Source organism: Zingiber officinale, chromosome 1B (genome assembly GCF_018446385.1).
Source record: "Zingiber officinale cultivar Zhangliang chromosome 1B, Zo_v1.1, whole genome shotgun sequence".
In the NCBI taxonomy this organism is placed as follows: Eukaryota; Viridiplantae; Streptophyta; class Magnoliopsida; order Zingiberales; family Zingiberaceae; genus Zingiber; species Zingiber officinale.
Genome location: NC_055986.1, coordinates 10,874,965 through 10,947,053, shown reverse-complemented (window position 1 = coordinate 10,947,053; position 72,089 = coordinate 10,874,965). Strand labels below are relative to the sequence as shown.

The 72,089-nt window shown below is 38.4% G+C and overlaps 4 protein-coding genes across 5 annotated transcripts; 2 read left to right on the top strand and 2 right to left on the bottom strand.

Annotated features, from left to right (window-relative positions):
• Nucleotides 1–16,148: 16,148 nt before the first annotated feature.
• On the bottom strand, nt 16,149–25,787 carry LOC122050607 (E3 ubiquitin-protein ligase WAV3-like). The gene is made up of 2 exons (XM_042611502.1): nt 25,152–25,787; nt 16,149–18,432 (listed from the first exon to the last, which is right to left on the bottom strand). Exons 1-2 carry the CDS (start codon nt 25,416–25,418, stop codon nt 16,522–16,524), a joined length of 2,178 nt encoding a protein of 725 aa, XP_042467436.1. The 5' UTR covers nt 25,419–25,787; the 3' UTR covers nt 16,149–16,521.
• Nucleotides 25,788–28,576: 2,789 nt separating this feature from the next.
• LOC122050613 lies at nt 28,577–32,782 on the bottom strand. 2 transcript variants are annotated; one of them, XM_042611509.1, is made up of 3 exons: nt 32,061–32,782; nt 30,128–30,214; nt 28,577–29,968 (listed from the first exon to the last, which is right to left on the bottom strand). In XM_042611509.1, the coding sequence occupies exons 1-3, from the start codon at nt 32,409–32,411 to the stop codon at nt 28,883–28,885; spliced, it is 1,524 nt and encodes a 507-aa protein (XP_042467443.1). In that variant the 5' UTR covers nt 32,412–32,782; the 3' UTR covers nt 28,577–28,882. The 2 variants fall into 2 exon arrangements, with proteins under 2 accessions (XP_042467443.1, XP_042467445.1); XM_042611511.1 differs by lacking the exon at nt 32,061–32,782 and adding an exon at nt 30,789–31,220.
• Nucleotides 32,783–36,924: 4,142 nt separating this feature from the next.
• Nucleotides 36,925–39,143, top strand: LOC122050596 (pentatricopeptide repeat-containing protein At3g24000, mitochondrial-like). Its single transcript, XM_042611493.1, has 2 exons — nt 36,925–38,643; nt 38,756–39,143. The coding sequence occupies exon 1, from the start codon at nt 36,941–36,943 to the stop codon at nt 38,507–38,509; it is 1,569 nt and encodes a 522-aa protein (XP_042467427.1). The 5' UTR covers nt 36,925–36,940; the 3' UTR covers nt 38,510–38,643; nt 38,756–39,143.
• A 3,189-nt stretch (nt 39,144–42,332) lies between these two features.
• LOC122040164 lies at nt 42,333–44,079 on the top strand. The gene is made up of 4 exons (XM_042599542.1): nt 42,333–42,744; nt 43,298–43,450; nt 43,524–43,640; nt 43,731–44,079. Exons 1-4 carry the CDS (start codon nt 42,409–42,411, stop codon nt 43,830–43,832), a joined length of 708 nt encoding a protein of 235 aa, XP_042455476.1. The 5' UTR covers nt 42,333–42,408; the 3' UTR covers nt 43,833–44,079.
• Nucleotides 44,080–72,089: the final 28,010 nt, after the last annotated feature.

Genomic DNA, 72,089 nt, shown 5'->3' with positions numbered 1-72,089 from the left:
GATCGAAATATGAAGGGCCCTGCAGGCCGGACGGACCAACCGCTGCCTTCAGTTGTCGCAGCTCTTCATCCACCAGGGCCAAGCGATTGGAAACCGTAATTTCTTCTACCCATCTCTGACGGGAAGAATTAGGAGCTGTTAGTGGCCGATCGGGAGGAAGGAAGACTAAACTTGGTAGATTACAAACTTACCCCCGTGGCTGCGTATATGGTCATTAGCCAAATTCCGATGGGGATCGATGGCCAGCGTTCCGTGCCCACATCTCAGTGAGAGGCCCTTGAGGTGATAGTGTGCTCCGCCGATTGATCGGCCTCGCGGCAGCCTCTTGATTGGGAGATGAAGAGTGACCAGATAATGTACCGACCATGACCGGTCGTCGATCGTCCGCGTGTCGGGAGGATCGGCAGTTGACGCGAATGGATGGTCGTGACCGGGCGACTGGCAGGCGAACAAGACGCGGCAACGGCTGCGATTGGCGCGGCCGTCCATTCAGGCGTCCGGCGGACGAAAATGGCTCGACCTCTGGCGCCTTGCCTCGAGCGGTGGTGGCCGTCGGAGGGGGGTAGAGTGGGCGTGAGGGGAGTCTCCACTCTCTTTTGTAAGGCGCTCCTCCTCCGCGGAACCTTCCGGGCGATTCGTCTCTTGAGGGGTGGCGTCGCTAGCCACATTTTGTTGGGAAGCTTGAGCGGTCGACCTCACCTGAGTCCCGCTCTCTCCTTCATGGGATCCGACCATTTGGATACCCAGTGCTTCCATTTCTGCGGCGGCTTCTAGCGCTACCGCCCTTCTCTTCAAAACGGGCCATCACCGAATCCATGACGATGTCCGCTGCAAAAGAAAGAAAAGAAATCAGTTAGCGATCAAAGCAAATGCCCAAGTAAAGTTCTTACCGAAGCCGGTCGGAAGAGGAGTCCGTATAGGACTCAGACCGAAGATGTACATCACTCCTTCATGAAGGAGCTTATTGATGTCGAGTCGCAGACCGGCTAGTATGTTTGCAGCATGGAGGTAGTCCGGTCGGGTCTTGAATTTCTTCAGCTCGGGAGTAGGGGGCAAGTTGACTTGCCACTTTGTCGGGAAGGTGGCCTGATCGGGCATACGGATATAGAAAAAATAATCCTTCCAATGTTTATTAGAAGTAGGAAGTTTATTGAAAAAGACCAAGCCGGGCCGAGCTTGGAACATGAAGGTGCCCAGCTCGGCTTGCTTGGGGTAATAGAAATAAAAGAAGACCTCCGGTCGGAGGGGGATGTTATGAATCTTAAACAAAACGACAACACCACAGAGGAGACGGAAGGTATTGGGTACTAAATGTTGGTGCAACCTTAGGTCAAGGTTGACCTGACTCGAGTTGACCTGACTCGAGTTGTGTTTTGATGTTTGACGATGTTTGACGAGAAGAGAAGTTCTATTCTTGATGTTTGACAAGAATAGATGTTTGGGAGATTGTTGGTGCAACCGTAGGTCAAGGTTGACCTGATTCGGTGAAAAGTCCAAGTATGGAGACTTGGCACTGGAAAAGTCCAAGTATGGAGACTTGGCACGGGAAAAGTCCAAACAGGGAGTTTGGAGGAAAAGTCGTGAGTGAAGCCAGCTGGAAATCTCGTGAGTGAAGCCGGTGAAAATCCTAGTGAGTGAAGCTAGGTGAAGGTGGAAGTCAGTGAGTGAAGCCGCATCTGGAAAGTCCTGGTGAGTGAAGTCGGCATTCGGGAAAGTCTGTGAGTGAAGCGGCAAGGGAAAGTCCGGTGAGTGAAGCGGTGAAAACCCTAGTGAGTGAAGCTAGGTGAAAGTCCCGTTGAGTTAAGGCAGGCAGGGAAAATCCAGATGGATCAAGGGTGATCGGACATGGTGTTGGGAAGTCCAAGTAGATCAAGGGAGTGATCGGATACTTGGCACGAAGAGGAAAGTCCAAGTGGGTCAAGGGGATTGATCGAACACTTGGTGGGGAGTCTTAGCGGTCAAGGGAGTGACCGGATGCTAAGCATGATGTACCAATAGGTCAAGGTTGACCGGATATTGGTTTGGAAGGTTTGGGACTTGGTTTGGGTAAAAACCAAGCTCGATCGGTCTGCGATCGATCCGACTCGTGTGTATCTCGATCGGTCGGTGACCATCGGATGACAAAGGCGATCATGGTTCCGGGCTTGATCGGGGGGACGATCACAGAGCCGATCGGGCCCGGGACCGATCGGGCGCTCACCACTGAGGTGGGATCGGTCCGGGACCGATCAGATTCCTCCACAGAGGTTGGGCAACTCTCGGAAGCCTTCGATGATCGGGACCGTCGATACGAGGTGATCGGTCCCCACGACCGATCAGGCAAGCCGCGGACCGATCAGGAGGTTCTGATCGGTCCATGGACCGATGAGGGAACCAAGCGAAGGCTAGGGAATGGATCGGTCGGTGGACCGATCCACATGGAGCCTGATCGGTCCACAGACCGATCCAGGCACTAGCCGTTGCGACGCAACGGCTAGATTTCTTCTGTGTTTCTTCGCTTTCTTCGCAGGTTATAAAAGGAGGGCTGCTGCTGCGAGCCTCTTCTCCTTCTTCCTTCTTCCCGTCCCTAAGTGCTGCTATGCTTGAGCTTTGTTGAGCTTCTCCAAAGCTTCGCGTGAGTTTCCGGCTGGATCACCTGCTGTTGTAGGCGCTTGGAGCTGTTGCTTCTTCCAGTCGACGAGAAGGCAAGATTGTTTTTACACTTGTATTGTCTTCTGCTTTCTTGTATTTCTTGTACATTCATCTTGCTGTTGCAAGAGTATTGTGGCGAGGTTTCTCCACCCATAAGGAGTTATTTTTAGCCGGTTTTCCGGGGACTCATCCACCGACGGATTGACTTGACTCGTCCACCTTACGGACACGCCGAGGAGTAGGAGCCCTAATCTCCGAACCTCGTTACATCAGTTTGTTTGAGGTTTGTCTTCTTTTCCTTCGTTTCTACGTGTTATTTTCCGCTGCGCTAACCTAGTTTATAGAAACGCGACGATTTGGTGTCGGCTATTCACACCCCCCTCTCTAGCCTCCGTACGAAGGATCCTAACAAGTGGTATCAGAGCGAGGCGCGCTCTTCGTCGGATTAACACCCGTGGGAGCACAAGCTAGAGAATGGATCGACTCGGAGAAGACATCACGTTTCCACCCTTCTACGAGTGCTGCGACTTCGCGTATTGGAAGGTAAGAATGAGGTATTTTCTTATGACTAACCTTGAAAATTGGAGTTGTGTCCAATTAGGTTTCAAGCCTCCTATGGACAAGAAAGGAGAAACCCTAGAGAAGAAGGAGTGGACCAAGGAGCAAATCCACCAATCAACCATCAATGATGAGGTAACGAAAATCATTGAATTCTCTTTACCTAATGATGTTTTGTGTAGGATAGGTGGATATAACGATGCCAAGGAGTTGTGGAATAACTTGGCAAAGTTCCATGAGGAGAACTCCACTTCAAGTCATAAAGAGGAGTCAAGTGAGCCAAGGAGTTCACATCATGGAGGAATGGATTTAGAAGTTGAGGGCCACTCAACATCTAAAGAAGAAGAGGAGAGTTCTTCTTCAAGTTCGGAGCAAGAAGAAGAAGCTTCTACCTCCAGAAGGGATGAAGGAGAGAGCGTTCATCCATCCTCAAACCTAGGTAACTCAAGCATTTTAATTTCTAGCAAATTACACATAATGTGCTTTGAGTGTAGGGAATTTGGGCACTACAAGAGTAAGTGTACAAAGAGGGTTAGGAAGACTCCACCGGCGCCAAAGGTCAAGAAAGCCGGAGTCCCGATACGGAAAGGCAAAGAGCACGTGGTGTGCTTTCAATGCAAGCGAAGGGGACATTATCGGAGTCAATGTCCGAGGGGGAGGCAATCTCACAAGGACAAGAGACCGAGCACGTCGATAGGGGGAGCTAAGGCAAACCCTAAGGTAACATTTAAGGCACATTCTTGCAATAATAATAAGACTCATGCTAGTAGTTTTATTGCAATTGTCAAGAATGATAAGCATGATAATCTTAGGAATCAATATATGTGCTTAGGAGCCAAACATGTAAACCTAGATAAGGATAACACTAGGAAAGTCAACCCTAGAATTAACTCATCTAAGGCTAAGGAAAACCTAGGTAGGAATCCCAAATCAACTAGACATATGCCTAGGAATGCCTCAAAGAACAATGACAAATTAAAACTCGAGGTATTAGAGAAGGAGAATCAAGTCTTGAGGTCAAGACTTGATACTTTGGAAAAGGCTCTTAAGAACTTGGAGAAGTCATCTCTAGGGTTTAAGGGTCAAAAACCAATGTCCAAGGACAAGAAAGGTTTGGGTCACAAACCTAAGTCCCAAGTGGTCAAGCCCACTTATCATAATGTTCCATTCGATTATGGAACAAAATCTAGGGCTAGGAAGACCATCACCAAGGTCACAAGGGGAGTCACCCCTAGAGTTGATCTTGATGAGTCCCAAATGACCAAGGCTTTAAAGCCTAAGAGGGCCATTAGGAGGGTTGCTAGGGAAGTTATCCCTAGTGAATATTTAGTGAACCCAATGAGCTCAAATAGGTATTGGGTTCCTAGGAGCATCTTCTCTACCCCATAGATGGGTTAGAGAGTGTCAACTCCGATTAGAAGGGTAGTTAACCCAATTTTGAGGAAATTGACGCTCAAGGAGCATTTTCAAGGTTTTTGGGAACCTTTGAAAATGAAATGGAATATTTACTCCTTGGAAGAGTAAAATGTGTCATCATGGAAAATGATGATGTTAATTTCAATTGGCACAATTTGGGAAAATCTAGAGAACTCTTGAGGAAAAATGAAACATGCCAAGATTTGAGGATAAATTTGATCTTTAAGTGGCATGGATGAATCTAGAGTTCAAGAAGTGTCAAAATTAGGATTTTGGCATATTAGGGCAATCAAGGGTTAAAGCTTAAGTATTAGCTAAGGCTAAGGATACTTAGATAGGTAATCTAGGTATGTCTTATTCATGCTAAATCTTGCCATGATTATTTACCCTCACATGTCATGACATCATGTTTAATTTTATCATTTGATATGTCATGATAAAGCTTAGGTTCTTTATATGTCATGCTTTAGTTAAGTTTCATACTTTATGCCATGATATCATGACATTGGCACATGTTTTCATTTATGATATTATTTCATGCCATGTCATCATCTCTTGCATTAATAATCAATGAAATTGATTTAAGGATAAAAGCACATTTTGATATTGAGATCAAATTGGTGTTTAGAAAATGCATGAGAACTTAGCCTAAGTTGACCTAAACCCATATCTCACATCAAAATTGACTTGAATGTGTTTGATACACCTTAGATGTGTGTGAGATATTTGGATGATGAGTTAGGATCAAGGTGCATAGTTCTTGTACCTAGATGAACCTAATTCAAAATTAGGGGATCATAGGGAAAGCTTATGTACAAGTCATGTACATTTAGCCCTAAGATTATGGTCCTAAATTAAAAGGTTTAAAATCATTTTGAAATTGATTTGAAAAACCTTGATGAACCTTTTCTAGTGATAGCATTCATCATTGAACAAAGTGATACAAAGTTTTTGAAACTTTGAGCTATTTCAAAACTTTTCAAACTTTGTATCAAGATTTGAAAATGGAAGTTATTTTCATAGAAAACTATTTTTCCTTGATAGTATATGTTATGAGGAATATATCCTCAAAATTTTATAATTTTTGGAATTTTCTGGAATTTGTTGTGAGTTTCTGAATTTCGGGAGAAGGAAATCAGAACTCGAGTCTGTCCAAGGCTGGATCGGTCACTGGACCGATCCAGGGAAGGCTGGATCGGTCTGGGGACCGATCCAGAGGGGTCCTGATCGGTCCGGTGACCGATCAGGCGTGCTGAATTTGCTGAATTTCGACTGTGGTCTGAAATTTCAGCTGTGGGAGTTGAGTTTCGGGTTTCTAAAGGTTTGAAACTCTCCAAGACATTGTTGGTGCAATGGTCAAGGGGGAGTTGACCTTTAGGGGGAGTATTAACTAATTGTCAAGGGGGAGTTGACTTTTAGGAGGAGTTTTTTTTTCTCCTTAAGACTTTTGAGGATTAGTGATATGAGATTGTCACTAAGTTGAGTGTTGAGTTTAGTATCAAGGGGGAAATTAAGGGTTTCAATGAAAGGTATGGGACTTTCATTAGGAAGAAACTCTTGACCTTGATTCCCTCTTTTTGATGTGTGTCAAAAAGGGGGAGAGATGTCCCAAGGGGGAGAGTGTAGGTTTTGGAAGAATGTTCAAGGAAGAACATTGGAAAACCTAAGTTAGGTTATCGGGTTAACCTAACTTCATTTTGGATTTTGTCAAACATCAAAAAGGGGGAGATTGTTGGTGCAACCTTAGGTCAAGGTTGACCTGGTTGACCTGACTCGAGTTGACCTGACTCGAGTTGTGTTTTGATGTTTGACGATGTTTGACGAGAAGATAAGTTCTATTCTTGATCTTTGACAAGAATAGATGTTTGGGAGATTATTGGTGCAACCATAGGTCAAGGTTGACCTGGTTGACCTGATTCGGTGAAAAGTCCAAGTATGGAGACTTGGCACTGGAAAAGTCCAAGTATGGAGACTTGGCACGGGAAAAGTCCAAACAGGGAGTTTGGCGCAGGGAAAAGTCCTGGTGAGTGAAGCCAGGCAGTCGGGAAATCCTGGTGAGTGAAGCCAGGTGAAAATCCTAGTGAGTGAAGCTAGGTGAAGGTGGAAGTCCTGGTGAGTGAAGCCAGGCATTCGGGAAAGTCCTGGTGAGTGAAGCCAGGCATTCGGGAAAGTCCTGGTGAGTGAAGCCAGGAAAGGGAAAGTCCTGGTGAGTGAAGCCAGGTGAAAACCCTAGTGAGTGAAGCTAGGTGAAAGTCCTGGTGAGTTAAGCCGGGCAAGGGAAAATCCAGATGGATCAAGGGTGATCGGACATCTGGTGTTGGGAAGTCCAAGTAGATCAAGGGAGTGATCGGATACTTGGCACGAAGAGGAAAGTCCAAGTGGGTCAAAGGGATTGATCGAACACTTGGTGGGGAGGCTTAGCAGGTCAAGGGAGTGACCGGATGCTAAGCATGATGTACCAATAGGTCAAGGTTGACCGGATATTAGTTTGGAAGGTTTGGGACTTGGTTTGGGTAAAAACCAAGCTCTGGATCGGTCTGCAGATCGATCCAGCGATACGTTTGTGTATCTGATCGGTCTGGTGACCGATCAAATGATAAACAGAAGGCGATCATGGTTCTGTGGGCTTACTGATCGGTATGGGGACCGATCAGCTTGGAGCCTGATCGGTCCCCGGGACCGATCAGGGACGCTACCACCTGAGGTGGGATCGGTCCGGGGACCGATCAGATTCCACACAGAGAGTTGGGCAACTCTGCGAAGTTTCGATCGGGGGGACCGATCAAGCGATCGGTCCCCACGACCGATCAAGAGGTTCTCGATGTGCGTGGACCGATCGAGGAGTTCTGATCGGTCCATGGACCGATCGGAGACCAAGCGAAGGCTAGGGAATGGATCGGTCGGTGGACCGATCCACATGGAGCTGATCGGTGCGAACGCATCGATCAGGGCACTAGCGCTGGACTGACGCAACGACTAGATTTCTTCAGTGTTTCTTCGCTTTCTTCGCAGGTTATAAAGGAGGTTTCCGCCTCCCCTCCCCTTTCCTTTCCTTCTTCGCATCCTTAAGTGCGTCTTTGTGCTTGCTTTGTTGAGCTCCTCCAAAGCTTCGCGTGAGCTTCTTGATCATTGTTGTTTAGGCGCTGGGCGGTTCTTTCTTCGGTCGGAGAAGGCAAGATTGTTTTACACTTGTATTGTCTTACCTTTCTTGTATTTAGACATTCATCTTTTGTTGAAGAGTATTGTGTGGTAGTTCTCCACCCATAAGGAGTTATTTTAGCCATTTTCGGGACTCATCCACCGACGCGGATGTGGACTCGTCCACCTCACCTTACGGACACGCCGAGGAGTAGGACCCTAATCTCGAACCTCGTTACATCAGTTTGTTTGAGGTTTGTCTTCTTTCCTTCGTTCTCGTGTTTTTTTCAGCGCGCTAACCTAGTTTGAGAAAGCCATACGATTTGGTGTTGGTCACACCTCTCTAGCCTCCGTCCGAAGGATCCTAACACTAAAAAGCGAACTGAAATTATGTACATGATCTATGGATGACAGGTATGGAAACCGGGACTCTCAGAAGACCTCATCACTCCGGACGGCATGACCGAAGAGGGGACAATAATAATTTCAAACTGCATTTCATTGGTTCGTTCAAAATATATCCCAGGCTGTCAATGCAATCGACCGTATTGCGTGGGATGGCGCGGTGAAAGTTGAGAGCTAGCCATGGGCAATCGGAAGGAATAAAAGGCAAAGGCGAAAACAAACAACAAGAACGAAGGAGGTTTCAAGGATCGAAACTAAGAAAGAAATGCGAAGGAAACACCGAAAAGGAGGAAGAAAAGATATAAAACCTTGCTGCGGGGAAAGGGATCAAGGAAAAGGCGCCGGAGAGTGTCGGAGAGCAGAAACAGGATCGCCGGAGCTCCAAAGCGCAGGGGCAATGGTTGAAATCGCGGAGGCAAGTGAGGGAGAGAAGGAAACGAAGAATTTATAGGGTGAAGGCCGGGCGGCCTCCACCGTTGGATCCAGGTCACGGGAATCAAAGCATGCATCGAGCCGTCCATTTCGAATCGCTTCGATCACATCAAAACACCATGTCACCGCCGCCGTACGCCGATGGCAGTGCTCCACGTGGCATTCAATCATTCGGAGTATTTAATGAAAGCATGCTCAACCTTAATGTCGAAGATTGGCGCAGAACACGAGGAGATCCGGTGAATGCCATTGTTGATTCGCTTAAGGCTACCTCTATGGTTGGTCGAGCGGAGGATACCAGCATGAAGGAGCCGTTCGACCAGATTCGTAGTCCAGTCAGTCGGACTATTCGCCTCCTTCGACTAGACTTGAAGGGGAGGCAAGTGATCCGGTAGTGAGAACAGGGGACCCCGCCTTGTGGAGTCAACGCCACGTGGAAGTCAGAGTGGCAGTTGTCTATCCGGAAAGGGCCGGGTCCGACCGGACGGCCGGCTGGCCGTCCGGTGGAATCGAACGTCCAGAGAGGGATGGGTCCGATCGGCTAGCCGACCAGACGATGTTCGACTGATGGTTAAAGGCACCTTGTCGAAATCAGGGTTCCGACGCTCAGTGGAAAAGGTCGCAGGGCCGAGCGGACTGCATGCTCGGCCAAAGCCATAAGGTAACATACTGCTAATAGTCTCCACAAAGCACGTGAGGGAGAATCTCCCCAAGTAAACCACCGCATATGTCCGGCCGGATGTTAGGGGAGCTGTCCGCCCGGACGCCAGATCTGGAGCAAAGGGGAAAAGGACAAGGGACGTCTTTTTCTGTCAGCAGGTATGCTTCACGTGTAGGCCATGCTCCAAATCTTGTGACAGGGGATTCTGCTATCCCATCGAGGACATGCTGAGACTGTAATAGTATGGGTTAGGGAAGCTCACTGACAAGCCCTTACTGGGGTATGTGCCATGGACACGTGTACACCTCGGTAGGTGTACACTCACTTCTTCGCTGCCCTATATAAAGGCCCTCATTCTTCGCCGGAGGTACGCTTTCGATGAGTTTTGGAGCCACTTTTTCTCTCTTGAGCTTCGCCTGACTTGAGTGTCGGAGGGTCGCCGCCGGGAACCCCTTCCCGGCCTGACTTTTGTGCAGGTTCACCGGAGCTTCGTGCTACCAGGCAAAGATCCACGTCAACAGTCGAAAAGCGTCCCGTGCCCAGCGTCCGTTGATTCAGCATTCGGACAGGATCAGTCACATTCCAGAACAGGTGGAGAAGATTCTCACAAATGACGCCAAATTGATCCTGTTCGGAATCTAAGTCAGACGGCGGCCGACGGAGATTGTGTTAGTGTTGACAGAGAGGCGACTTTGACGCACCCTGTGTATGCACGTCGAAAAGATGAACCCCCACGTGAAACCTCCAAAGGCTGTGGTAGGAGAACTGGTGGTACTCAGACTTTGCACACACTTAAACAAGCACACGGAGCGTTAGAGACCAGAAACTAGGGGAAAAGTCCTCGATGTAGGCCCTCCGATGTTCAAGTCAGGTCCTTTTTCCCTAGAAGAATAGTGTACGATGGAAAAAAGAATTGTTGAAGACGAGTGTGGATATGTGCGTCCCTAGCCAAGGAAGAGGACCTCCCTTTTTATATGATGTTGCATACCTTTAGAGCCTGATCGTTGTTAGAGAATGTCGGGTGTCAGGGCCTGTCGGGTGAGAGAGGATGCACGATGACCTCCTATTGGTAGGAGGAAGGTTCCACTCTCAGGGTGTTTGGTAGTTATTCTCTAAAAGGATGTTACAATTCTCTAACATTGTTGTCGCTTAGTGTTTTCCGTCCAGCCAAGGTTCAGCTACAACCAGCTTGGGATGACCGCTCAGATGTGCTACCAGGACTGAGCTTTGATGATGAGCTGTGGTGAACCAATTAGGTTTTATATGAGACTGTGGCGAGAGACCCATTTTTCATGATTTGACCGTTGAAGAGCCGGTCAGGATTTGTCTTAGTAAAAGTACCAAGATCATCTATAAAGCCCGAGTTTGGGCAATTCGATCGGTCGAGAGCAAGCCAGGAACTAGTCTAGGCTGTTGACTTGCCCTGCCTATGACTAACCAGGAATTATATGGCTGATGATGCGAGATGGTCTGACTCCTGCCTTCCCTTGACCGTTGACTACCACATCCCCTTGACTTTTGACTGTCACGTCTCATTGACTTTTGACTACCACTTTCCCTTAACTTTTGACCTCCTGGCCTTATTGAGGCCCTCCTTTATGCACCGTATTACTAGGATTACTTTCTCGTACAATTAAAAAATTAGTAAAACAAGAAAAAATAATTTAATTGATGAATTTAGTAAATTAGATAGTAAGGTTTCTTTATGTTCCAATATTTGAGTGATCATTGGTAAACACATTCATATATGGGTGTGACTTGCTATTGGATTGATAAATCTTGGAACCTCCAAAAAAATATTATTAGTTTATAGAGTTTTTGATGAATTATATAATGCTCATAACATTGCACAATTATTATGTTTAATTTTAGAAAAATATGGATTAACTTATAAAATATTTTCAATATCATTAGATAATACTAGTTTTAATACCGTTTGTATAAATTATCTAAAATTTGTTTGTTAACCTATTATGAGTTTTTTTTATATTCGTTGTGTATGTCATGTTTTAAATTTATGTATTCAAGATGGATTAAAAATTTTAGAAAATTATATTAAACCAATTAGAATTGTAATTTCTTATTTATGGTCGCATCCATGATAATAAAACAATGAGGTAGGTTTGTAAAACTGATGGAATAAGACATAAAAAATTTACACATGATATATCAACACGTTGGAATTCAACATACCAATTATTATAAGATTTATTCAATATAAAGAATTATCATGTTCATTTTTTTTTTTGCATAAAATACTAATGCTAATATAAATTTATTTTCATAATAATGAAATATTTATAGTAATATTTGTAAAGTTTTAAAAGTATTTAATGATGCAAACGAATAACTTTTCGTTGTTTATTATCATACTCAATTAGTTTTAATTTTTTTTAATATAATATTAATTTTAAATGAAAATATTAATAATGAATCTTTTATCTTCTTGTATATTAACTATAAAAATTAAATAAAAAAATTATTTTATTTTTGAAGTTTATTTAATTGTATTTGCTTTATATCCTAAATTTTATATAAATATTATGACGCTTTAATTCTAATTAAGGATTTTCATTATTTATTTATATAATATTTATAATTAATATTATGTAAAATATAAAACATAAACTAATATTTATGAAATACAACAAATTACTAGTAGTAATTTAAAATTTATAAAAGCATAACTTTTATTAAAAGAACAGACAAAATGTCCAAAAGATCTTCAAATTATACACAGGAACTTGAGAATTATTTTAAGATTTCTTTTGATTTTAATGAAGCATATAGTAAAAATTTCGATATCTTAAAATAGTGGTCACTGAAGGCTTAAAACTTTCCCGCTCTCTCCATGATCGTTAAAGAAATTTTAACTTGTCTAGTGTCAATTGTTGTTATGAAACGACATTTAGTGTCCGCGGCAACATATTAGATGAATGATGATCAACTTTGTCTCTCTTCATTGGAAGTCTAACCATTACTCGACCATTGGACCACAGTCGAGAAAAGAATATAAAGAATGCAACTTTTAGATGACGAAATTGAAAATTTTAATACCGAAAGAACAGGAAATGGAAGTGAGTGACAACACCACTTTCAAATGTAAAAGGATAAAAAATATAAAAGAACTACATGAATTTTGATTCCCTTATATCATGAGGGGATACATAAACAACCTAAATGAGTACAAACTCTTTTTTAAATAATTTTTAAAATTTAAAAATTTTAATATAATAATTTTAAATCAGGATGAACCATAAATTCATGGTTCCGAACTGTAAATCATAACTATCTTAGATAGTTAAGATTAAAAATCAATAATCGTCAAATCAACAATTCTAATCCGTCATCGAATTGGTGATTCCAAACCGTCACAAGGTCGGTATATAACATTACAATGTGCTAAAAAAAAAAAAAATATCAAATATATATTAGCGATTGATTTTTTATGTTTTTAGTCGTATATTTTTAGTTTTTCTAAGTTTTAGATCTTTTAATATTTTATTTTAAAACAATTAAGTTCATGCTTGGCAAGACGTGTCGGGACCACGAATATAAGAAACTAAATAAATATTTAAAAGCATTAACTCGTTTTACCTAGTTATTAAAATATTTAATTTACTTTTGAATAACAAATTTAATTTAGATTATTAATTTATTCGCTAAAACTATTATTAGAATTTAGGTTAACGAGAGATCGAATCAAATCAGTACTCGATCTCAATCGTATTCACCTTGGGACTGACAAATAAGTTTGACCAACTAGTCTATTCATCTTTTGAAAATATTTTATTTTACTAAAATAAGAATAATAATTTTAGTAAAAAAATAATTCGCTAGGTCAAATTAATGGTAGCAACTGGCTTTATTAAACGAAATAAAATACTTAAATCTGATATCACTTTAAATCATGCGAACCCTGTTTAACTTATCATCTGGTGAGAATGGTGGGAGAAGCTTTATAGATGAGTTGTCTTAGATAAGATTGAGAGGTGCATATGTATTTTAAGTACCCTCTGGCTGTACGGGCATCTTTTCTTAAGAAAGAAATTACAAGCAAGGTTAAACGCTAATTAATTAATTAATTAATTAATTAATTAAACCCTGGCTCCCTTAACTTGTCCTAGCTGCTTGCGCCATGATTTACAAATGACGACAGGTCGAGATTAGAGCGACAGTGACGGAGCACTATAAATTAAATTCAGACAACGCACAGCAGAGAACAAAGCACGATAAATGGACTTCAACTGGAAGACTGAGATTAGAGCGACAGCGACGGAGCACTTTAAATTAAATTCAGACAACGCACAGCAGAGAACAAAGCACGATAAATATGACTTCAACTAGCAGCAGTGTTGCTAAAAGCAATACGTCGGAGTTAACTGAATTTAAAATTATACAAAAATTTAAATTGAATTTACAATATAAATTATCTGAATGGATAATCTTGCAATATCAACCGGAGTTGATTTCTGCTACATGTCAAAAAGCGACAGATTAGACTGAGTCGTCGAGCGGACAGATCTACTGAGTAGCAGATCTGTATTGCCGAACCGAGCAGTCGAGAGCACAGAATCTGATCAGAAAGGTTGACTGGGCAATACGATCAGGGAGTAAGGCCGACCAGCGGTACGGTCAAGCGGGCAGACAAATCTAGCAAGAGGCAGGTCGGGCGAGCAGACAGGCCTTGCAAGAGGCAGGCCGGGCGGACAGACAAGTCGGTCGGTCGGGCGGACGAAGAGACCGACCGGGCGAGTGGAGAGGTCGATCGAGCGAAGGGGCCGACCGGGCGGACGACGAAACCGGGCAAGCTGACTGAGGCCTACGAAAGTCGCAGTTTCTTTGAAACAGATTTACCCCACATCCGGCTATGCTTCGAGGCTTACTAGGGTCGTCTATTTCTCAGGATACAACGGCTTACCATGAATCCCACCAAGCACTGATGATCACGGCGAACTGAGGCACCCGATTGCTATCACGGGTACTTTACCGAGTAGGAGTTGCACGACAGAGAAGGAGGGAACACAGGTGGAGAGCTTTTGTTGTTTTCTGTGTGTCTTCTATATATGATCGCAGCCTCCTTTATAGGAGCTCAGATCAACGACAACGTTAATGGTCGATTAAATATTATTACTCGTCGAGCAGTAAAACGCTAACTGTTTCACTGATTATCACTTGACTATTTCAATTTTGCATTAATCTCGAATTTAATGCATCCGTTACACAGTAGCAAAAGGTTTACGTGGTAAAATGTTGGTTGTTCCACTTGACCAAATTTTGCTCCGACCGATCTGGCATTCGACGCGCACAGGTCATACCTGCACACCAGTTAACATGCGCGTGAGAGAGTCTCTCCCCATGCATTTTTTCATATCCTCAATGTATGTAAATCAATATAAACTAACCAACATACCTTAAAACTCCTAATATGAGACTAAAATTTCATTCATAATAGAACTTCTATCATCTTCCACCTCTTCTCCATTTACACGTATTTAACAAGTAGATAGGCGAGCTGGCCTTTTGTAAGGGAACCAATGTTTTAAAAATCGGACCGATCACTGAACCGGTGAAGTGATTGGGTTGAGGTTCGACCGGTCGAACCGATGGTTCAACCGTTATATATATATATATCGGTTTTGATCGATTCTTTTTATTTTTTCGATTTTGATGATTAACCGGACCAGATCAAGAACTGGTTCGCGATTCGGCTGATTGGACCGGCCAGTTCGGTCCGATTTTCTCAACACTTAAGGGAACAGATGAACACTGGGAGATTAATAATGGTGAGGTGGTCGCGACAGCGAGACTGCGAGAGGACGCATGGGGAGAAGAAGGAACACGTGTCGGATGCGCATGCTTGCACAATGTTAAATTTGCCACTGCATCAAGTCATCAACTAAGGCGATGCATGCGGTGCTTTTGGTGAAGTCGATCGAGTGAGGAGAACGGTTCAGCTAACGAGCTCCACGGCCGTGTGTTTGAAAGTTTTAGAATATTTAAATGACGTATTCAAAGTTTAGTAACTGATTAAAAAAGTTCAATTCGTCTTAAAAAAATTATTCAAATTATTAAAATGATATTTAAAGATATAAATATAATGAATAGAGTTATATTAAAAATAAGATTTGATTTCATATCATTCCGAACTCGATAACTCAATTAATTGATGGACTTAGATAGTTCAGAATGACATTGAACCATATCTTATGTGTTAATTTAGTTTTACTGATTATATTTATGTTCTCAAACATCATTGAGTCATATTGAGCATGAATCCAGTTAATTTATGTTAAAAAAATACTACTCTCAATATACATGATGAAAATAATATTTAAAATACGAATATAATTAGAAAAACTACACAAATATATAAGATCTAATTGTATGTCATTTCAAGTTCATCAGTTGGTTTTGACAGGATTTCATTTATTTATTTTTATTAAATCCATGTCTCAAAATATCATTTTCATATGTCATATTCAACACTATGATCTATTCAACTCGTCTCTAATCGAATTAAATTCTACCAATCGATTGCTACACCGAATCATTTTCAATCGATTCCTACTATTGAAAACAATAATTAGAGGGGCAAAATAAGTATTAGAACTTGATTTAATAATTTTAAAATTTTAGTATGTGATTTTAGAACATGTAGTTTGCCGTTTTATAAATGACTGTGATAGTTCTTTTTTGAAAAAAAAAAAATAATACGTGAAAATAAATTTATGAATTGCAGCCACTAAATTAAACGATAAGTAAAGGTTTTAAGAATCGTTTAAGACGAACTTGAGCAAAAATTTCAAATGATAGCACACGCATGGAATTTCCATGTTAATCTCCAACCTAAGGATCTTCTATAAGGTCTCACAAAAAAAATCACCTTATCAATTAAGAATTTATAATTACATGAATCATCATCCAAGTAGAAGATTTGAAGCATTCGCAGATTTCATAGTAAACATCATACAAATCCCTCAAATATAACCACATTCGAATTCTCCTGGGGGGCACAATACAATCAAACCATCCATCATCCTCATAAAGGATACCTTTCTCCTTTATGTACATTACCCAAATCAATGCTGAAAAAAGAGAAGAAAAAAACTAGTACTTTACCCAACTCTCCATTGTATCCAACCACCAGAGGCAGAATTAATACCCCTTCCCTAAAACATGTATCCAATCTACTAATGAATTCAGCAGCACCTCCTATAAAACAATTTTTAGTTTCTTTTTACCTCAAGCAAATGGTACCTCGATCAGCTTGGCCATCACTAAGAAGCGAAGGACCTTGTAGCCTTGACGGGCGGCACACGACGCCGAGATGGAGGGCTCATTGTTTGCGAACGATGCAACATGTCGACCATCGACGGTGTCTGATATGAATGGACAAGACTGGTAGTATTGGTGGAGTCACCGCGTGCAGTTGCTCTTTGCCATGAATGCGAGCTCAGCCCCGAGAGCACATAGGCACGGCCCGAGGCCTCGTATCTCTGCCGGCTTGCCATCCTCTCTTGCATCTCCTTCAGTTCGGCATCCAGTGACATGCACAGTGGTTCCTTCAACTTCGCTGCCAGTGACTCAGACAGTATTCTTCGACGTTCTTCGAGTATTGAAACTGCAGTAGACAGGGCACCTCGCTCGGCGGCAGCCCTGGCATTTGACATTGCTTCTGCAGCCTGGATCCGATTCTTCTCGCGGTCAACCTCGATTGAGGGAGTCTGAGACAGGACAACTTTGGGTCTCTGAACTCTCACTTCTTGAGCCTCCAGATGAACAATGCCTTTTGAAAGTGGGTCTGTGTAGCTACAGGTTATCTTAAGCAATACAGTATCCTCTCCGGCAGATGGGACATTTATAGAAACTAGAAAGTCCCTCTCTTCATCAGCATAGAGGTCGCCCACATAAATAAATCCGGCACGAGCGTTGTCGAACAACTGGTTCCTATAGCTTCCTGATTTGATGGGAGCTAGATGAACTCCAGGATGCACGCACTCGATCCCCAAGCGCATCTCTTGCAGTACCACACTCAGAATCCCACCAATGCATTGAGCAAAAGCATCCTGAATTACTATTTCTGATTCTATAAAGGAAAATGTCCCGCCAGAGGTTTCTGCAATGGCATGCATGGCGGTAGAATCATGGTCATTCCCAAAACCAAAGGTATGCACTGGTATTGCCGTTCCATTAAGAATAGAGGATGGCACAAGTGAATTGTAGTTCAATTGTGAGCGCCCATGAGCTCCACCAAAAGTTGCTCCAGCATTTGAGGAAAAAGTATAAGTGTCCTGACCATCGGAAAGAAGTATAATGCTGCACACTGGATTCTTTGCTTTCCGCTCCTCGATCACTTTGACCCCCTTCCTGAGCCCATCTGCGATGTTTGTCCCACCAATGGCCACCAGAGAATTGACAGCCTGCAAAGCTTGTTGCCGGCCGGAGTCGGACATTCGACGCAAATGGAAGAGTCTGTGAGCAGTTGATGCGAAGGCAACAACGGAAAGACGATCAGATGGCCCAAGGTTTTGAATCAAGAAACACATGGCACGCTTGAGAAGCGCCAACTTTGTGCCCGCCATGCTTCCACTGACATCTAGCACAGTGACCAGGTCAACAGGAACACGAGAATGTTGTGGCATTGTAGAACTTGATACAAGATTCTGATATGAAATCGCTTGTGAGGTTGAACGAGGAGCCTTTAAATGGACCAGGACAGAAAAATCCACTAAAGAAGCTGACTGTGGAATCGTAGAAAACTCGGGATATGTCTTTATTTCCACTGTGTTAAGGTAACCTTGGCGGGAATCTTCAGTGGCTTCAGATTGCAAATTTAGAGGCTCATCATCATTAAAGACGTCCGGTTCAGAACCACGAAAGAAGGAAGGAAACCGCTGGCGCTGCCTATTTGTAGAATCTACACGAGGAAACTGCCGCACAATGGTCATATGATTATCTTGAGGCCAGTTGACTGGGTTTACTCTGGTTCTTCCACGAGGGTGGTCAGAAGATAATGGACCTTGAAATGGAATTTCCTTCCAAGTGGCTTTGCAAAGAGGGCATACAAGGTTTCCATGGTTGACGTTTGAGGTAATGCAATGAAAGTGAAACATGTGGGAGCACTCGGCTGTGAAGAGCGCATGACCATGCCCAGTTTTCATGGATCCAAGACAAATAGCACATGTTCTCTGAAGTAAAAACGTTGCATTGTCAAAAAAAGGTTGAAGAAGTGGGCATTACTAAGTCACCATACCACATTAAAAAAAGGTTGTGTATGAAGAATGATTTTGAATGTCAAGATTCAAAGACGGATGTTGTCAATTTGCAATATTCAGAAAAAGGCTATGTTTGCCCGATCTTATGTTATTAATTTGCAATATAATTAAATTTAATTTCCAATAGTTTATCGAGTTAAAGGTTGTATGGCAAAGGAAGGGATCTCAATTAAACAATGCCATCAAACCAATCAAACAAGATCTAAAGAATGACAAGCCACATGGTATTCGTTGAAGATAGAGCAGATTCAGATAACTGCATGTCTCCAAGAAAAATAGTATGTAAGTTAATTACTTGGATGCTACTAGATTTTAATAGATACATACTTTTTGGTTATACCACCGGTGTTCCAATGTTCCATCTAAATTTAGGGCTGGTCAAGAGACTCAAGACTCAAGTTGAACCCTAAATTTTGAAAACAAGATTGTATGAACTCATTTGATTATATAGCTCTATAATTGGAAGACTTGAATTGATTTAGAAGGTGATCCCGGATAGGCTCGACTGATAAGGAGAGGGCTGGCTACAAGAATAGTTCACTTCTTTAGATGGCTCGACCGCTAGGGAGAGAGCAGAGTGAATCTTTTGTAGGCTTTGGGTCATTCACGACTTGCTGGTGATCGGCTGTAAATATTAGGGAGATTGTAGAAAAGAGGGGACCAAATAGTCTATAGTAATATTAAAAGATTTAATTGAATTAAACATTGACAATGATACAATCTTATATAAAGCTTCATGGAGTTGTAAGATGATAAGATCTGATCCATGTAACTATCTGAAATAGTAGACAAAACACAGTGATAATTGTCGAACTTCGAATTATAGTTTCACTTTTAAGCGGGGGTGTAACTGACTAAATAATTACTAATTAAAAACTAATGGAGCATAATGTTAGTCATTCAAAAGATGCATACTCCAGGCTAGCATATTGTGCCTTCAAAATCATAATAGCCTCCTGAATTTGGTCATGTGTCAGGTCAAGTAAAATGAATCCAAATATTGGCCTAATATTTTGATAAAAATTCAAACATGTCAGCTTCAGGTTAGGTCAAATTGAATTTCAGATTTCACAGGATTTCTTGAGTTTAGATCAGGTTGGTTTGGTATTTTTGTAAAGAATTCAAAAGAACATGTCAGATTCAGCTTGGGATGAGTTGAATTTCAGATTTGTGGAAATTCTTGAGTTTGAATCAAGTTGAAGGTTTCTAAAGATTTTTTCTGTTAAAGCATAGGTGTTTAGAAAAGAACAGACTTTTTTTTTTCTTTTTTCTTTTTCCTTTCGTAGATGGCTCAGCCAGTTTCTAAAGGTTAACTGTGAGAACATCTCAAGCAAACTTACAAAATTTTATTTCCATCCAAAAGAAATAAACTTATGATGTAGGAGGATCCGAAGATTTTATTATTTTTTAGAGTTATTTTCCGCTTTTACATTTTTGGATTTTGAATCCGTTTAGAGCTTTTAAGATTGTAAGTCTGTTAAGAATTTTTCATTGTGGTTAGAATTTCTTTTCTTTCTTTGATCTTATGATTTTAGGTCTATATAAGTGTCTTGTTAGTTGATGTTAGAAAGAAGTTTTTTTGTTTAATAATATTTTGTGTTGTTTATTTTACTATTTCCTGATATTCCTATGCGGAATTAACAGGTTGTAGAAAATTGCTTCCGGTATTCATGCGCGAATCAATGAATTCAATAGCCCGCAAGATAATCACTATCTCGCCCGACGTCAGTTTGTATCAAAGTTTTTTGGATCCCATGGGTGGTCGTCATGGTCATGACGCAGGTTCCAACTAACGAAGCCTTGCACCATAATTGTAGTACCCAAGATGAGATACTTGGAGATTTACAGAGACAAGTCATGGAATTATCCCAATGTCTAGCTGCGCAAGATCTTAAAGGTCATAAATTCCCTTATCTTAATTCGAATTCCACTTTTGAAAACTCCTATCGCAATTGTGAAAGTCGTGGTTGAGAGGAACAATATGGAGATATTGGGTTTCTAGTTGATCTTCTTGAGTTTTCTGGTGAGCTACGGGCTGAGGAATTTGTTGATTGGTTTAACGAAGTGAAGAGGATTTTTGATTATAAGGAACTACTCGATCGTGTGAAAATAAATATGGTTCCCATCAAATTCAAGGGTCGAGCATTGGTGTGGTGGGAGCAGTTGCGACGCTCACAAGATAGACAGGGCAAAGTCAAGATCATCGATTGAGAGATTATGAAGAAAAAGATGAAAAGTCACTTTCTTCTCGTTGGATACACTCAATCTCTATCTCAGCGACTTCGTACTTTAACACAGAATGCAGGTTTTCAACGTGCCATACTTAGTGAAAAGTCACAGAATCGAAAGTCGATGATTAGGGGTGATAAAAACCGTTGGCCAACTTACCTTCAAGATTCATGTTCTATGCAACAGTCACTACATGACAATAATTTGTTGTTGAGGAAGACGTGGAAGATGAGACAGAGGTGACTAATGATCCAGTTTATGATGATGAAGACGTGGATGAAGTTATCGATAAAGCTGGCGACGGCGTGTTGCCGGTTTCAAACACTGAGAATTCCCTCGATAGAGGCACCATTGGCAGAAAACATCTTCTAGGTTTGAATTATATTCAAAATGATGAGAAAGAGGAGACTCCGGATGGTGGATTAGTTGAGGATGTAATGCATGTCATATTGGAGGACAGTGCGGAGAAGTTTCTTAAAGATGAGGAAGAATCTAAACATGTGATTTTCAACCTACGGATACAAAGGAGTTCACAGAGGCTCTAGTTGCTCGGTTGAGGTCAGCATGATTGGACAATATGAGAAGAATTTAACAGATTTGTCTCTAACTAGCTTGAAGAATGCGAGAAGAAGGGATTTTGGGTTATGGGCAATACTTGTAGGTTACAGAAGTTAAGATCGATCACCGTTAACCATTGCAACAAACTCACAAAGATAGGCTTGCAAGCTATTGCAAAAGGTTCACCTTTTCTGAAGCAGATCTTTGTCCGCAAATCTTGTGACCTATCTAATGCTGGTTTAGTTTCTTTTATTGAAAAGGCAAGGGCACTTGAGAGTTTGCATATCGAGGAACGGTGAATCTAAATGGTTAGAATTTGACAGCTAAAAAGTTAATGCTAAATGGCCAGAATCTGGCCAGCTAGAATCAATACATGCAAGTGTACACATGGGTATTTTAGTAATATCATATGTGTACATTAATTACATGCATGTACATGCATGCATTCTAATTGGAGGATAAAAAATTCTAGCTGACCAGATTCTGGCCAACAAGAATTACCGAAAGTTAGGTATTATTAATGATATTTACACATAACAAATTACTAATTAGCCCTAAATTAAATTACTGATTATTTCCGCCTTTTACTTTCTTGCAGAACTTGAAATCAGCTGGAAAATTTATTGGGAATTGTTAATAGCATTTGCCCATAAAAAATTAATAATTAGCTATTAATTATACTACTCATGATGACTTTAACTAGTTTAGAAAGTTGAAAATCACAACACTAATTTTATTTTTCTTCTTCTCTATTAAAAACTATGGAGACTTCATAAATAGGGATTCTTTGATGGTAGAAAGTTTTGGTTTTGATGACGAAAGTTTGTTCAAGGAAAATTCAGAACATGAACACCAATCCAACTTAGACGAAGTCGACAGTACTCAGATTGTGGAAGGATTCTCGAATAATTTAAATGTTGATGTCGGACCTTCACCGAATATGATATTTGATAGTATTGATAGTATGTTCATAGTTTATCAAGAACATGCCTGACTCAAAGGCTTTATCTTTGCAAAGAGAGCAACTCACAAGGTTAGTGGAGAAGATAAGTATGCAGTGATTATTTGTGATAGGGGTAGAAAATGACGGTTTGAAATTTCTTCAAAGAGAATAGATTGCCCATCTAGAATTAACGCAATCAAGCAAGTAAACGGGTGTTGGGTGGTTTCAAAAATATGCATAAACCACAACCATGATCTCAATCCTGAAATGTTAATTTTAATGCCAAGACATAGGTCTTTGTAAGTGAACATGAAGAGACAGTTAGAAGCTAACGACAAGTTCAAGCTGATCTTTCCAACAAAATAGATGACACGCATGCCACGTTTGGAAAGCAATTGACAGAAATCATGGATTTCTTAAAGAACCCTCCTGGTAATGTCAAAAAGGGAGAAAGCAGCTCAAGAAGACCATCTCCTCCTCCAAGTCAATCTGGAGGAAGAGGACCAAGTCACTCATCGTTTCATCCATATAGAAGATAGCCAATTATGTATTAATTGAATGTTATGCTTTATGCCAGTTCAATAGTTATTCAGTTGTTTATAAAAATCTTCTTGTTTAAATTTTGACAACACCAAAAAAGGGGGAAATTGTTAAGAAAAATAATTCATAGTTTTGGTGATGATTGAACTGAAACAAGAACTCATTTGGAGTTGAGAATCAAACTGATCTGATCCTTCAAGAAAACCATACAGATAATTTGATGATTGATTTGTAGCCAGACTATCTTTAGATTATATATTAATAAAGGGTTTAATCATGCCATCTTGGAAATGCAATTAATCATTAATATATAGAGAGAAATAATTTTTAAAAATTAAATATCAAAATAGGTGGAAAAGGATATAATTGATTCATAAAATATGATATTACTTGGACACCCTTAATAATGATCCTAAAAAATATAAAAAAGTTCATGCTAGCAGCCATATTCTAGCTATTTAGAACTGTCCATTGAGGAATGCCACTAGTTAACTCTTATGGGTGTCATTGGTGCTCTTACACGCAACCCAGAGTTGAAGTCACTATCTCTAATGAGAGGCTTAGGTATTAAAGATATAGATTTTGCTCCAGCCCAACTGCCATCATGTAAGTCACTTGAGTCCTTGACCATTCAAAACTATTCTGGTGTCATGATTGCTAGCTTACAAGCGGTTGGGAAAATATGTCAGGTTATAGAAAGTCGACTTTAGTTGTCAAGCTGCAGTCATAGATGCTTCGCTTATTCCACTGATCCAGAGCTCTGAAATAGGTATTGTGGGAGGTCAGATCTCCTAGTTCATAAAAAAATGGATTAGGAGATGGATCACTTGTTATTAAAGTTGGATCGTAGTCGCGATCCGACTGTAATTGATTGCGATTTCTCTCTGGATTCACCGTCCCCCTAGGTTGTAGTTTGGATCAGGACAGGTGGTCGGAGGCCGCCCCTCCCGGCAACCTGGCCACTTGTCCACCGCCAATGGCCTTCAGCCATCCGCCCTGACCCACACTATAACTTAGGGGGACAATAAACCCAGGGAAGGATCGCAACCAATTGCGACCAGATCGTGACCGCAATTACAAGTGGTTCATCCTTTGGTCTATTTTTTTTTGGACTAGAGGATTTGGTCTCGTATTATGGAGGTCAATTTAAGTGGTTGCGTTAATGTCTTTGATGCCCTGGTCAATATATTGGTTAAGGCACATGGAAGCACTCTCAGGATGCATAAGCTTGATGGTTGCAAAAAAACCACTGATAGAAACATCATACTTTCAATTGACTCTAACTTCTATTTGAACTGCAGCGGATGCTAAGTAGATTTTACTAATTTAGTGTCAGAAAATCTTCTTCCTCGGTTACCACTAATATTATTCTAAATTCGAAGATGAATTATTTTTCAACTTGGAGTGACTAATGCAAGATGATCAAAAGATTGTCTTTTTTTAAGTTATTTTTCTCTTTTATATTTTTAGATTTAGAGATTTTAGGATGATAAGTTTGTTAAGAATTTTTCATTTTTGTTAGAATTTTTATCGTTTATCTGAAACTTAGGATTTTGGATTTATATAATCATCTTGTTAGTTAATGTTAGAAAGAGTTTTTTTTTGTTTAATAATAGGTTCGATATTGTTATTTATTTTTTTATTTTTTAGTATTCCTCTATTAAAATGGTAGATGATTACTTCAACTAAGATAAAGTAGTTACTTGAGCAAGACGGTTTCATTCTCTTAGAAAATATATGCAAAAAATTATAAGGCACAGGAAGCAACCAAAAACAAAAGACTAGTCCTCACATGAGGCAGGCAGCCGCCCTTTCGAGGCTTGTGAAAGCACCAGCACATTAATAAAGAGAAAACAGAGGCGGTAGGGTTTCCCTTTTTGATTGGGCAAACTAAATTGGTCCTCAATTAAAAAGAAAAGAAAGATCGATAAAAGCAAACGCCAAAAGAGTATTCCACCTTCGTAGTCAATGTTTGAAAGTGCCTTGTAAAGAATTTAAAAATAAAAAGAAAGACGGCGAGCAAATTCGTATAGGAAGTGGGTAAAGGGTAAAATATGCTAGTAAAAAAAAATGAATAAGTTGGCGCTTCACAATTCGTCTCAATGTCAAGACGGAGAAAATAAATTATGAATAACTACTAATTTTTAGAATAATAATTAACACATAAAAAAAATATTTAAGTCGAGATTCGAATCCTAAACCGATGACAATAACTCATGCGTTAATCACTAGACCATCCCAAGAGGATGATAAAAGGGAAAATATGATTCGGCATTGAATGGGAAAAAAACAGAACAATTTTATGCTCGCACCGAAAAAAATCTACAGTAGAGAGACAAAGAAAGGAGTCGAGAAATCGTACCTTGGACGATCTGCTGCCGGATTTAGGTATTCGAAGGCCGTCGGAGGATGGCGTAGGCGTCGACGTCGTCCGCGATATGATCTGCGACGCGTTCATCGACGACTGCGGCGAAGATGACGCAGTCGCCGCGGCGACGGAGGCCCTCCGCCCCTCGGCGGACGCACCGCGGCGAACCATGTCGCCCTCCTCGTCGCCCATTGGTCTGGGGACGTGAACGCAGAGGTTCAAACCCAGCGTCCTCTTCGCGTTTCTCCAGGCGCTTCCCATCCTGCCCCCCTTCTCCTCTTCCTCACTCTCCTCGACAATTCCTTTCAGATCCAGCACGCAGAAGAAAAGAAAATCCCGCCTTTTGTACCTCCCAGAGCAGGATCCGATGTCGGAAGAAGATTCCAAAATACTCTTAAGTATTCGTCGACTTTTTCGCGTAGCATGGTCTTATACTAGGGTTGGTAGGGGAGGCGCGGAAGCAATGGGGTTGAGGCGGCGCCGACGGCGGCGGTGTGGGCCGGGTCAGCGATAGGAGCGGGTAAGAGAGGATGAGTTGGAGTCTCCTTCGGTGGCAGCTGCCATTGCAGACAAATTTTGACCTCGAAGGAGAAAAGGAGGAGAAATTATCCCAGCGGACGTGTTGAGGAGGGAAACGGAGGGAGGAGAAGAAATAAAATCTATAAAAGGAACCCGCTGAGAGTGGTTTTGACTTTTTGGAATTTGACCTCCATTAAATTTAAACATGTGCCTTATTTAAATCGTTTCTCATGCAAACACCAAAATTATACCCTAACGGCCGAACCTTCTTAATTTTGGAGGCATATATGAATGGAGGGTTAGTTTTGATAAATTAAGAGATGATTTTTTTTCTTAACGAGTGGTTGAATTATGCTAGATTGATGGACTGTTTAATTGATATAATTTGGATAGCTAATACTAAATAAAAAAAAAAAAAATCAAAATACAACATTGGGTTATGGTATAGCTAGCGAGAGGATACCATGTCGTCTAAGCACCCATAATTCGACTCATAATTAAAAATAACAATAGGTTAAATTTATATCAGATTTTATATCTTCCGTCTTCCTACGGTATAATATATTAATTCTCATAACCATATTAATTAAAAGATCAGATATCTTTTATCCTAATAATTTTTCTTCTTTCTATCTAACTATTACCATCAATGATGGATCCAGTAATTTAAACATGGAGGGATGATTTTTACACGGAACAAGGGACAGTATCTTCTATCTCCCAGTGGAACTCTATAATATTAAGGGTTCCATAGCCGGTAAAGGGGGGCGACCTGCTGATGCCGCCCCCCTTCTGGATCCGCCCCTGCCATCTAACATATTTCCAATATTAATAAAAAAATAGTTAATAATTTTTTAGATTATTTTTTCATATATATATATATAATTTAATTAGATATTGATAATTCCTCCTATCCTCTCGAATTGTTCGTCTAATTTGGATGAAATTGTTATTTCTATTCCTAAGTTTTGCATGATATTATAAAATCGAGATATTGGACTGTTACTAGTATTTATGAATTTATCATATATGGCTTGTGAATTTATTTAATAGAATTAAATTAATCATTTTTTAAAATTAATCTATTTGAAGGCTTGAATCTCAGGCCAGCTTAAAAAACATCAAAATTATGATCAATTAATTTTTGAAATTTTGTTGGAAGACTTTCATGCGGTCTCTAGTAAATATTAATATCGTCCAAATTTACACATTCCTGCTGACTCAACAGGGTGGCCAATGACAAAATTATATATATAAAAAAATCTCTCTTGTTTTTTCAAAACTACCAAAATCATAAGGTTTTATATTCTAACCATTCATCTCTAGCCCACAGGATATAAGTAAGGATCTAATTGTTCAAGTCCTTTTATATATATATATATATATATAACAAAAATAAATTTGGACGAGTGGAGAAAGTGAAAATTTCACCATGCGCCATGTTTCATGCAAGGAATTTGGATGAGTGCTATGTGTGTGACTGACTGACTCACTCACCCCCTCATTTTCATTTGAATAGTGGTCTACTTCGCAATCTTCGCTGCATGTTCCCACTCATTTTGACTTTGCTCAATCTCATTTAGAGAGACAAAATCCACTACCGCTACGGAAGTGGACCACTCAATTCATGTTGCCAACAGCTTGTGTTCTACTTTCTTTAGTCTGAGCTAGTGTTCGTCGTTAGCAATTTTTTCGATGGTCTTGGTCCGCGTAAAACAATCTTAAATCCAGAAATTTGTTAAGGGTGATTTTGACATTTGAAAAGTATTCAGACAGTGACAAAAACTTACAGTTGTCTTTAGCAATTTATCTTATCCTTCTCAATTCTTGTTTGTGTGAAACTATTATAAATGTAGTAATGATAAATTCAACATGCTTAAAATCATATGTAAAATATAAAAAAATGATACAGAAAATATTAATGCCATGTTTAAATTTGAAAGAACATGAGTGAAATATAGAATTTAAGATTATTAATTGTTTGAATTTACAAGAACATGGAGTTGTGCATGAGATTTTAGATTATGTGAAAAAAAAAACAAAGGAAGTTGAGAAAATGAGATGATATTTTTGGGACGAGAATGTTACGGATAACAATACAATTTAGAAGGTTGTATCATGAAAAGCATGGTTAATTTTTTTTTTAAAAAAAAGAAAAATATTCTTTAGATGACATTTAACGTGTCCCAAGAGAAGGTAAAGACGGCAAGGTGAGAATTCGGTTAATTGGATTATTTTGATATTAATTTTATATAATTTTTTATTATTATTTTAAATAAATTTAGTTAATTTGAAATAATCAATTCAGTTAATTTGATTTTAATAATATTTTAATTTAATTCGATTAGTCAATACTAAAACGATTTTTGATTAATTCAATTAATTTATGGATCGAATTAATCGAATATTTACTTTACATATAAATGTGTTAAAAATATATGGACAAATGAGTACCCAACTGATGATGATAATGCAAGTTAGAATGCATTCTAAATTAGTCAAAATCTTACAAAGGAAAATAGTATTGTTATTGAATTGTAGCAGTCAATTTCTTACTGCCAGCTATATACGAAAATAAGTAAGAAGGAAAATGAAAATTTCCTATATCTTTGTTCAATGTCATCGATCAAACGTGGCATAAAGAAGTTGAATGCACATGGCCGTCTTCTTAAGCATTAAGGAACTTTAATAATACAAACATTGAATGAAAAAACTTTGTCGACAAATTAGATTTAATAGTCTTCTAGAGAATTTCATTCATATGGACAATTTTAATTACTGTAATGATAATAAGTAGTAAATCTCAACTATTTGACGTCTATATTGTTTACTTACTGTTTAACCGTCCTTATGAATAGTGTCTTAGCAGCAAGACATTCCAACAGATTATGCACAAATTCTATCTTTCACATCAAGATTTATACGAATAGTGTTGCTGATTGTATTAAGCAATAGACATTTGATAATAGATGCCCGCAAGTGGAAAATCTATCAGTTGAGATTTCCACGCTACCTGAAAGCAACGCAAAACCACCCTCCTTGATCTATGCAAGCTATATGCTTATCTAATCGTAAGACAGGACATGATCTGGATGTAGCACAACTTGCAATTCTCAAAAAGGCATCGAGATAAGACCTAATCAAACATTCAATGTTTGTGAGAACTACTGACCGTCTATTCCGACAAGCTTGTTAATCTACAATAACTACGACCATATTTCATTCTCCATGGAAGCTATCAAACTATCAAAGCTAGTCACCTGAGATACATTGGGTGTCTGCGCTGATTTTAAATCAGGATCTTTACCCTGATCATGCCCTAGAATTTGATCCATTCTGTCATTTGACAAACTCGGCTCATATCTGATGGGACTACGATTAATGACAGGAGCAGAGCTAGTAGCTATAGTTGCATCAGTTCCATAAAGTAAATTATCACAATGCAGTGGTGGAGAAGGAACTAATAGAGACTGATGGTTATTGTTGAAGCCAAAGTCAGAAAGGGTAGGATCTTCGAGTTCAGATTGCAAACTAGCCAGCAGATCTTCCCAACTCTTCTCCATAATATCTGTTGCTGTTATCAAAGGTACTGTAGAACTTTCAACTTGGGCTACTGTACTCTCAGAATATAAAGTTGTTTGCATCTGATCTGGTATAACAGGCGATACTACCAAGACATCCTCAGATCTCAATTGCCCTTGATTGCAATAAGGAATCTGAGGTGACACTGTTGTATAAGTAGACTTCTGTTGCACAGCTCTTTGAGCTCGATTATGATGGGAAATATTGTTCTGGGAATGGCTAGCAATGACAGCAGATCCAGATTGCATAGACCCTAAGCTTCTTGATCTCGCATGAGAATGCATACGTTGAGAATTTAATGCAGGAAGATGGACCTCATTCTGCACATGTTGCAGCCTAGGATTAAGTGAGGGCCTCGTTAGCTGTTGGCCGAGTTGCAGGTTACGAGAAGATGCAATATAAGGTTGACATTGGTTTACAATGTCGGTTAGATCTGAGTTTGAGATGGTTGAGCATTTCTGGAGTGAACTTGATCTTAAAGGAACCATATTGGAATGACTTAGTGGTACTGCATTTCTGTACGTTGGGATATTAAATGAATCATTTGTTGAGTTCAGTGGATGTGCAGTGGTTGTGTTCTTCTGTTTGAAGTACTTCCTCCAAGATTTCCATCTTTCTTCTTTATCACTAGCATGGCAATGATCTCTGTCAAAATTACCATTGCCCCAATAACTGCAAGGGGCTGGAGAATCACAGACATAACAATGGCACTGCATTAGGTAACAAAATATCAGCCCATTGATGCATACGAAAGTACAAGAGAAAAATCTTAAATTTTCTAGTGTGTTAGGTATCTTTGACATATTGACCTGAGATTTTAATGTTTTAGGAAAATAAATATCAAATTTGAGCATAAAGGTAAGACTCACCAAGTGACAATACTCTCTGTGTGATGATGAGGCAAAAGGGTATGTAGCACACTGATCTCGTGAGTGTGGGTAATCACGGCAAGCCACCTATAAATGATAGATATGAGTTTTTTTTAAAAACAAAAAAAATGAAATCCCTACTCCATGCTTCATAAGATATGCAGCTTTTTTCACCAACAAAAAGATATGCAGCTCTAGGGCAAGGAGAAGCAACAATGTATTTGAAATATTAGCTGCAAAAAAGAATGTCGATTTTGGATAATCCAAAGTCTGTTTAAGTATGCAAAATGTCACCTGCACTGCTAGATTGAATGATTGAAGACAAGTAATTTAGTCGTTCATCATGACTCAGGAAAAAATACTAATAAAACAAATTAGTCACAAGAATCTTTCACTGTCAGCTTCATGTAAGCTTATCTATAGATGCCAAAATGAACAAGTGGCCAAACATCATATTTATGACATTCAATTAACAGTGAGGAACAGGATATGCAATTAAAACTGCAAAGGTTCTTGCACTTAGAATCAACCAAGTTGGCAGAAGGCAACTACGCTCGCCCCAACGCCCTCGCCAATCCGTCCCAGGTCAACACGGAGAAGGTAAATCACAGGTGGCTACTAACCCTTGGAATAGTGACTAGCGCATTAAGGAGATATTTACCTCGACTATGCCGAGATTTGAACTCCAGACCTTAAGTTGGTAGCACCTCATGCGCTAGCCACTAGACCGTGCCAAGGAGACTGCACTTGGAATCAACCAAGATAATGAACAAGAGCGTCCATCTAAAAGTACAAAATATGTTTTGCATGAAAAACTTTAATCAAGAATGTAAAACAAAAATAAATCTTTACATTATTATCATTTCATATTGGGCAATGTATATCCATTGCAGATAACAAACAGATTGCCCAATGCATAAACGTCATTTCTTTATGCTTTAATATATGAGATTGTATGACTGTACACACTATCCTTCACAAGAGCAAGACCATGGTTTCCGAAAACTTCATAGCAGCATAAGTAGTAACTAACACAAAAACTTTAACAACTATGAAAATGAAATGCCAACTAAATTAATTGTTTAATACAAATTATTGTCTTAATTTTTTTAAAAAAAAAACAGGTACTATTCCATCTAATTATTTTGTTTCTCAACTTGTTTACTAAGAACTAAGATTAATTTGTGCAGATCTCTCTGAATCCTTCTTGCAATCACCATATCTAATAGTTCAACTCTTTTCTTAAGTGTTCCTACACTTCCTATTACAAGTTGAAGTCCATTTATTAACTTGCACAATTCAGACTAATCCAAGAATTCTGGATTTTAAGTCACACTTGGAATATGATTGGCTCACTTCAGGACATCCTCTTAAATCCACTTGCAATTTGAGAAGCTTGGATGATGAAGGAACCTAGAGTTGCTTTAGGTAAGCACCTAGCCTTACAAAAACTCCATAACATATACACTGCACCATGTTCCTGACTTAAAACATATTCTATTTAATCACCGAGGAAAATTATTTCCAAGAGAGTAAAGCTTAGGCATCGAGTTACACCAAGTTCAAGAAATAAGCACTAGGAAGCAAGTTTCTAACGTGAATACTGCTGGTGTAGTAAACCTGGCAACTTCATATTGGATTAGCATTGTTTAATCTCCTGGCTATGAGATATTGACAAAATGACATGCAAGATTATCAATTTTTAAAGAAATATATATTTCTCATGTTCAACAGTATCAAAGGTTTAAAACTTCAATGAACAGAAACAGAATGCTTTAGAATGTTCAATGAGGAAGCTTTCAAGAATGATGCTACTACTGATCTATGCTAGGAGTCATGCAAGCATAACGAGCATGAAGCCAATATTTGAACAGATTTAAACGCATCGTAAGGAAAAATAGGGAAAAGGAAAAGAAACCGGAGTGATCCTTACCTGCCCCTTCTCCGCTAGGACAAGCAGATCATCATCTTCTTCATCTCCACCTAAATTCTTATCTTCAGCAGCTACGGCAGGCTTGTCCGGGTCTGCTTCCAGCACCAAGCACTCATCATCATCCTCATCGTCCCGCTTACTCAGACCCAAAGGCTCTGGGTTCAGCCGTCGTTTCTTTACAGCAGGGAGCGAGAACTCGTCCACTACGACAACATCGTCAGATTCATCCACCCGCCGCCCCACCGCGCGATCAAGCAGCTCGTCTACCCAGTCGAAAGAGCGGCGATCGGTCCTCCCCCGACCATAATCCTCCTCCTCATCGGAGCTTATATCGACGACGAAGCGCTCCATTCCCTTGGCCTCGACGACTCCAGTTGACTAAGAAAGGGTTTTCCAAGAGCAACTCGATTCCGCACAAAAAGCAGGTTTTTCCACATCTCGCATCCAAGAAACTTACAAATTCCCCGGGCCGCGATTATCAAAAAGTCCCATTCTCGCACAATCAAAAATTCACCCGACACTACAGCAAACACAGATCAGGCAAAGAAAAACAGCGCTTTACCGATTGAAATCAGCAATCACCCGAGATCAAACAAAGCAGCAGTCGACGAGAGAGGCGGCCTTTTCCCCTCGCATTATCTTGCCGGGATTTCCATCGGAGCAAAACCGTAGAGACTAGAGAGGCAGGGGAAGGGTTTCCGAGTTGGAACCACAACATATATCCTGCGGCTCCATCGGATCCGGATTTATTTCCAACTCCAGACCGATTCGATCTCGGAATTTAATTAGCCATCGAATTAAATTCGAAATAATAATAATAATAATAATAATAATAATAATAATAAAATCTGGTTGCAACCGCCGGTCGTAGTCCTGCCACAAAAGTTGAAAATTATTAATAATTAATTACGTAAAATGATATACAAATACCATGCTGATTCTCCATTTTCCCCCAAATATCAATGGCGTTGACCCATTCCTGAGTCTTGTGCTTCTAGAACCATCCCATTTTATTATCAAATATTTAATAATATACGTCACAATATTATATATCAGTATTTAATTAAATATCAATCATCATTTTATTTAGTCTTAAATTATACAAACTGTTTAATAATAATATAAATGGATAAGATAATCATAGATATAGTATGTTTATCCCATTTCCATTTAAAGGCTATCCACTTGTTATTTATTATTAGTTATCATGTTAAAATTAAAAAGTAAAAAAAAACAATTTTCTCCTTTCCATTTATGCTATAAATGAGAAAAATAATTTTTTTAAATATATATTTTACTCTTAAATTTTGAGTAAATTTTTCTAGTGTTTAATGAATTTTTTAAACACAATTTTGATTTAATTTTCTAGAATGCCCTGATGTTTTAGAAATTTTCACATTCATGCCATTTTACCCTCAATTAAACAACATTAGTACTTTATGAATAAAACTAAAAGCGTGATAAAAATGTGGCGTTGTATAAATTAAAATTGTCATCTTATTGTTTCATTAATTGTAAGGGCATAAATGAATGCGAATTGTATAATATTTTAAATTTTTACATTTCATAACTAAAAAAATATCTTTATAGAAAGCTTTTAATACATATTTTAACTTTTTCATTGTTAACTAAGTTACTTATTGGTTAATCAATACGAGTGTTTTGGTGATACTTTTTTTTTAAAGGATATTTTGGTATTAAGAAAATGTTAGAGCATTTAAAAATACCCAAAATTTTAGGCAATATTTTGACTATTTTAAATAGCATTTTACTTTACTAAGTTTATGAAATACTTAAATTAAATTACGTATCATAGTTTTAAAATCACTAAATCATATATCTAATTCTATTTTTATCCATGTTAGTATTATTCTAGTCAACTGCTACAATTATAACAATAAAATAAATTATCTATTTATGTTAAAAAATTATTACTTTCAATATAAAGATAAATTGATATTTAAAAATATGAATATAATTAAAAGAACTAAAATAGTTACATTATATAAATTAAAATTGTCATCTTATTGTTTCATTAATTGCAAGGGCATTGATGAATGCAGATGGCATAACAATTTAAATTTTAAAATTTAAAATATGATTTTAACATTTCATAATTAACAAAATATCTTTATCGAAAGCTTTTAATACATATTTTAAGTTTTACATTCTTATCTAAGTTATTTATTGGTTAATGAATACGAGTGTTTTGGTGATAAATTTTTTTAAAGGATATTTTGGTATTAAGAAAATGTTAGAGCATTTAAAAATATCCAAAATTTTAGGCAAGATTTGGACTATTTTAAATAGCATTTTACTTTAAATACTTAAATTATGTATCATAATTTTAAAATTATTAAATCATATATCCAATTTCATTTTTGTCCATGTTACTATTCTAGTCGACTTCTATAAATTATAGCAGTCCGAATAAATTATTTATTCATGTTAAAAAAATATTATTTTTAATATAATGAAATTGATATTTAAAGGTATGAATATAATTTAGAGAACTAGATTGCATTATATAAATTAAAATTGTCATCTTACTTTTTCATTAATTGTAAAGGCATTGATGAATGCGGATTGCATAATAATTTAAAATATGATTTTATTATTTCATAACTAATAAAATATCTTTATCAAAAACTTTGAATACATATTTTAAGTTTTACATTCTTATCTAAGTTACATATTGGTTAATGAATACGAGTGTTTTGGTGATAATTTTTTTAAAGGATATTTTGGTATTAAGAAAATGTTAGAGCATTTTAAAATACCCAAAATTTTAGACAAGATTTTGACTATTTTAAAAACTATTTTACTTAGGAAAGTTTCTGAAATACCTAAATGGCGTACCATAGTTTTAAAATCACTAAATCATATATCTAATTTCATTTTTGTCCATGTTACTACAATTATAAAAGTCGAATAAATTACCTATTCATATTAAAAAATTATTGCTCTCAATATGGTGGGTAAATTGATACTTAAGGGTGTAAATATAATTAAAAGAACTAGACGAACACATATAAACTTATTTCATTTCATTTAGAAATCAGTTAATAGATCTAAAAAATTCGGAATGAAATGAAATCAGTTCTTATATGTTTATCTAGTTCTTTTTATTATTCATACTCTCACATATCAAATTGCTCTAAGAGCAAATGATTTTTTTAATATGAATGTGTTGGAAAAATCTAATTTGAGTTAAAAAAGATCATAATTCTTAATATATTAGGTTAAATTGATATTTGAAGGAATAAATATAATCATAAAAATTACACGAGCTCATAAGACCTAATTTCAAGTCATTCCGAGCCCTCTAAATCTATCAACTAATTCTGATCGAATGAATATAAAGAGTTTCAATTAAAATTGATTGATCGACCTAGAGAGCTCAAAATGATGTGAAATTATGTCCTATGAATTGGTCTAATTCTTCTAATTGTATTCATGTATGCAAAAATCAATTTGATCTAATATATTGAGAACAATAATTTTATAATATGAATTAATTTTTCGGATACATTCGTTTTAAAAAAATCATCGCTCATAATATGGTAGATCAAAATTGGCTGATGTACTTAGCTCAGAATGATATGAAACTAGATCCTATGTGTTCGTCTAGCTCTCCTCTCTCTATATATATATATACTCTCAAATATCAATTTTATTTATTATATTGAGAATAGTATTTTTTGAAATATAAATTAATTATTTTTTTAGAAAAATAATCAATTCGACTGCTATGGTAGTCCATGGGTAACAAAGGGAAAATTTGCATGCAGTCCCCATTGGCAAACATAACTTTGCATGCAGTCCCTACTTCCCAAATTCTTTGTTTTCACTCCCTAGTCAAATATATTTACCTAATTACCCATGATATTTTTAGGTATAAAAAGTTCAAAAATCAGTATAATTCATCTTAAATTCAATACATTAAATTTAGAATCTAGTATATTTTTTTTATCAAATTGAGTTAGATTCTTTTTTCATCTTAATTGGATGGAAAATATATTAGATTTTCTTTAAATAATACTCAATTGGATAAAAAATATACTAGATTTTCTTTAAATGATAAATAGTACTGAATTTAGGAGGAATTATATTAAGAAAAAAGTTGTGCTCAATTTAATAGAAAATATACTTGATTCTAGTTTAAAGTGTTGAATTTAATAGGAATTATACCTGTTTTTAGACTATTTGTACCTAAAAAAATATGAGAGTTAATTTTGATAGAAAATATACATGATTTTCTTTAAATGGTACTCAATTGGATGAAAATATACTAAATTTTGTTTAAATGGTATTGAATTTAGGAGAAATTATATTAAGCAGGAAAAAATCATGCTCAAATTAATAGAAAATATACTTGATTCTAATATAAAATACTGAATTTATCAAGAATTATACTCGTTTTTAGATTTTTTATACCTAAAAAATATGAGAGATAATTTTGATAGAAAATATACTCGATTCTAGTATAAAATGCTGACTTTAAGAAGAATTAGGACATGATATTTACATGAGGGGAGTTGAAGCAAAGAAAACTTTGCATGTAGGGAGTGGAAACAAAGTTTTTTGGATAGAGAGACTGCATACAAAATTAAGAGTGAGATTGGAGATTTTTCTCCACTTTACCGTAACAAATATGACAGATGTAAAAAATAAAAATGAAATTGAATACATTATTAATTTTAAAATTAGAATATGTGATTTAAATATTTATTTTTTTAAAAAAATATGGTCGGCTAAAAAGTCGTATCTTAAAGCTTCAAGTCTCCGGAAAGAAATTTAACTTGCGTAAAACCGAAATTACCGTTGATCGTGTTAGGATTTTGCTATAAGTAGTAAAAATCTAGAGAATCTTGGAAAATATGGGCCGCCTCGTCGCCGACTACTCCATCCCTTTTTCCGTGCCTTGCCTCTCCTTCACCTCCGCCGCCGCCTCCTGGACCGCTCTCATCTCCGCGCGCTCTGACGATCATGCTGCTGCATTCCGCCTCTTCATCTCCATGCTACGCCGCCCTAAGCCTCCATCCCAGGCCAACCTCTCCGCCCTTCTCAAATCTGTCTCTTCCTGTCTGCCTTCCAGCCTCTTCTCCGGCCTCCAGATCCACGCGCTCGCCATCAAGCTCTCCCTCTCTCGCCTTCCCTTTGCCGGCTCCGCCCTCGTCCACTTTTACTCAAAAGCGCGGCTCCCTCGTGACGCCCATAATGTGTTCGAAGAAATTTCTAACCGAGACGATGTCTGTTACGGTGCGTTGATTGTTGGCCTCGCCCAGAACCAATGCGCCACTAGTTCTCTCAGAGCCTTCGCCGCAATGAGGTCTGATGTCGATGTGTCAACGACCACGTATAGCTTATCTGGTGCTTTCCGTGCGGCTGCTCACTTAGCAGCGCTAGAGCAATCTAGGATCATTCACGCACATGCTGTTGTCGCTGGGCTGGACACTAATGCGGTGGTCGGCACTGCCCTGATTGATGCTTATGGGAAATCCGGTATCACTGGTGATGCTCGGAGGGTGTTTGATGGAATGCTCACGGATGCTAATCTCGTTATGTGGAATGCAATGCTAAGCGTATATGCGCAACAAGGGAACACTGAGAGGTCAGTGGAATTGTTCAATGAGATTCTGAGACGAGACTTCCAACCTGATGAATACTCCTTTCTTGGGGTTCTGACTGCATGTAGCAATGCTGGGTTACCAGATGAGGCCAAGAGATGGATTGATTGCATGAACACTCGCTTTGGGGTAGTGCCAGGAATTGAACACTACACATGCTTACTTGGTGCGCTGTCCCGTGTGGGCCGTCTAGTGGATGCTGAACAGCTTGCTTTAACAATGCCTTGTGAGCCTGATGCAGCATTCTGGCGAACTCTGCTATCTGGTGCTGTGGTCCATGGTGCAACTGATGTGGCTGCAGCTGTTGGCCAGCGTCTCCTAGAGCTTGATCCCAAAGATGACTCAGCCTATGTCATGCTAGCTAATCTATATTCATCGGTGGGCAAAATGGACGAGACTGCTGAAATGTGGAAAAATATGAGGGACCATGGAGTGAAGAAGGAAGGTGGACGGAGTTGGATTGAAGTGAGGGGAGAGGTGCATGCGTTTATTGCAGGGGATAGGAAGCATGAAAGGATGGCAGATATTTATGCCAAGATCACGGAGTTGATGGAGGAGGTAGGCAAACTGGGTTATAATGAGATGGATGAGAGACTTTGGTACCACAGTGAGAGACTAGCAGTGGCATTTGGATTGGCAAGTGGATCAGCTCCCAAGGGGAAACCACTGAGAGTAGTGAAGAATTTGAGGATATGTAGTGATTGCCATGAATATTTCAAGTACGTAAGTAGGGTGATTGAGAGGGAGATTGTGGTGAGAGATGCTAATAGGTACCATACTTTTCAGGATGGATGTTGCACTTGCAAGGATTACTGGTGAATTGACTTCAGCTGTCACACTGGAAAGTGATACCAGCATTCTTCATCACCAACATCAGATATGTCTGCTAGGCTCCTCAAAGTTGCAGTTCTCTCTGTTTGCAAATAGATTTGTAACATGATGACTACCTCAAGGTTTGATGTTGATGCTTCCTGTTGTTTAATTTATTCTGGAGCAAGTGTGGCTGGTCTTGAAGATGACTGACAATTAATTAATTGGATGGATTTGTGATGTTGTTTCTACCAGAGCTTTGAGACTCGATACATTCTGTGTGCTGGAGATATGTAGGGGTTCATGTGGATATGGGACCTTTCCTTTCCAGTTCTCCATGAACTTGAGATGCAGTAATCTGGCAGATGCTGCTCATGGATAGCAGCAGCTCCTGGAAATTGATCCTAGAGATCATTGATTGATTCTGTTTACTAATTAGGAATAAAATTAGGGTTTAAATTATTTTATGACTTCAAGTTTAGACAGTTGTTAATGGTGTTTGAATTATTTATGGGTTTAAGTTTTAGAATTTGTCAAAAAAACACAATTGTAAACCAGGTAAATCTTAGCCTGGTATAAAAGGGGTTATATCCCTCATGTAAGAAGATTCTTTAATTCAATAAAAAAAATCTGTTCTTCGTTACTTCTGATTCTTTGTGTGAGATCTAGTTTCTCTGTATCAGATATTTATCCTTTATGCGACATCAATTGCTGTGACCTCTGTGTGAATTTTGTTTGTTTGATTTTTGTGCTGCACATTGAGCATATGACCTGCTAGAGGAAAAGGATGACAAGAATGAATATAGATAGATACAAGGATGGTGGAGAAAACATGATGGTTTGAGGAGTTAGATTGGACCGAGTAAGGTACATGTTGAAGTCAGGATCTCCTAGGAATTTTACAGACATTTAAATAGGTAAGGTTTTGACAGGTACATTGTGGCATGGGATGCTAATATGCACTATAATTTTAGGATTTATGTTGCTCTTGCAAGCATAAATGTGAATTTGAACTTCTGAATGAAACAAGTGTTAAGTTAGCATCACATCATCATAAATAAAAGTCCATATCCACTGACATTTTGAAATTTAATGCCCTTTTGAATTGTCTACAGACAAAGGAAGTAGAGATTGGTCTCTCAAGGCTAGTGCTGATGCTTCTTCTGGTTTGGACAGTGGTACACTGAATGTAATGGTACACCATCCTGATTCACTCTCTTTACTTCAAAAAATTCATGCTGCTAGATATACTAGTTTGTCATTTTCTTGGATCATTCAGAATTCAAGTGCTCTATCTTATTCATGTTGTCTATTCCAATATCTCTATCATGTTCCTGATTTCTTGTGTTTTTGTAAATTTCTTTCTCTTATTAATATGTGCTCTCTTTAAGATGATGCCAAGCCCATAAGCATTCTTTTCAAAGGGTGCAAAATGAGCAGTCTTAGAGTAGTTGTTACATGTTCGAAGTAGCTTATATTTCCCTGGTAGCTTATCTTGTTGTATTATTAGTACTAGCCAACCTTTCATTGGCTACTTATCCTGTTGTATTACTAGTAGGATAGAAAACTCTTCATTAGTGGAAACTTGCAGCCTCAAATGTTATTTGCCTGTTGATATTTAGTTCTTCTGTGCATTCATTTCTCCTACATCAATTTTAACACAGCTTTCAATTGGGAGACATCTCCTTACGGTCAAACCATATCGAAACTGTAAATGCTACACACTTGATTTCTGACCTATTACATGTAGAGCAATTGCATTTTGATTCAGTGGATCTGGCAACTGCTAAGATTGCAAATTGCAGCAAGAATTTTTCCAAAAAGAAATGCTCTTGCTAGTGCCTACCTTTGTATGAGACTTCTATACTGCACAATTCTTTTGTCACATATATCATACCACACTGCTATTCTTCGTAATAAGTTGCTAACCTCAAATCTTTTTTTTTTCCCCTGCAATGAAGTAGTGTTAACTCCCTCACCAAATTCTGTCTAGCAAGTTTGTCTGCCGCTACATCCAATATACTCGCATTTTGGCCTGATGTTATATTTTCCTAGAAGTGTTCCTTACTTTATCAACTAGGTTTGTTAGTCTTCAAATGAACATATATGTGCTCGTATTGGTTTAACTGGAAAACAACCATCTTGTAGTTCACATTCTACTGGATTATTATGATAGCAGCCACCAGGAAAGCTGGAAAGTGCATATGAAAATTTTGTTGTGTTATTCAATCTACGCAAATGCCATGATAAAGGGTAAAAGTAAAATCATATTCAACTAAATCTACTGATAGTGGTTATGCAAATTACAAGAGCAACTCTAGATATGTAATTATGTTTTCTTATTAAGAATTTGCTGCAATTTTTTATCTTCTTCCACAAAGCATCCCATATTAGAACTATTCTCCACTGGAGGAAAATATGACAACAAGAATTCGTTATCTCAAACTATCCGTTCAGGAATTGACCGACGATTTTGAGATGTTTCAATCGAAATACTTGATGATATCTCTTCAGGATATATCAAAGATAATTATGCAACTATGTTTTCTTTTTAAAGATTTGCTATTACTTTTTATGTTCTTCCACAAAGCATCCCATATTAGCACTGTTGCCTACTGAAGAAAATATTCAGCTACAAAAGATTGTCACTCAAACTAGTTGTTTCAGAAAGTTTTGAGATGTGCAAAGATTTACGAGTCTAATCATTCCCTGCCACTTCTCAACTATGTATCATATACAGTACTTCGACTAGTGGCATACATGTTCTCAAGATCCTCTGGGGCTTAGAGTCCCAAAGATTTATGCCATGGGATAACCATGCATGCATTATTATTTTATCCAGAATCGCACGTCTGCTGAAGTGAAACGTAATTGTCAGAATAACATTGCAGTCAGAGATGCCAAAACGATAGCTAACCTTTTTTCAGCATTATCTTTATAATTTGCATTCTGCACAAATTATCTTCCTTTTTATTTATATATTTTAAATTATCATCGCAATCAATCCTCTTGATATACTGTTTGACCCGACCAAACACTTTTAGTGGATTCCCTATATTCTTCTGTGTTTTTGACGTCAATCTAACACCTTGTTTGCCAATTGAAGTAAGTTACATTCGGATATTGCGTTTTGTCAACAGAATTAGAATAACCGTCATGTGATCAGAACTAGGCTTGTTTTGTCCATACACTGAAGTGAATACCACAGAGAATCGTTTTTCTTACTACTGAATCTTACTCAATTTCACTAGAAACGTTAAAATTTTTTAAACAGGGTCTGGCCCCAAGCTTTTAGAGTCAAACCTATAGTTGACAATGAAGTCAACGCCAAAGCTTTCTTTCTTCCATTTACGGTTTACTTTGTTCAGTTACTGGTTGAGTTGGTTATTAGTTTATAGAATTAAACCATGGTTAAATTATGAGAAAGATCGAAAAATTATCCTATCATAAGATAAGATGAGTAGCTTTAATTTTCTGATTTTACTCCCTTCAATAAAGACATTCTTATGTTAGGATGGTTCTAGGAATAATGGTGTCATGGTAGAATATCCAGATTATCATCTAAACATCCGTGGTTCGAATTCATGTATTTATAGAAATTTTTTCTCTAAATGAGGGATATAATCAAAGGATGTTAAATTTCTAAATTAGCCGTCGTGTACTCTTCTTGATTTATTCTGATAATCGATAAAATTTTTTAATAAGATCGATCTCCAGAGATAGTCTAACTGGGATTACCATTCTTTATGTCACAGGATGGCAGATTTCACCATTTGTAAAGATCCAACAGCGCTAAAAGTGCTATTAGTCTACGACGTCCTTCTCTCTATAAAGGTGATTGCTTTCTAGCCGGAACAGCAGCTTGTGCGACCTCAGCAGCTTCTCCTTCCTCTGTAGCCGATTCGACCATGTTTCCGGCTCCCTATCCACCCGCCGGCTACCGACACTTTGGCCAGCCGTCGACCATGGTCGCCGCTGGCGGTGCCGCTTGTGAAGCTGATTACAGCTTCGCGGATGGGTACTCCTTTGGCCAACCAAACCGCCAGCTGGCGGCAGAGACGATAGAAGTGGAAGCGCCGCCGCCAAGATTCGCTAGCGAGCTGCTCCAGCTCGGTGCGCTGTGCTACCGAGATGGGACCGCCTGCGGCGTCGGGGAATTTGTGGGTCCGGCTGATGTGGCGAAGGATCATCCGAAGCAGGACGACGGCTTCCTGTTCTGCGAACTAGAGCAGGCGGTGTCGCAGGTAATAAATTAAATTGACATTAAATTCCTAATTTTTGGAATTTCATTTTTAAATTTTCACAGTGAGTCTTCTAGTTGGAACTGTTCTTTAGATAGATTAAGAAATAACTATACTCTGTAATTAAGGAAGTATAATTTATTATTAAAATTTACAATGGATATTCAGATTGTCGCCAAGTAAAAAAAAAAATAATAATAATAATTCAATTGTTGCGTCAATCAATCTTGTGGAATGATCACAATCTACAAAAAAAGGTGATTCCTCATGAGCCATCCAGAAAAAAAACAAAACTGTTCAGAGAGTCGTATGATATTATGCAAGGACCAATCTATAGTAAGATTCTCCCAACTTCCGTCGTTATCTGCAACTAAATCAATTATGAGATAGAGGAAGAAAAAGAAAAAGAGAAAGAGGAAGAGAATTTTTCTAAAATATCTTATATTTTGCTTGTGATTCTCAATCGACAGTTTTTAGGATAAAAGAACTTAGTGCACATTTTAGCACTTTGAAATTAGTTAAACTGTTCGTTAATTTGCCTTGTGAATTAATCAAGGTGATCAGTGGAGACACGGCCGCAGTGGCAATGGAGGATTGTTCCTCCTCCAAAGATAAAGTAGGCCTCCGGCTGTCGCCGGAAGAGAGGAAGGAGAAGATCCACAGATACATGGAGAAGAGGAACAAGAGAAACTTCACCAAAACGATCAAGGTAATTCAGTCGATCATGCAACTGAATAAAACTTATAAATTGAAGTTCAAGTGATTCATCCTTTGGCTATCAGTATGCTTGTAGGAAAACATTAGCAGATACGCGACCGAGAGTCCGAGGGCGATTCGCAAAGCTTGATGAGCGAGGAGAGGAAACGAAGAGCAGCATAAGCAACCATGACTTTCACAAAGTAAGCGTGTCCTTGTGATCATTTCTATGGTTGCTCAGAGGGAAGCAAAAAAAAAAATTTTTGAAAGGGTGGTTTATATTGTTGTTGTAGGTGGCGGTAAAGGAAGAAGAGATGCTTGACTCGGACATTCTTGAACTCATCAGCGGCGTTAACTCCTTTGCGTATAATTGGGCGCTTGAATCTTGGATATGAGCGAGCACATGAATGATCAAAGAACTTTGGGTCCTTTTGCTCTCTTTTGTGGATGTCGACCATGAGGCATCCAATAAAATGAATGGAATGTAAAATGATATTTGGACACTAAAAGTTATTTTTTGTTGTCCAACTGAGGGGATTGGATCAACCATGTTCAATATGTAACCGGGTCGAATAAATGAACCTTGTCATCCCATTTGAATGGACAAATCAACTTGATTAGGGAGTTGATTAGCCCCACAAAGCGAAAGAGGTAGATCGAACCAAATTTGTGATTAACATGATTATATAATTGTGTTGTTCAATTGATCTGGCCAAAGAGACTAAGATGATTGAACTAACTTATAGCTAATTGGGAGAAGAGGTTCGATTGATCACACGAATGCCATTTGACCACCATCTCACTTTCTTCACCAATTGTCAAAATCTTAATATTCAACATCCTACGGGGTAAAGTTGGGCTTCGCCCAACAGATTCTGAAGGTATAGAAGTCTTTCTCTATAATTCATGTATCAGATAAATCTAAAATACAACTTAACTTATGTACACCCAGAGGTTCAATTAGAAAAAGGTCATTTGATCACCATCTCACTATCTTCACCAGCTATAAAAATCTTCATATTCAACATCCCAATGGGTAAAGATGACCTATTTCTTTTTTTCTTTTTAATAATCTAGGTGTTAAGTTTCACCCGATTAATTATAGAATTAGATGACCTTTTCTGGTTTACTTATTGGATAGTTTATGTTAGATAAATATTTTAAAAGTTGACCTCTAACTATACATAAGTAAGGGTATAAATGAATCAAGCTGCTCATAAGCTATTCGAGTTTCAATTTGAAAAACAGCTTATTCATGTTCATTCGATTAAGTTAACGAGCTAAGTTCGAGCCTAATATCAAGCTTTAAAACATTATCAAATCAAGCTTAACAATATTTGGCTCATGAGCTCATGAACATGTTTATTTAGATATTTGACACACGAATTTGATATCCTGCAAATCCGCCCGTGCGCGATGGGCATGGGCCACTTATATATATATAGTCATGTTGAGATGGTAGGCAGAGTCAAGGAAGAGCCGAGTCATTCCCTGAGTTTGTACAACCTCAACTACTAGTAGCAATCAACTCCATGGCGCTTCGAACCTCGGGTTGTTCGTCCTCGAGCTGCCCCTCGACTCGACGACATCTCAATTTTATGACGTTCTTGATCTGGGTCATCTATCTTCAAGCCACCTCCTGACTCAGGAGGTGGCACCCTGACTACATGACACTAAACTGAAGACAATGCCGCATTTATTTCAGGAAGTAGATAACACACATGTGGATCTTGGAACACGTGGAGAACGTAGGAAATAACTATCACTCTATAAAAGGTAGTCAACTCCTATGAGCTCTGGTACGTGAATACACACATACAAAAACCTTATGTAGGTCCGGTGATGCCGGTTAGAGAGGATGAATAGACTGCAATTAAAAGTTAACATTTTCTCTTGACATTTGAACTTTACAAGGGCAAAACACGTTAATTTAAATAAAAGAAATGCATAAAATAAAGTAAGAGACAAGGAGTTTACTTGATTATAATCGGGATGGTTGTTAATCCAAAGTAGTTGAAAAACTCTAGTAAAAGATCTCCTTTGATGAATGTAGAGTAGCATCTTACAATCGTTGAAAGTGTAGACTTAAAAACAGAAAAGAATTTGAGTACAGAGTGTGTTGTATTTGAACTTCAAGTACCAAAGCTCTATTTATAGCCCACTGATCGAAGTTAGCCATTGGATGATGTGACACCTCCAGGGCGCCTAGACTCGGTCTGGGTGCCTGGACATGGTTGGCTCGATCCACACCGCAATGACTTCTTTCCAATGGATCTTCGCTTCTTGGGCATCTGGACTTGGTCTGAGCGCCTGGAGTTGGCTGACGTGTATTCCAGTGCTGATCTTCGCTGCAACATTTCGCTAACTTGGCTGAGACATCCCTGACGTCTGGACCTGGTCTGGGCGCCTAGACAAAGTCAACTCATTAGTTGACTTATTCGGTTACTTGGGTGATTCTTCAGCCTTCCAGAGTTGAGCTCACCTAAACCAAACTCCGATTTTCTCCTCAAGCAGTCTTCCTCCCTAACTTCTTATTCCTCGGAAGTGCAATATGTGTCCTTCTTATCCGCAGGTGTATTCTTCCACAGCTCCTCATCCATCGGATGCACCAAGTTCATCGACTGGCTTCCTGTGCTGTCATTCTTACAAGTTACGTCTTCCACTCGACTTCTTGTGTTCCTAAGTCCCTACATACTTAGAAATAAGGGATCAAAACCGCAGAGCCTAACTTAACTCGGTTGATTACATCAAAACCAACTCAAGGTACTTATACCTTAAACATTCCATTTTCATTCTTCTTCCTCCTCTTCCGCTGACAACTGACTTGAACATTAGAGTGTCTATACTGAGTAACCCTCTGGCCGTTATTCTAACCATCTTTCTTTCATCTTCTTCTATCCAGGTTCCGGCAGACCTCCCTACCAATCCTTGTTAACACTAGGTAATTGGCAACTAAGGTGGCTTTTACACCTATTCATCGATGGTTAGTTCATCGACATTCTTTGGTAGGATCAAATTGACAACGTCTGTGGAAACACTAGGTTAAGAAATGAACTAAGATGTTAGGATGGATGACACCGGAAGACCCTACGTTACCACCATGGTAATGGAAAGATTTTGACAAGCTGGTAGCTGCGATGGTGCAGGTGATATTGCAAGGGCATCCCCAATAGCCACTCCTGCTGGAAACCCATTTCCAAACTGAGCCATAGCCTCGGTCGGTCGAAGCTACGTCGAGGCCTCATTAGAGGTTGCCCTGGCCTATAGGAATGCTCCAGATTGTGTTCCCCATGCCATTCGGTACATCGGTCATGAGGAAATCTTCAGGAGAGACCCCTCATCAGGATCCTTTGAAGGGAAAGGCTCCTACATCTGGTGGGAGAAAGGCCCCTCGAGACCCTCCGTTCTCAAGAAGCATCCTTCAGGACGAGTTACTAAGACATTTCGGGCATTGCATATAGGGGAATATAATGGTACTACTGACCCTGAGGATCATATCTATAAATTTGAAAATGCTTCCCTACTACATCAGTATACAGATGGTTTCAAATATCCAGTCTTCTTGACAACACTTTGTAGGATCATAGAAGTCGAGAGGGGAGGGTGAATCTTGATTGTTTTAAAATCTTTTTCTTTTTCATCATCGTAAAACCAAATTAGAGTAAAGTTGCAGTGGAATAAAAAGTGAGACAAATACTAAGTTAATTTTACTTGGTTCGTAGTCAAGCGACTACTACTCTAAGATCTGCAATCCTTGATCACTTTCGATGGGCAATCTAATATATTTCTTCTCTTTGAAAACTTTCAGAGAAGAAGCAATGTCATACAAGTATGAGATATACAGTAACAAACTATGCAAGTACAATAAATAATATTGAAAACAAGTATAGGAAATGAAGTGTCGGTTGTCGGAAGCCTCCCAACATCGTAGTTGTTGTAACTTGCACGATCAGTAGCAGCAAATATATGAATGAGCACAGAATGAATTGTTGATCGACTCAGACCTTGAGACCTTCTTTTATAGGCATCATTTGATCGACTGAAATCCCATTCTGTTGACTGATCCTTTTCGTCTACTAAACTCTGTGCCTTTCTTTGTTTGCTCTGATTCAATCTATCTAATCCCATAAATTATGATATTCGGTTGACTAATCCATGTTATTTGTCGATGGAACCTCTGGATTTCCTTTCTTAAGTGATCTGATCAATTTGTAATTGCTTACTAAAAATAGATTGGTCGACTGATCTCACTGATCCATCGATGGAATCTTGTTGCCTTCTTTGCCAGATTGCGATCCTTTACTGTTCTTATCCACTTGGATCAATCGACTAAACCAATCGGTCAACTAACTTTCTTTCTGTAAAACTAAGTTAGCACAATAAGAATACAAATGATAATGATCCCGCAAAACAGAGTTAGGCAATATAAAATAGAGATGCATGAATATGATAGTTAGGGCTGTCTTGATCTCAACTTAGAAGCTTCCGTTGGTTTCTTCAATTTGATCAACGCCTAAGATTTGTCCCGACTAGGATATGACCTTACCACTCCACTCTAGGAGCTTACCTCAACTTACTAGCCAAATATCTTGTCCTTCAGACTTGTTTATATTTCTCTGGTCTTGCTTAGTGTCTGATTAACCAGATCAACAAACCTGTTTGAGTTCGTGGATTTGGCAAGTGTCGATGTCCCTCATGATAATGCTTTAGTTTTATATAAAAGGTAAATATATATTATCAAAGAAATATACCAACATATAAAAATCAAAGATCCCTACATATGTCATGTTTGATGAAGTGTTAGATCTGTTAGGGGATCTGAGGTATGGTGTACAAGTGCTCACATGTGTACCATCTCTCTTATACATACAAATAGATCTCTCATCAATTATACCTTGGTTGATAACTTACCTTTCGCACAACCACGGGAGAGCAAGCTTCGACCGATCTCTAAGTCTTCGTTATCCATCATAGGCGGCTAGTCCGTGTCATTAGCACCTAACAAGCTCCATCCAAAGGTGACATCATGAAGCATACCATGACTCTATGTCGTATATCACATCATCATATCATATGCCACTAAACATCTGCCCATGTGTAGCACATGTGCCATCAAGCTAGCATCACTATCCATCATCCTCTAGTGGATTGACTCATCTAATGCGAGTGCTCATATCCTCAACTTGGTTTGTCATCACCATCACTGCCCCCACACACTTTTAGCAAGTTTTCAACTATTAATAGATTTGCAATGTTTTTACTATGAGTCATTTGCTATGGACTAGATAGATCATTCTGATGGATCTATTCACCCTCATAGGTTTTTTTAGCAAAGCATGAGCTATAAATGGATTTGGAAAGTCTTTACTGTGAGCTATTTGCTGCGGACTAGATAGATCATTAAAGGTAGATTTATTCACCTATATCCTCACCCCTTTATCAAGATGTACATGCTCTCATGCTCAATAAGTGTGCTCTCATGTAAATCCGTTCATCCCTCACTCACACAAAATCACTCCTCTCGCCCACCTACTCGAGATGTATTCCAAGTGTACATACTCTCATCTCCCCCTCCTCAGACCAGGGAGCATGTACCCTCCAAGGCTCCATGTAGCTCCATAGCTCTCACTCATGCTCCATGTGGCACTGTGTCTCTCAACCTCCAGCTCAGGTAATGATCCTCGTATCTCGATGATGCTGAAGGTCTTGCCCCAAGGCTCCATGCAACTACATGTGTCTCAGATCTCTAGGGCAAGTAAGCTTTGTATGATTACATATCTCCGAAGGCGCCAGATCAAGTACATTTTTTTTTATACCATGGTCGATTACTTGGGTGAACATTGTGTCTATCCCAAGTAGGGTCGCAGTTCTATACAATATGTAATTGTGGATGTAAATCCTCCAGACTCTTGGGTGGTGTGTCAAAATTGCCCGAGATGAGCTCCTATGCTACAAGACTACATGTAAATGCAGGAGGTAGGCTCCCAAAATCATGTAGGGGTCTATCATAAATATATCTGTACGCTGCTTTATATCAACTCCAAAATATATGCTTGTTATATGCAAGGTGACACTATCAAAATACAACTCGGGTCACTAAAATGCAACTCACACTCATGATGCTACCTAAAATGCCTAAATTGCACACCCTTCTAACTAACTTATATGTGTAGTATGTGTAGTAAATGCATACAAGTGTAAATGACACAACAAATGTAAAATGGGGTAGTAACCAAAACCTACATGCCCCCGGAGTGTCATCCATGCTTGAGTAGCTGATCTGAATATACCTTCACCGATCTATAGACGTGGGTTTGTACCTAACTAAAGACTTGATCTGCATCAAATCTAAGCCCCTCAAACATATTGCTGTTCCTCGCCCTCCAAACATGATGCACCAATATTAACATGACAAGGTGGCGTGCCGTGGTCATGATGGAGTGGCTATTCACGGTACTAGACTCTGGATGTCCTTAGCATATGTCTGTAAGTGGTCATCTCAGGTTGCATTTGCAACTATGTTCGAATCCTCCCTTGTAGTTGGCAAATAGGAGTACATCTGAAAAATATGTGGTCTAGTTCTAGTGTCTGCTCGTCCTGCTTGAAGGATGTGCACCATGTTAGGTGTCTCTATATGCATTTTAAAAATTTATTTCGTAAACAAGTAGCGTAAGCGTAATGGTTTTCTAAATTATTACAACACACAATACACATATACAAAATACACACATGCATAGACATAGCTATAGAAATTTTTATTCTATTGCTATGTCTACGCATGTGTATCCTGTATATGTGTAATGCATGTCGTGTAATAATTTAGGAAATTATTATGCCTTCGTTGCTTGTTTATGAAATAAATTTTTAAAACACGTATAGAGATACCCAACAGTGTGACCTGCTATGAGACTTCATATGGTTCTATACGAAGTAGTCACCTTTAACCAACATATAGATATTTACTCTCAACATTCCAATATTTTCAATCAGTGAAGACCAACTACTTGGATAAACCAAGAAGCATAACATATGCTAGTAGTACAGAATTGATGGTGTCCAATCTTATTAACTCATCGACTAAAGAATATTTCAATACGTATATGGAGATACCCACTAATTATGATTCAATCATAATTTCTCTCATGCTATGCATTGTATTATGAATTTTATTAATTGAGTTTAAGATCAATATTATATATATATATAGCACTATATACACCACCAGGTACTTCTATTGGGCTCGTGTAGGGAGACATCCATGTGCTAGTAGCCAGACGATAAAGGCATGACTCTGTTGAAGGCACCTTTGCCAGACTGTCTTCACCCATGGCTTTCTAGGCCTCGTATCGCTGAAGTGGTCGTAAGCCCTCTAGACACCCCTTTCCTCTGATTAAACTAAACCGTAAGGGTTTGGCTCACAACCTCTGGACTACTTGTAAATGTTAGAATGCAATCTCTGATGTGTAGTAATTTCTTTATGAGTCGGGAGTCTGTGTGCTTGGTCTGCCATGCCCATATCCCCATGTGCTATAAGTACGCATTGTGCACCCATCGTATCCACAGTATATCTTGATTGTCTTGTATCTACTATAGAACCTTAGCTAGCAGAGAGAGGTTCCATGCCTTTAAGTCCCTCAAGCCAAGACCACCTTCTTCTTTCAGCTGACACAACTCTGACTATACAATGAGGGGACTCCTGGTAGTCCACATGAAGGATCTGCAGATAGTATAAATATGCTCTAGAACTCCACATGAAAGTGGCATTATGAACATCTAGTAGCATTCCATGCCCTGAAGAACTGATGATATTAGTTGGACTTTTCCAACAAAAGAAAGCGTGTTCTTCGACCATGAATTGATTCTCCTAGTAAGAGCATCCAAGAGTGTACTATAATATGAAATCTTTAGCTTCTAAGAGGTTATGAGGATGCTTAGGTATTTGAAAAACATTTTCCCCACTTGAAATCTAATAATAGTCAAGATCCATTCCCATGTAGGAGTATCTATCTCTGCCATATAGCTGTTGGACTTAGCTAGGTTGGATGTGAGGCCGACTATCTAAGCAAACTCTGATAGGCAGTTAACTAGCTATTGTTGGGATCGATATGCCCGCTAGAGGGGGGGGGGGGGTGAATAGCGTCTCGTCGCGCGCTTGTGCTTGCTTCTTCTTGATATGCAGCGGAAAATACAATACAAACACAAACACCGCTAACTCTATGGATTTACTTGTTATCCACCTCAAAAAGAAGTGACTAGTCCAAGGATCCACACACTCACACACCCTCCACTATGAAATCACTCCTTTACGGTAACTACCGAAGGCGGAGAAGCCTTACAAGCTCACAATACAACATAAATACAAAGAGAAGCAGATACAAGGGAAGTTTTACAAGATTTGTACACCAAAGTCTAACCCTAGCTTCTTCTTCTTGTTGTAACTCGCCTCTTGACTTGGACATGCTTCCAAGAACCTTCAAGAACTAGCATTGCAAGCTTGGAGAAGATCGCTGTGAATGTCGCAGAAGAGTCGCAGGAAAGAATGCAAAGTTCTGGCAAAGAAAACGCTCCGCCCAGGCTTTATACAGTGCTCCCAATCGATCCAAATTAGTCCCAATCGATTGCCACGTCACATCTGCACAATCCCAGCCATCCATTGCTCGTTTCCTGCTCAACGGTCACTTCCCAATCGATCGACCGATCGATTGGGATCATCTAAATTGATCGACCGATCGATTCAAACTCATTCTGTGCTCTCGCGTCCGCGCGAGAGCTTCTCCTCTCCAATAGATCGACCGATCGATTGGTAGATCCCAATCGATCGCCTGATCGATTAGGAAAGCTTCTGTGCTCGCGATTTTCTGACCCTAATCGATCGGTCGATCGATTGGGCCATTCCAACAATCACAGTACACTCCAATTGATCTGCTGATCGATTGGAGCATGTTCAATCAATCACCCGATCGATTGAACACCCTGGACTTGACTCAAACTTAAGTCCAGCTTCCCAAACCCAACTCTCGGTCAACCGTGACCGATTGGGTTTGCACGCCTAGCATTTGTCTACTCCCGACCAACCTCGAACTAGCCTTCTAGCCTCCTCCATCAGCCTTGCGTCCCTCGGATATCTCCCCATCCTTCACGCCTTGCCTTCTGGAGCTTCCTTCGGCCTCATCCTAGTTGTCGGGTTCTCCTCGCCAAGTTGTTGGTTGCTACTCGGAAAATCTAATGGTTCTACTGTACAAAATTTTTGTACAAAGGTCTGAACCTTTTCCTAGCTACCATGTGTTCTTTTAAATTAAACTTGGATCGCCTGCGGAACTTAACACGTTTGATCCAAAGTTTAATCTATTTGTTCTTTTAGGTTTTGACTTGGATCTCCTGCGGAACTTAACACGTTCGATCCAAATCTCCTAGGTTATTAATTCCATTAAATATTAATTTCCAAAATTGACTTCCAGTACTGACGTGGCGAGGCACATGACCTTCTTGGATATGGGAGCAACCACTACTGACTAGGCAAAGCCTTTTAAGGAAAACTAATATTTAATTTCCTAAAATAACTTTAGGTCAACCGAAAAGAACAATCAAATCACAAGGAAAAGAAATAAAACAAAGAACACAATATCGAAAATAAATTCGAAATACTAGAATCGCATGCCTCTTGTATTTGGTATTATTTCCAAAAATAACTAGTATGATGCGGAAAGGAAAAATACTAGTTATACCTTTTAGAAAGACCTCTAGATCTTCTACCGTATTCCTCTTCTAACCTCGGACGTTGTGTGGGCAACGATCTTCCAAGATGAGGACCACCTAGCACCTTCTTCTTCTTCCTTCAAGTTTTGGCCAAGCACCAAAATCCAAGGATGAAGAACTTTTTCCACCAACTAAGCTCCAAGGGATGCAAGCTTTCTCTCCTTCTTCTTCTTCTTCTCCAAGTAGTATCCGGCCACCACAAAAGCTCCAAGCAATGGAAGAGTTTCGGCTACCACAAAGAGGAAGAGAGGGAGAGAGGATGGCCGGCCACAACACCAAGGAAAAGAGGGAGAGAATAATAGAGGTTGTATCTCATGAAGGCACCCCAACCCCCTTTTTTATATTCCTTAGCTTTGGTAAATAAGGAAATTTAATTACAATAAAATTTCCTTAACTTTCCTTGACATGAATTAATTAAGAAAAATTAAACAAAATTTCTTAAAACTCCATGTCTTGGCCGGCCACATCAACAAGACCAAACAAAGCAATTTCAATCAACAATTAAAATTCCTTATTTGTCTTCGGATTTTTTTTTTAAAAAATAAAATTTCCTTTTAAAATCCCTTCATGGTTGATAAAAAGAAATTTCTATAATTTTAATTATTTTACATGTGAATAATTTATAAAGAAGAAAAATAAAATATCTTTCCAATCTACAAATAAGGAAAGAGATCTAATCTCTTTCTTTAATCTTTTGTAGATCCTTTTAAAAGAGATATTTTAATTTTTAATCTTTCCAATAAATTATATCTTTCACATAAGAAATATTTAAAATTAAAATTCCTTTTAATTTAATGGGGGTCGGCCACCTAAGCTTGGGTTCAAGCTAGGGCCGGCCACCCATGAATCAAGGCTTGGCCGGCCCTAGCTTGATCCACAAGCTAGCTTGGCCGACCCCCTTATCATGGGTATGAAGGTGGGTATAGTACTCTATAAATAAGAGGCTACGATAGGGACCGAGAGGAGGAATTGATTTTGGTCTCCCGATAAAATTAAGCATCCCGTGTTCGCCCCGAACACACAACTTAATTTTATCAATAATAATTCATTCCACTAGAGAACTATTATTGAACTACCGCACCAATCCCAAATTATATTTTTGTGCTCCTTCTTATCATGAGTGTGTTAGTCTCCCTGTGTTTAAGATGTCGAATGCCCACTAATTAAGTGAGTTACTGACAACTCATTTAATTAATATCTTAATCCAAGAATAGTACCACTCAACCTCATCGTCATGTCGGACTAAGTCCACCTGCAGGGTTTAACATGACAATCCTTATGAGCTCATCTTAGGGACATTATCAACCTAGATTATTAGGACACAGTTTCCTTTTATAATCAACAACACACACTATAAGTGATATCATTTCCCAACTTATCAGGCTTATTGATTTATCGAACTAAATCTCACCCATTGATAAATTAAAGAAATAAATATCAAATATATGTGCTTGTTATTATATTAGGATTAAGAGCACACACTTCCATAATAACTGAGGTCTTTGTTCCTTTATAAAGTCAGTATAAAAGAAAACGACCTCTGATGGTCCTACTCAATACACTCTAAGTGTACTAGTGTAATTATATAGTTAAGATAAACTAATACCTAATTACACTACGACCTTCCAATGGTTTGTTCCTTTCCATCTTGGTCGTGAGCTACTGTTTATAATTTATAAGGTACTGATAACATCATCTTCTGTATGTGGCACCACATACTATGTTATCTACAATATAAATTAATTGAATAACTACAACTAAATGTAGACAATTTGACCAAATGTGATTCTTTATTCAAAATGTTTACAAAGCTTAGGCTTTCAGTATACACTCTAACACAAGTCACACTAGGACTTACCTTGCCAAGACCACATGCTTGGACTTACAACCTTTGCCAAGATCACACTTGGACTTTTCAATTGCCTGGTTCCTCACCAGGGCTTTCCTTTTACCAAGATCACACTTGGACTTTCCAATTGCCTGGCTCCTCACCAGGACTTTCCCTTTGCCTAGCTATACTAGGACTTTCTAATTGTCTGATCTCACTTATCAGGACTTTCACCACCAAGTCTGGTCAACACTGACCTACTTGTTGGGATTTTCGAGCCGCAAAAACCACTTTTTGCGTTGCGAAAACCCCGAAATCCCATGCCACCGGATCCGTGCGAATATTAAAAATTTTACATGTACAAGTTTCCTAATCCTAGATCTACTTTAGATCTACATGTTTAGGGTTATACCTTTGAAGCGAAGCCCTTCGCAAATCCCGCTCGTCTAAGTGTTGCCGGATCTCGAGTGTGTTCAAATGTACACACCTCTAGTAGTATCCACACAAACAAGAAGTGATTCTCAAACCACTCTAGATGGAGAAGAGAACACTACAAGTGTGCTAGCACTCCTAGGGCTCTCAGATGGGATTGGAAGAAGAAGATAGAGAAAAGAAAAGATAGAATGAATCTCAAACACTCTTCTTATTCTTCTATGTGACTATCACTCTATCTTTCTTCTTGGAACTAAAACTCACTAACCTTCTTGTCTAGCTTGGAGCTCTCGGCCAAGAGAGGAGAAGGAGCAAGATGAGAGCTAAGGAGGTATAAGCATTCAATCACCAAAATCAATGCCACAAATGAAACTCATATTCCTTTATGTGGCCGGCCACACATAGAATGCCAAGGGTCTTTGACTCTTGACATTCCATGCCTCTTGATCTCCTTTGATGATGTGGAGATGATGTGGCAAGGCTAGTCATGCCATGTAGGAAGAGTCAACCTTCATGATGTGACATTTGGTCAAGTCAAACTTGATGTTTCAACTTCCTATTTTGGTCAAGTCAAACTTGACCACTTCTCTTCTTAGGTGAGTTAAATCCAACCTTTGATTCAAGTCAATTTCAATTCAATGAATCTCAATTCATTAATATAAATTGACTCAATGAATCAACTTTAAATTAGACTCATTCAACAATTGAATCTAATTGAGTCTAACTCAATAAGTCTACTTTGGATTACTCTTAATCCAATTTTGATTCATCACATGAACCTAATCCAATTGGTTCATCATATGAACCTAATCTCCATCCATTTGTTCTTTGTGTGTAACCCAATAGGTTCTTGTAACGTTGGCAATGTTTCTAAATCTTATTTAGAAACATAAACAATGAGCGTCATCTAACAATACATCATTGGTACCCAAGTTACAAGAATGTTGAGATCCAACATCACCTTGTGACTACTAATTGTGACTCTTCACAATATATGACAAGTGTCCTTCTATCCTTGATATCTAGGTTGATCAATTTAAGGCATAGACAGTGTCATCCTCTGATCAATCTAAATCTTGAACTCCAAGTAGACTCACTATAATCAAATGAGCTCAATATCTCATATTGACTCATTTGGGTATGACCATGCACTTAGTGGTTTCACTCTATCAAGAATAACGATGTCACTCTCGTTATATAGGAGGGATAGTGTAACGCCCGAAAATTCTCAAACTTGCATTAGAATTATTCTATGATTTTTCTGGAATTTTTAGATATTTTTCCGGAATTTTTCCGAGTAGCGGAAGTAGCAAAAATAATTATAACCGCAAAATAGCTTAGGCGGGAATCAAACCCGAGACCTATGGTGTAAGGGATAATGCTAGTAACCAGTTGAACCCAGCAGGGCCGTGCTGAAAGAAGAGGGAATCAATTATATTTATAATTGATTTTGGGTGAATTAATTAGTAAATATAAATAAGGATTTAAGTGAGAAGTTTTAGATTATTTCTCACCGTAGTTTTTCCTCACCCGAAACCTAAAACCGCCGCACCTCTCTTCTTCTCCTCTTCCTCACGCACGGCACACCAAGACAAGGGTCAAGGGAACATCTTCCGGCGACGACTCCAACACGAAAAAGGTTCTTCTCCGCGAGAGGAACGCGAGGACGTAAGCGGTTCGTCGAACGGAGCAGTTTTCCGGAAAACCTAGCGGATAGAATCGTAAGAAAACCTTGCGATTGAGGTAAGAAACCCCTCACCTGCAGTATAATTGCTCTCGCTTGTTAGTTTCGGCGTTAGTTCAGTAGTTTTACAGTTTTCAGTTATAAGGTGTGCTCTAAGTGCACACCAAGCATTCGGTAGAATGCCCAGTTCAGAAGGATGCACCAATAAGCATCCTAACAGCATGTAAAATGTATTAGAAACATTTTATTCAGTTTATTATCAGTTATTACAGCTATATGGATCAGATATCCATTGGGTGGGCTCCCACAGTAGCCTCTAGGTTCAGATAACCTAGAACAGCAAAGTAAAATAAAACAGTATTCAGTATTTTACTTTTATTCAGTTGGCACTGTATTTGGATCAGATATCCATGGGCTGGACTCCCACAGTCGTCTCTAGGTTCAGATAACCTAGTAACCCTGCTGGATTCGGAACTTGCAATCCCGGGTCTCGTAGGGATGCACGCACAGTAAGTACAGTTGCCAGGGCCCCAACAGCATGTTTAGTATTTTCATCTATTATATGTATAGTTTTCAAATTTGAAACCAGTGATGAGAACACTAATTTAGCTTTCAGTTCAGTTCAGGTTCAGTTTACATGATTTGAGTTCATGTACAGATTTAGATATATGCATGACTAGTGCAGTTTCATGCTCAGTTTATAAGTATGTCATGTTCAGTTTAAAGCATGTTCAATTTATATGCTATGCCATGATTGTATGCTTATATGCCATGCTATGCTTAGTTTGTTCAGTATATCCAGCATAGGTTTTAAACAGCATGATTTAAAATCATATTTGCATCGTTGCATGTTTTTGTGAGGTAGATGGTTTCTTACTAAGCTTTAAGCTTACAGATTCTACTTTTCCTTATACTGCAGATAAAGGTAAAGGAAAGATGGACTAACAGAGGGAGCTGGAGGCAATGCAGAGATGGTGTGTGTGGCAGGAACTGGAATCAAAGATCTTTAGGGGACTTAAACATTCTAGCTTAGAAATATGAACTTTTAGTATTTTGCTTTTTATGCATTTTAAGTTGTTCGATGCTAGAAATTAAAGAACCATGCACTATAACAATTTAGATTGCTAGTCTTTTGTTATTGTAATGTTTAATATGCATTAGATAGTTGTAGTGTGAGGTTTTGGCACGAACCAGTGCTGAAATCGAGTGCTTCGGTGAAGACTCCCATCGGTGGATCGATGGGGTGTCAATCGATCACGGTCGATCGACGGTGACTTGCTCAAGCGTAGGTTTATCGGGGTTATCCGATCGATCCCGCGATCAGGTTCGACGGATCGATTCTTGGATCGATTCGGCCGGATCGATCGATCAATCAGACAATATCGAATACAGGCGTGCTAGATGATCGATCTAGATCGATCCAACCTATGTCCCGATGACGGGTGAAGATCGGATCGCGATCGGAGATCGAATCGTCCAATCGATCGATTGGTCGATGAGTTCCGATAAGAATGACGTTTATTTCAGCTAATTAACCATAGGGGATGTAGTATATGTTAGGTATACTTTAGATTACATCCTTCCGTACATGTAGAACCAAGAATAGTTATCAGTTAGCAACTAAAATTTAAATTAGATCAGTTTTTCGCACAGTTAGCACAGCATAACTGTAGCGATCGGCCTTACAGCCTAGTAGTAGAAGGCGGGTCGTTACAGATAGATCCCATCTACATCACTCACATCCCTCCGCATAATTTGTTACATACCCAGTAATCGCCTTTATATAGTCCACCCAGTTACGGGTGACGTTTGACGAAACCAAAGTATGCAACTCCTTATGTAGGGAACCATGGTGACTTCATGTCCAAGGACTAATAGTCATACTAATAGCCACATGAGAAAGTATATGACACTCATATAATGATCCATGATATTTTCTCATGGCGGGTCATTCAGTATACATTCTCCAATGCATACCCATGTGTCAACTTGATATCTCTATATCCATGACTTGTGAGATCAAGTCATCAAGTTGACCTACATGCTAGTCTCATCGCATTAACATTGTCCTTGAATGTTAATACTTGACTAGGAATGATTAAGAATATTGTTCTCTATATCATCTCACTATCGATTCAACCAATCGATTGATATAGATAAGAACCTTCTACTCAAGGATGCTATTATACTTAGTTATTTGACACTAATACAAGTAAGTATAATAACAAAAATAAAATGCCTTTATATACATAGGAATATGATATACTGAGTCCATACAACAATCATCATATGATTAGCTCTAGGGTTTTAACTAACACTACTTGGATTTTCACTCTTGCCAACCTTCCTGTTGGACTTATCTTTGCCTAATCTCCAATTAGGACTTTCCCAGTCAAGTCTCCTGTCAACCTTGACATACTTGACTTTTCTCTTGCCTAACCTCCAGTTAGGACTTTCCCATATGCCTAAACTTCAGTTTGGACTCACCCGGTCAAGTCTCCAGTCAACATTGACCCACTTGACTTGTCTTTTCATCAACCTGGTCAATCCCTTGACCATATCCACAATCGGACGATTGCTCCAGCAATCTCCATACATTGTCAAATATCAAAACTCAATTCCCAACTCAAGCTTGACCCAACTCAAGCTTAGTCAAATTGATCAAACATGACCTAGGAAAATTACCCCAATAGCTATGTAACTGAAGTCACATCTCCACAGGACAAGAGTAAAAGGTCATCTGCATATATCAAATATGATATCCTTAACTGCTCACATTTGGGATGAAAATGGAAATATGACTTTAATAGTATGTCGTGCAATGGAATGGAAGAGATACTCCATACATAGCCTAAATAGATATGGGGAGAGGAGATCACCCTGGTGAAGTCTTTTACCACCTCTAAAGAAGTCATGCATGATGTAAATGAGCAATATAGAGAAAGTCATGATTGTGATGTATTCTCTAATCCATACGATAAAGATGGCTGGAAAATGCAGTGCTGAAGCATATTTTAAAGAAATCCTCAGTACACTGAGTCAAAGGCCTTCTGAAGATCCACTTTCATGATGCATCTGTTGGTGCGGGAAGCATCCGACGATCAAACTCGTGTTTTGATAACGGCAAAGAATTCAAAGTTAAGATGTTTTGTAGTCTAACAAGTCTACTTGAGAATTTCAGGAATGTCCTAGCTGCGGTTAGGCAAAAGGGAAAACCCTAGGGGGTGGTAACCCTAGGTCATAGGGGGTGGTAACCATATGCGGAAAGTCTTGGCAGGTCGATGGCTTCAGGCAAAAGTCCTAGGGGGTGGTAACCCTAGGTGGAAAAGTCTTGGCGGGTGAAAGACTGGACTAGCCGGAAGCGGATGTCCAGTAGAAGTCCGGCGTCGAGTCTTGGAGAAAGTCCGATCGATCTGGAGGATCGTCTGTGAACAGTAAATCTCACGAGTGGAGTAGGTGAGGACGCGTTCCCGTAGAGGGAACAGTTGGCGAAAACCTAGGGTTTCCCTTGGAAACTTTCGGACATCCGAAGACTGTCATTATCACATCTATTATGTTTTATGTGCTAACTTTGTGATGCAGGGTATATTTGGGACTAATGTATCTTGCAGGGACCAAAGTGCAAAGATTAACCTCGGATGAACAGTGTCCGAGGCGCCTCCATGGAGCTTGGAGGCGCCGGGTCATGGCCTGTCTGTGCCGGTCACCGCGTGCGAAGTGTGGCGCCTTGGAAGGCGCCGAGAGGATGAAGTTCGACCAGATCAGATGTTATCCACGCGGAAGACCGGCAGGGCGCCTTGAACACCCTTTATAAGGGGTTTCACCAGCACTTCCGGATATCAAGTCTTAAGTGATTCAAGTGCTACGTCTTTGCTCCAAACAACGTTCCAAAGTGCTCGACCAGGAGCTCCGAATCTTCATTTCTTTGTCGTTGGTATAATTATTTATTGTCGTTTATTGTACTTCAACTTGTAATCTTTTATCGAGCTTATAGTTGTTGCTACCGGAAGCGATCAAGGATCGCGGGCCTTGGAATGAGTCGCCTTAGGCTCGAGCAAGTAACGATCGTGTCTCCGTGTTTGTGTTTATTTACATTCTCCGCTGCGTATTTTAAGACTATTCCGAGCAGCTAAATAGCCACGAGCGCTATTCACCCCTCTAGCGCGTCTCGATCCAACAATTGGTATCAGAGCGGGGTCGTCTTGAATCAGTGCAACCACTATTCGAGACAATTTTTTCGTGGTTTTGTTCGAGTCGATTAGAATTTAGCCTCATAGCTATATTCTAATTTCTTTTCACGAATCGATTTTCTGCTCAAAGTTGGTCAATACCACTTGAGCCTGTTATTCTTTTTCTCTTCCACACTACTAATCCAAGACTCGGTCTTGGAATAGATCTTGTTTTTTTTGTTCTTTTAGATCTAAATGGCCCAACAAGAAGGATATAGCACCGTTCGGTCCCCACTATTTTCCGGAGAAGACTTCGGATATTGGAAGGCGAATGGAGATATATCTGAAGATCGATTCGACACGGATGATCGTCAAACAGACTGAAGGACAGTGACAGAAGTCCAAGCACATCCTGTGAAAATTGGGAGCAGATTTATCAAAAGGTGGAAGCCGTAAAAGCCACCTGCACCATCCAATGCGGTCTTACCAAAGAAGAGCTCAACAGTCGGTCCATTCTCCTCCGCAGGAACTATGGGGGACGTCGAACTTCACGAAGGCACCTCGAAACCAAGGTAAGTAAGCGTGATTTGTTACTAAATAAACCGTACAATTTGAAAATGCGGGAAGGTGAGGCAAGCTTTTACACGAATTCAAGATATCCTCAATTCTCTACATGGAATCGGCGTAAGGTAGAAAAGAGAGACATAATAAGGTATGCCCTTAACTCATTTCCTAGAGTACATTGTGTGCATCAATGGTAGATGCCTCAAAGTCTCTAAGGATTTGTCCTCCTTAAAATTAGGCGAATTATTTAGTGAATTGAACTCCATGAACAAACTAATGCACATCCATCCGAGAAAGGGATTGCTTTGGTTGCAGGAGAGTCGAACAAGGGAATCAAGAGGGCAAAAGTTGAATCGAATCAGAAGCGAACCCGATTCGAAGATTCGGAAGATGAGACTGCCAATGTTTGTGAATCTTGTAAAGAAACTCTACAAGAAGAAGAAGGGCTTCAACAAGAAAGATCTCAAGAAGGCGGTTCAATCCAAGGAGGCTCAACAGAACTCAAAGACAAAGTTCAAGTCACTTGCTACTGCAACCAAAAGGGGCATATAAAAGCCAACTGCCCATCAAAGGAAGCCAGAAGCAAAGAAGAAGGAAAGTTCTAAAGGCAACCTGGGACGAATCCTCGGAGGACGAAGACGACGAACTCGACCAAACGAGTTTACTCGCATTGATGGCCCGGACGGATCATCGAGGCGAGTCAGGCCGACTCTAAGCAAAGCCACGGATCCGTTTCCGAAGGGCCAGACTCCGCTGTAAGTATTCCTAGGCTTAATAATTTAGTCAATTATTTACTTCGCAAATTAGCCAAGTCAAATTTGAAAATTAAGTCACTTTTAAAAGAAATAACCATTCTTAAAGGAGTAACTAACTCAAAATCTTTCAAAATCTTTAACTGAAGATTCAACTCAAGTACAACAACTTGAGAAAGAAAATTCAAATATGAAAAATCAGTTAAATGATTTAAAAATTACTTTAGAAAAGTTCTCTCTGGGCTCCAAGAATTTGGATCTAATTCTTGGAACACAAAGAGCCGTCTACAATAGAACTGGGCTAGGATATAAAAGTAAAAAGAAATATAAATCCTATTTATCCTTAATAAACAAACAAAGTAGTAAATCAGTCCAAGCATGGGTCCCCAAGTCCAAATTGATCAATCAAATTGGACTTGGCCAATACTGGGTTCCGAAGGATCAAATATACTACCTCGACAGACCATATCGAGGCCATGATCCAGGGAAAGCTAAAATGAAAACGATCTTAATTCAAAATTCAAAATTAAATTAAATCTAAAATTAAAAATCAAATTAAAAATTTAAAATTCAAAATTAAATTAAAAATCTAAAATTAAAAATCAAATTCAAAATTTAAAATTCAAAATTAAATTACAAATTCAAAATTCAACAAGTCGAAATTATGAAAAGTAGATGAAGGATCCAAACTAGCTGGCACCTCCAACTGAACTACCCGACAGGGTAACTGAACCTAATTTACCCGGAATGGGTAAAACAAGAATAGATTACCCGGTAGGGTAATTAAGATTAGATTAAAACGGGATAAGTTTAACTTCAACCACAGTACTGGTGAAGTTTTTGGATGATAGTATCTTAGGGAAGCTTGGGCATCGCATGTCTAGGAAGATATGGCTTCGACCTGGTGCATTTGGCCAAGTGGAACTGACCGAAGCTACCTTTAAATGGATCCTAACTAGTTAGACAAATGTTTTGTACTAAGTTCAGTGGGTAGGACTATTTGGGAAACCTCGAAGGCATGGTTACTTTAATGAGCTCCTTGTGACTCACCATAGCCCAGAAGTTTATCCAAAGAATGCATACTTGTTGAACCCAAAGCTAAACCTGAATCTAACACAAAGTTAAACCAGACCCTTGAATTCAACAATAAATCATCTCACATCAATTATAGGATTCCCTGATTGACAATTTAGATCGGGTGAGATGACTAAGAAATAAAATTATCTAAAAATCTTTTCAAAATCAATTTCAAAATTATTTAAAAATCTTTTCAAAATCAATTTCAAAATTATCTAAAAATCTTTTCAAAATCAATTTCAAAATTATTTAAATCTTTCTAAAATCAATTTCAAAATTATCTAAAAATCTTTTCAAAATCAATTTCAAAATTATTTAAAAATCTTTTCAAAATCAATTTCAAAATTATCTAAAAATCTTTTCAAAATTAATTTCAAAATTATTTAAATCTTTTCAAAATTAATTTCAAAATTACTTAAATTTTTTTTCAAAATTTTTTTCAAAATTATTTAAATCTTTTCAAAATTAATTTCAAAATTACTTAAAAATCTTTTCAAAATTATGTAAATCTTTTCAAAATTAATTTCAAAATTACTTAAAAATCTTTCTAAAATTAATTTCAAAATTATTAAAAAAAAATTTTCAAAATCAATTTCAAAATTATTTAAAACTTTTCAAAATTAATTTCAAAATTATTTAAAAATCTTTTCAAAATCAATTTCAAAATTATTTAAAAATCTTTTCAAAATCAATTTCAAAATTATCTAAAAATCTTTTCAAAATTAATTTCAAAATTATTTAAATCTTTTCAAAATTAATTTCAAAATTACTTAAAAATCTTTCTAAAATTAATTTCAAAATTATTTAAAAAACTTTTCAAAATCAATTTCAAAATTATTTAAATCTTTCTAAAATCAATTTCAAAATTATCTAAAAATCTTTTCAAAATCAATTTCAAAATTATTTAAAAATCTTTTCAAAATCAATTTCAAAATTATCTAAAAATATTTTCAAAATCAATTTCAAAATTATTTAAAAATCTTTTCAAAATCAATTTCAAAATTATTTAAAAATATTTTCAAAAGCAATTTCAAAATTATTTAAATATTTTCAAAATCAATTTCAAAATTATTTAAAAATCTTTTCAAAATTAATTTCAAAATTATTTAAAAATCATTTCAAATTTATTTAAAAATCTTTTCAAAATTAATTTCAAAATCTTTTGAAAATTAATTTCAAAATTACTTAAAATTCTTTTCAAAATTACTTAAAAATCTTTCCAAAATTAATTTCAAAATTATTTAAAAATCTTTTCAAAATTAATTTCAAAATATTTTCAAAATTATTTTCAAAATTATTTAAAAATCTTTTCAAAATTAATTTCAAAATCTTTTCAAAATTAATTTCAAAATTACTTAAAAATCTTTTTAAAATTAATTTCAAAATTATTTAAAAATCTTTTCAAAATTAATTTCAAAATCTTTTCAAAATTAATTTCAAAATTACTTAAAAAATCTTTTCAAAATTAATTTCAAAATTATTTAAAAAATCTTTTCAAAATTAATTTCAAAATTACTTAAAAATATTTTCAAAATTAATTTCACAATTATTTAAAAATCTTTTCAAAATTATTTAAACTTAAACTTCAAAATTATTTTAACTAAAATTTCAAAATTATTTTAAACTTAAAATTCAAAATTATTTTAAACTTAAATTTCAAAATTATTTTACAATAGAATAGAAAAAGACAATAAACATAGTGTCTGCTTCAATCACGCTATCCTTAATTCATTAAAAAGAAACCAATTCAACTACTTCATGTGTAGGAATTGGATCAATGGATGTTGGATAGTGGATGCTCCAAACATATGACTGGAGACAAGTTGAAGTTTACCAAACTCAAGTACAAGAGTCTAGGATCAGTTGCATTTGGCAACAACGGTAAACTTAAAGTAATCGGAAAAGGTAATATTGAACTTAGTTCCGATTTCGTTATTCGAAATGTTTTATTGGTTGACAATTTTAACTTTAATTTACTAAGTATAAGTCAATTGTGTGACAGCGGATATCTAGTTAATTTCAATAAATCTGGATGTCTAGTTAAAAATATTGAAAATCCAGAAATTAAACTTAAGGGACTTAGGAAAAATAACATCTACACAATTAATTTATCAATATCCTCTATAAAGTGTCTCCTGACACAACAAGAGGAAACCCAACTGTGGCACAGAAGGCTGGGTCACACACACACAAGACTTATTTCAAGAATGAGTCAAAATGGTCTAGTTAGAGGTTTGCCCAAATTAAAATTTATTGAAAATTCAATCTGTGATGCATGTCAAAAAGGAAAACAAACCAAGTCAACCCACAAGTCAACTAACCTAGAAAGATCCAACACCATACTTGAGCTCCTTCACCTTGATCTATTTGATTCACATGGAGCCAAATCACTAAACAAGAACCAATATTGCTTAGTAATAATTGATGACTACTCCAGGTACACTTGGGTAAAATTTCTAAAAACAAAAGATGAAACCTATGAAATATTTAGTAATTTTTGCAACTTAACGGAAAATGAAAAAGATACTAAAATTAAAAGAATAAGAAGTGATCACGGAGGGGAATTTGAAAATCATAAGTTCACCCAATTTTGTAAATTAAATGGATACCAACATGAATTTTCATGTCCTAGAACCCCCCAACAAAATGGACTAGTAGAACGTAAAAATAGAACACTACAAGAAGCCGCTAGGACAATGTTAAACGAATATGAGTTAAGTCACCAATTTTGGGCTGAAACGATAAATACGGCAAATTATATTCAAAACAGAATTTTAATAAATAAATATCACAACAAAACACCGTATGAACTCTACTATCATAAAATTCCCAATCTAAACTATTTAAAAGTATTTGGTTGTAAAGTTCACATTTTAAATACTAAAGATTACTTAGGAAAATTTACACCCAAATCTAACCAAGGAATATTCTTAGGATACTCCTCTACCAGTAGAACTTTTAGAGTATATAATCAAAATACATTGAAAGTTGAAGAAACAACTAATGTAATATTTGATGAAGAAAAAAACTTACCTAATATAAATACAAATATTAACACTAATCCAAGAGATGTAGATGATGATGAAATCCAGCCTAATCTTAATGAGTCTGAAGAACCAGTTTCTGACTCACAGATAAGACCAACTAGAATAAGCACCTCTCACCCACCTGACCAAATTTTGGGTGACCCAAACCTAGGAGTCAGAACTAGATCGTCCTATAGAAACCTTAGTCAGATCGCTCTAATTTCTAAAATTGAACCTAAAACTATAGAAGAAGCCCTACCTGATCCAGACTGGATCATTGCAATGCAGGAAGAATTAGCCCAATTTGAGAGAAACCAAGTCTGGGACCTTGTACCTAAACCCATAGATAAATCAATAATAGATACTAAATGGGTCTTTAGGAACAAGTTAGATGATCACGGTGATATAGTAAGAAACAAGGCAAGGTTGGTAGCCAAAGGGTTTAGTCAAGTCGAAGGCCTAGACTATGATGAAACCTATGCTCCAGTAGCTAGACTCGAGTCCATTAGGATGTTATTAGCCTATGCCGCCAACAAAGGATTCAAATTGTACCAAATGGACGTTAAGTCAGCCTTTTTAAATGGTTTTATCAAGGAAGAAGTCTACGTAAGCCAACCTCCAGGGTTTGAAGACATAGACTACCCTAATCACGTTTTTAAATTAAAAAAGGCACTATATGGACTAAAACAAGCCCCTAGAGCATGGTATGATAGATTATCTAATCACTTAATATCCAAAGAATTTAACCAAGGACAAATCGATCCTACTTTGTTCGTAAAAACTATAGGAAAAGACATCTTTATAGCTCAAATCTATGTTGATGACATAATTTTTGGCTCAACTAACTCAAAATTTCTAAAAGAATTTATTAAGTTAATGGAAAGTGAATTTGAAATGAGCATGGTTGGGGAACTCAACTTTTTCTTAGGCTTACAAATAAAACAAACAAAAGATGGAATCTACATTTATCAAACTAAGTATGCTAAGGAGTTAATCAAAAAATTCAGTATGGAAAACTCAAAAATTATAAATACTCCAATGGCAACCAACATAAACATTGACTCTGACCCAGAAGAAAACCAGAGACCCAAAATACTATAGGAGTGCCATAGGAGTTTACTTTATCTAATGCAAGTCGACGACATCTGCTTGCGAAGGTATGTGTGCAAGATACCAACCATGCAAAAGAGTCACACCTAACATATGTTAAAAGAATACTGAGGTATATTAAAGGAACTCTAAATGTAGGACTTTGGTATCCAAGAACTTGCACTTTTGACCTGTATGGCTATTCTGATTCAGACTATGCCGGGTGCAAGCTAGACAGAAAAAGTACAAGTGGTGGCTGCCAGATTCTAGGTCAGTGCCTAGTAAGTTGGTCAAGCAGAAAGCAGCATTGTGTTGCTCTATCCACTACAGAAGCTGAATACATAGCTCTAGGAGAATGTGCATCTCAATTGTTATGGATGATGCATACACTAAAAGACTATCAACTAGACTATAAAAATACTAAAATCTTTATTGATAATATCAGCTCAATTAATCTGACCAAAAATCCTATACACCACTCTAGGACCAAACACATAGAGGTAAAGCACCACTTTGTAAGGGATCATGTAGCTAAAGGTGAAATTGCACTCAACCACGTTGAGTCCAAATCAAACCTAGCTGACATTTTTACAAAACCCTTACCTGAACTTGAGTTCAGTGGACTTAGAAGGCAAATAGGAATGTGTTGGGTAGAATAGATATATTACTATTATTTTGTTTTCAAATTCTAGGAAAAACAGCTTTCAAAACTCCAATTTTACTAGACTTTCAAAAAGTTGGGTTTAGTCTAGAATTTCCCCCCAGATATCATGTTTCCCTAGAATTAAGCCAGAGCATCTCACAAACACCTAGGTTTACCTTGATTGTGATTGACAAACATAGAACGGCGTGAGATGCATAGGGTATAGCCTGGACTCAAGAATGCTTATATCTGTGCATCAATATGAGTCTGGGCGTTAAATATGCAATAAACATTAATCAAGTTAAACTTCTCCAGCTCTAGTCAAGTCTATCTGGACCTAAATAACTTAACTTGACTAACATAGTAAAAGCTATTGTCCTATAGACAATCAGCAAGTAACTAAAGGTTAGACAGTTGGCAAAAGATACTCGATTTCTTTTTCAAGAATGTTTTGTTCTCTATGACTCTGATACCTAATATACAAACATGACTTGTGCTTGGACTTAAGGACCAACTGAACTCAAATGAATAATCTTGTCCTAAAAACTTAAATTCCAATTGACCTTAACTTCCAAACTCTGTTGAATATTGCTAACTTTAATCATGTACAACTCTTTATACATTGCCCATTTTTTGAGTTATGGCAAAGGGGGAGAGTAGCAAAAATGTAAATGTAAAATTCAAGTTAAAAGTTAAGGGGGAGCAAAAGTTAAGGGGGAGCATATAGGGCAAATTTGCTTTAGTTACCTTGATTATCTATACTTAGCAGATTTGCCTGTGTTAAAAATGTCTATCTATTCGTTTATTTACTTAACTTTGAATTTGAGTTGCCATAATCAAAAAGGGGGAGATTGTTGGTGCGGGAAGCATCCGACGATCGAACTCGTGTTTTGATAACGGCAAAAAATTCAAAGTTAAGATGTTTTGTAGTCTAACAAGTCTACTTGAGAATTTCAGGAAAGTCCTAGCTGCGGTTAGGCAAAAGGGAAAACCCTAGGGGGTGGTAACCCTAGGTCATAGGGGGTGGTAACCCTATGCGGAAAGTCTTGGCAGGTCGATGGCTTCAGGCAAAAGTCCTAGGGGGTGGTAACCCTAGGTGGAAAGTCCTGTGCGAATCAGGTGAAAGACTGGACTAGCCGGAAGCGGATGTCCAGTGAGAAGTCCGAAGCGTCGAGTCTTGAGCAAAAGTCCCGATCCGGAGGATCGTCATCGGCAATGATAAATCTCTGAGTGGAGTAGGTGAGGACGCGTTCCCGTAGAGGGAACAGTAATAGAGTCGACCTAGGGTTTCCGGTCGAAACCCGTCGACGGACTTCAGACATCAAGAGCCCATTATCACATCTATTATGTTTTATGTGCTAACTTTGTGATGCAGGGTATATTTGGGACTAATGTATCTTGCAGGGACCAAAGTGCAAAGATTAACCTCGGATGAACAGTGTCCGAGGCGCCTCCATGGAGCTTGGAGGCGCCTCGGGTGCAAAAGCTGAGCTGGCTGCGAAGCATCACTGGAGGCGCCTTGAAGCAGGCAGAAGGCGCCTTGGAAGGCGCCTTGAGAGGATGAAGTTCGACCAGATCAGATGTTATCCACGCGGAAGACCAGGCAGCATGGAGGCGCCTTGAACAGCCTTCAAGGCACCTTGAACACCCTTTATAAGGGGGTTTCGACCAGCACTTCCAGATATCAAGTCTTAAGTGATTCAAGTGCTACGTGCTGCTCCAAACAACGTTCCGAAGTGCTGCTACTTGTGCCTGACGACCAGGAGCTCCGAATCTTCATTTCTTTGTCGTTGGTATAATTATTTATTGTCGTTTATTGTACTTCAACTTGTAATCTTTTATCGAGCTTATAGTTGTTGCCCACCGGAAGCGATCAAGGATCGCGGGCCTTCGAGTAGGAGTCGCCTTAGGCTCCGAACGAAGTAAACGACCGTGTCTCTGTGTTTGTGTTTATTTACATTCTCCGCTGCGTATTTTACTCTGACAGTTTTACGAATCGAACGAAATAGCCACGAGCGCTATTCACCCCCCTCTAGCGCGGTCTCGATCCAACAGTTTTACTCCTCGAGCCACGAATCTAAGTTGAATCCATGATTTGAGTTAGGCTTGCTGTCTGGTCATGAGGACCCTCCCAAATTGTATATATTCTCCTTGAAATGTGTCCCGCTCAATTTGGACCCCAAGTTGTGACTGGAAGTGTCTCATGAATTCCTGCACCACCTCCTCTAGCTTGAATCTAATTTCCCCATTACTTTTCTCAATAGCTACTATCTCCCTCTTTTTATTGTTTCTCTTTACTAGGAGTGAAAAAGGTGGTGCTCTTGTCAACTTCCTTAAAATATATGTGTTTTGCCCATTGTTGATAGAAAAGGTACTCAGCTTAGGTAAGCAACTCAACAACTTTCCTTGCTTCGTTGTACTCTTCATCGATACATTTCTGAGTCATAACCCTATGTTGGATTTCCTCTGGGTGATTTTGTGCCTTTTTTTGTCTTTTCTTGAATGTGGTGGTAATTCTAATGGTTTAGCTGACGAAAGGGTCTCTTGAGCAATAAAAGCTTTTGCTTCAACTTGTACTGAGCCACACCATTTGCAATACTCGTGTTTTCTTGATTCCAGTTTTTTTGCACCAGTTAGTTGAATTCTGGATGTGTCATCCACATGTAAAATTTGAAGGGCTTGGATTGTCTTCTGGGTTATAGGATAGAGACTACACATGAGGTATGATCCAATAATACCTTTGGGGGCCTGAACTCTGTAAAATTGCTCCTGTTCTGTTCTAACCATAATTTGTTTATCATAGCCCGATCAAGTTTGGGTACCACTAGTCTGTTAATCCATGTGAATTAAACTTCAGTGGAGTGGAAGTCCTCCATCCTTATCATGAGTGCAAAGTCCTGTGATATGACGAAGGAGGAGGGACGACCCCCATGTGGGTCCATAGGTCAAGGGAACTAGAGTAGGTGGCAGTCAAAGGTCCAAGGTAGGACAAGGACTAAAGAATCCGCCCAATGGAAATTCCCTCACTCGATCGACTAAGGCCGATCAGAACACTCTCAGGAGCCTAACTTCCCACTCGGTCAGATTTTTATGGAACTCTGCTCCCTGTCAACTCCCAATTAGTTAATGCCGATCGTACATGCTCTCAAGGGTTCATTGTCCCAATTTTCCAGTTGTTGACAGGGCTTTGCTTCCCGTTGTTGGTGCAGTTTGCACAAATAATCAAACTTAGATTTTGATGTATAATAAATGTTAAATTTAGACTTGTGATTTAACCTATTTATTAAGTGTGCAAGACTAAAAGACTTGATTGGACCTGACACTAGATTGAAGTCCAGTTGGGAATTGATAGGAAAACTAGATATGTTAATATTTGACAGGAAGTCTAGTTGGATCAGCATGACTTGACAACTGGCTGAAGTCCAGATAAAGCATCTGGTTGGAAGACCCGGTGGGTTAAGAGTTGAGTAAGTCTGCAATGGTAAGTGAGGTAAGCACTGAAGGAGAGTGATCCAGTGAGGATGAGCCTCAGAGGGGCAATAAGTGCTGATTCAACTTAGATTTATTTTAGAAGTCTAAGTTAAGACCATGACTAAATTCAGTTAGGACCCTTGGCAACCGGCTAAAGGGGG

Bases quoted from the DNA above. Each gene is read 5' to 3' on its own strand.
- LOC122050607 (XM_042611502.1), bottom strand. From the start codon at position 25,418: ATGGGAAGCGCCTGGAGAAACGCGAAGAGGACGCTGGGTTTGAACCTC. The intron at 18,433-25,151 runs GTACGATTTCTC...TTTTTACTTCAG, and splicing joins CCGGCAGCAGATCGTCCAAG to AGAACATGTGCTATTTGTCT.
- LOC122050613 (XM_042611509.1), bottom strand. From the start codon at position 32,411: ATGGAGCGCTTCGTCGTCGATATAAGCTCCGATGAGGAGGAGGATTAT. The intron at 30,215-32,060 runs GTAAGGATCACT...TATCATTTATAG, and splicing joins TCCTAGCGGAGAAGGGGCAG to GTGGCTTGCCGTGATTACCC. The intron at 29,969-30,127 runs GTGAGTCTTACC...TACCTAATGCAG, and splicing joins ACAGAGAGTATTGTCACTTG to TGCCATTGTTATGTCTGTGA.
- LOC122040164 (XM_042599542.1), top strand. From the start codon at position 42,409: ATGTTTCCGGCTCCCTATCCACCCGCCGGCTACCGACACTTTGGCCAG. The intron at 42,745-43,297 runs GTAATAAATTAA...GAATTAATCAAG, and splicing joins TAGAGCAGGCGGTGTCGCAG to GTGATCAGTGGAGACACGGC. The intron at 43,451-43,523 runs GTAATTCAGTCG...TTTGGCTATCAG, and splicing joins ACTTCACCAAAACGATCAAG to TATGCTTGTAGGAAAACATT.
- LOC122050596 (XM_042611493.1), top strand. From the start codon at position 36,941: ATGGGCCGCCTCGTCGCCGACTACTCCATCCCTTTTTCCGTGCCTTGC.